This window comes from Phragmites australis, chromosome 9, assembly GCF_958298935.1.
Source record: "Phragmites australis chromosome 9, lpPhrAust1.1, whole genome shotgun sequence".
Taxonomy (NCBI): domain Eukaryota; kingdom Viridiplantae; phylum Streptophyta; class Magnoliopsida; order Poales; family Poaceae; genus Phragmites; species Phragmites australis.
This window is the reverse complement of record NC_084929.1, coordinates 15964350-16025657: the sequence shown is the minus strand read 5'-3', so window position 1 is coordinate 16025657 and position 61308 is coordinate 15964350. Positions and strand designations below refer to the sequence as shown.

The window sequence follows — 61308 nt, the reverse complement described above, 5'->3', positions numbered from 1 at the left end:
CATTAGGGTGCATTGATTAGTATGAAAATAAGCATAGCATCAGTATCTATACATTAGGTGTAAGAAGAAAAGTAACAAATAATAGAAAAAATCAGTCACCACCATCATATGCAACCATCATCCAACAAAGAGTCTATTATTTGTTTAATCCGCATCAGATTATGGAGATAATTATATACGATTGCAAGCTCGACTGGGATAGTGAAAAGACGTGCAAGGTGCATGTGTAATAACCATCCCAGTCGAGCTTTGCAGTCATATGTATGGTAAATAGTTTTCTCCTTTCATCATTTGAGACTGCAAAATATGCTTGAGGACCACCCGAATACAAAAATCAAGAAACAAAGTAGTTCATATACATTGAACATGAACATACACGTAAGTGCCATAAGTATAGAAGCAAAACCACCTCCAATTAAGCAAGATAATGAACTGAACAACATATGGATGATTGAATAAAATTGCTCTCAGATAAATATAACAATTAGCCCTAGGACTACGATATCCTGCTCGCTAATTGTCCATTTGACACATCACAAGTTGGGCTAGAAGCTAAGATCACAACTAGATGTAAAACTGAAAAAAATGTTCTCTGAAATTGAGCTTTCTTTCTAGACAATGCTGCTGGACATAAAAGCTGACAGGGAGAGGATTACTCTTTGACAAACAAATACTAACCGAGTAGTAAAATATCAGAGCAGTACCAAAGGTTTTCCTACTCTTCTAGAATTCAATCAAAACAAGATTAATTGAATCAACAAATACATCAGCTCCTAGTCCAGGAATAAGCCTAACTGGCAATGTACAAACTACCAACAACAAGCACATGGACTGAATAATGGAATGCACCACTACTATTAGGGCAATCTATGCCGATCCAACAACAGAGAACAAACATATTTAACACCTATTGCACTTAGACATCTAGCCCAACCTCAGTGTTCCGTTTGATCATCACAGAGCATATCACCAAGCCGTCCAGAGAGCAGAAATGAAAGGGAGGAGAAAACCGAAATACTCACAGTGCAATTCGGCTAAAGGCAAAATCAATACAGTCAATAAGCACTTTCAACACAGCACCTCCACCAACACAGCACTAGCACCAATCGATTGCCTGAGCACAAAAGTTCTAAACACCAGAACCAAGCTCACTTGGCTCAATTTCAATTGACTAAACCACCCAGTGGTGAAACCAGAACTCAATTACCAAATCAACCATTAACCTCACAGTACCTATCACTTTGCAGAAACCATAAACACTGTCTGGGAGGTGGATGCAGACGGTGGGTGGTGGAGTACTCACCACGATGATGTATTGGGGCTCGGGGATGACAGCGATGAGGACAACCGCGTGGAGGAATGCGGCCTCGGGGACGGGGTGGTGGCGTAGAGGCAGGTGACTCTGAGGAAGGCGGTGTTGGGGGACTGAGGACGTGGTCGACATCGGGGAGGAGGACGGCGACGTCGAGGAGGACAGGGAATGGCATCGAGGAGGACAAGAATGGCACCCGGTAGGAGGATGGCGACGACGGCGGGAAGGAGGATGACGGCGTTGAGGAGGACGGGAATGGCACCGGGCAGGAGGACGGCTACGGTGGAGGGGAGGAGGACGACGCCGTCGAGGAGGACACAGACAGCGGGCATGGGCTCGTGGGCCTCCTGCAGCGTGGGCTCCTCGGTGTCGGGAGGTATTTCGGCGGACAACACAGGGAACGAGAAAATTTTTCTAAGTGTCAAAGGCGCAGGGCGTCGAGCTATTTTATAGGTAAGGACTTTCACTGCCAGCTCAATATGACCACCGACAGTGAAATGGTACCTTCACTGTCGGCTCACTAGGACAACCGGTAGTGAAACCACTTTCACTGCTGGCTCAATAAGTACACTGGCAGTGAAACCCCTTTCATTGCTGGTACTGTGGGGTGCAAAAAATTTGTTTTAGCTTCGGGCGCATGCGCAGAGACTCGAACCCAAGCCCTACACCAAGTAAGACTGAACAAACTGCTGCGTTACTCAGGTGATTTCGATTGAGTTTGTACTATCTGTATTTATTAACATTAAGTTGACTTAGCAGACCTAATACATATTTATCTAAATTTGAACTTGCTATATACAAAAATTAATTTTTATATATACCTAAAATCAAAAATCAATAAGGTCAATAATAAATATATCTTCCACCATACACTACAAATTGAAGCTTCCATAACAAAAGTGAGGTATAATTGCATCTAAAACAAATTCATACATAGTAATTAATACAATTTAGCTACTTTGTCTTAACAATTCGTCCTTAATTATGATCACGACATGCATAGGGAGGTCTGTCGGTGTCTTCCATGGGAACTAGGTCGACGTCCTCTCCGAAAGGAGGTAGCAGATCGAATTGATTGTAGTCTTCCTCGTTACATTCTCCACTCCGACAATCCTTCTTTTTCCTTGAAGAACCACGTGGCGCTCCTCCTTGGTAGCCGGGTCCAAGTCCTTAACATAGAAGATCTGCATAACATCATTTGCAAGTACAAATGGTTCTTCTCTGTATCCAACGAGTTTTTGGTCCACTGTAGTCATACCATACTTGTCGATCTTCACACTCCTTGGGAGTCTAACCCATTGGCACCAGAAAAGGGGAACCTTTAACACTCCATAGTCGAGCTCCCAGATCTCCTCTATGAATTCGTAATAGATCTCTCTATTTCCATTGCAGTCGTAGGCATCTATACGAACACCACTATTTTGGTTGGAGCTCTTATTATCTTGAGCTCTCATATAAAATGTATAGCCATTCATGTCATATCCTTGGAATGTGAGGATTGTAGTAGACAGTTTGTGAGCCAACACATTCAACTAAGCACACTCTATCTACTTATGCATCACCTGTCTGTGTAACCAAGCGTCAAAATGATCTCTGTGCTCTCACGCGATCCAAACATCAGACTTCCTTGGGTTTCTGGTGCGTAGCATCTTCTGGTGTTCTTCGACATACGGGTCCACTACAACTGATTGTTACAAAACTACAAAATGTGCTTGCATGAATGAAATGGGGTCATTAGTGCGGAATGCATTTGCACCTATCATCCCTTTCCCCTGTAGCCTCGCCTCATGACGAGATATAGGCACACTAATCAATTTGAGATTCATGTAGTCGACGCAAAAATCAATGTCCTCCTCGGCTCCCCAGCCCTCGGTCATGCAGCCTTCTGGCTGATTTCGGTTATGAACATATTTCTTAAGAACTCCCATGAACCTCTCGAAAGGGTACATCTGATGCAGAAACACGGGACCAAGAATCTGTATCTCTTTCACAATGTAAACAATGAGATGCACCATAATATCAAAAAATGATAAAGGGAACAACACCTCACCTGGGATAGAGTCTTGACCACGTCTTCCTGCAGCTTATCTATCTTGGTCGGATCGATGGCCTTCTGTGATATCGCGTTGAAGAATGAACACAACTTTATGATTGAGTTTCGGACCTTCGGCGGCAGAATACCTCTAATTGAAAGTGGAAGCATCTGTATTATCATCACATGACAATCATGAGACTTCATGCCAGTTAATTTCAAGTCTTTCATGTTTACTAGTCTCTTTATGTTGGCAGAGTAACCAGATGGAACTTTGATTCCATGCAAGCACTTGCACATTGCAATTTTCTCTGTCTTGCTAAAATTGTAGCTCGCGGGGCCTAGATATTTGTTGCCTTCTTCCATCTCTTCGAGATGTAGATCATGTCTGAGTTTCAAACATTTGAGGTCCTTCCGTGCTTGAAGTGTATCCTTTTTTTTTGCCAGGTATGTCTAGTAATGTACCAATCAAGCTATCACACATGTTCTTCTCAATGTGCATGACATTGATTGTGTGTTGAACCACCAAATCCGGCCAATATGCTAAGTCATAAAAGACAGATTTCTTTTTGAACATAGGAGCTCTAAGATTATATTTTGGAACCAGTGTACTCGCGCGTCCCTTTCCAATGATAACCCTAAGTCCCTTTACCATCTCATATACCTGTCTCACAGTACGATATTTAGGAGGTGATTGAGTCTCAACTTTCCAATAAAAAGCTCTCCTGTTGTCGCGGTACTGGTGATACTTGTGAAGAAATCTACGATGACCTAGGTACACCATTTTTCGGTTGTTCTTCAGCCACAAGCTCTCTTTTCCATCCAAACATTGCATGCATGCACAATAGCCTTTGACAGTTTGGCCCGATAGGTTGCCAAGGGCTGGCCAATCTTGGATTGTTATGAACAGTATTGCGCGTAGGGTGAAGTTCTCTCGTTTGTATGCATCCTATACCTGCACCATCGATATCATCACCGTCATGCTTGCACCGTGCTGCACCACAGACGAGACACGCTTGCATGTCTGCATGCTCTCCGCGATACAACATGCAATCATTTGGACATGCATGTATTTTCTGTACTTCCAACCCCAATAAAGCACACAACCTGCTTGGCCTGGTACGTGTTTTCTGGCAGCACATTTTCCTTTGGAAGCAATTTCTTCAAGAATAGTAACAACTCCGTGAAGCTTGTATCAGACCACCTGTTGCTTGCCTTCAATTGCAGCAGTGAAAGTACGGTACGCAACTTTGTGTGCTCCTTCTTGTATCCCGGGAACAATGGTGTTTTAAAGTCCTCTAACATACACTGAAACTTTCGAAACTCTCTTTCATTGGTGAAGTTCCCCTCCCCATCGCGCAACATCTGTTCCAGATCATCGATATCGTTGTCGACCAACATATCATTTAGATCATCATCGTCCAACGTATCTCCGGCAGGTGGCATATCGATGTATTCATCGATCGGCATATCAGCGCGTATGTCTTCGTCTTCTCTTTCAATGTATTGCCCTTCCTGTATGATCTCAGCTTCACCGTACTCGGTCCAACGGGTATAGCCAGGCATAAAGCCCCTTAGAATCAAGTGGGAATGTATCTGCTGGGTGGTGAAAAATTACTTCTTGTTCTCACAATCGACGTATGGATAGCACATGTATTGATACTGTGTATTTGACTTGTGCATCGCGGCTTGTACCAGGAAACAATCCATGCCATTTTTGTACTCTGCGCTCACACGGCTCGCATCGTACAACCATCTTCTGTCCATCTATAATTATATCATTATTGTAAATCCAAATTCATAACATCTAGAATATTTTGTGATTACCAATAAATAAATTACCTCATCATCTCCTACCGGCAATTGGCCTGGGTTGGAGGAGCCGCCTTTTGCATACTTTCGCGTCTGCTTCCAATGAGTATTTGTTGGTGCCATCCCTATAAATTTTCTTTATTATTCAACACCTTATATATGACTCATTAAGGAAACATGAAAAATAAATACGCTCATACATAAAAATCAGCCATAAATATGCTCATACCTAAAGTTTCTATATTGGAGCTTGCTAATTAATTAAAATATAAAAAATATAATTGGAGTTTGCTATATACCTTAATTTCATGGCTAAATTTTCTAATTCATTAAAAACCAAAAATAAATCTGCTCATACATATAGCTAATGTAAATCAATAATAAAGACACTTTCCACCAGAATTGAAGCTTCCATATCATAAATGAGGTATAATTGCATCTACATTGTCTCAAAACATCATGGCCATAGGTTCATCTCCATCATTTCAAAATCTAGAGCAATTTAGCAAAAATTCAAATAGAAATGGATTGGAGAGAAAGTTACACACCTTGGAACACTTAGGGCATGAGGATTCCTCAAAATTTTGAAGCCACCAAGATTCCGGTGAGCAAAAATGGCCGCCACCGAGCAAGAACAAAGCTCCTCTATATTGTGCTTGAGCTTGTAGAAGGAGAGGGTGACTTTTATATAGCCGGGATATCACTGCCGGCTCATTTAACTAGCCGACAGTGATGTTATGCTATCACTGCCAGTCGATGGATTAAGCCCGTAGTGATGAGGGAGCAGGGCATGTCTGCCGGCTCAATCCATTGACCGACAGTGATGACCCTTATCACTGTCGGTTCATAAGCCACGATGGCTGATTTTTCTCGCATGGCTAATGAACCCACAGTGATGCCCCATCACTACTGGCCCATTAGGAATTAGCAGTGATGGACCAATATATAAGACCAGTTCTGTAGTAGTGTACTAGAGCTGTTGACTAGCACTGACGATGCCAGGTGGCCCTCAATAGGATGTGAAGGTGATCTATTAGTTGTTGACGGAGAAGACGACTGCATTTTCTTCACCACGAAAGGCTCGGGGGATCTCGTTGGTAACCTGGTTGATGATCTCATCAAGACCACCACCATCTTTATTTCCCTCCTATGCAGCTCGCGTTGCCGACTCCTGTGCCACTCGTTATGTGACGTCAACATCAGGGAAACGCCAGGGGTGGTGGGTGAAGGGTCGATGCTCTTCGACGAACATCATGTTCCTTCTCCTCTTAGGCCTTTCGATCAATTCCTGCTCGTCAGAGGAAATGATGATGACATCGAGTCGAACCATGGCGTGAGGCCTTGGGGTTAGAGGTCCTACTCCTCCTATTTCTAAACATGACTCGAGAGATGATGATGGAGTGAAAGCCATGGTTTTAAGCTCTACGAGTTTCTACTGGGCAACGGCCAGGGAGAAAGGAAGGAGACAGGGAGAAAATAGATAGCCCCGTGTGGGGGAACTGTCCAAAAGGAAGGAGACAGAGAGAAAATAGATAGCCCTGTGCGGAGGAACTGTCCAAATAATATTCTAGTTAATCACCAAGTCAATCATTTACATAATCACGACTTCAATGATTAACCAGAATATCATCCCAGTAGCACCGTCACGTGTTTTGTACCAATGATCGGAACACATGCCTTTCCAACATAAGCAATCATAACCAAGCTTAATTAAGAGCGAGTAATTAAATCATATTATAAGTTCTTCAACATTTACAAGTTTAAAAATTTACAGCAAAAGAGATCTAGTAGGATACTAAAACTGATAACTCCTAGCCAACAGAAAAAACTACGCAGCGGAAACAAAAAAAGCTAAAGACAACAAAAGATGAGTGCAGCCATATGCCCTTAGGCCTCACCCCAAAAGCGCAACCTCCGAGTAGTTGCCAACTCATTCTTGCAGCTGGCATCGACGGGCATGAAGTAGCCAAACACCACTTCTTCCTCACCTGCAAAACCTGTAGAATAGCTGAGTATGAAGGTACTCGCAAGACTTAATTCATATAGGGTACATATCAATAACCGGACTCCAAGGATTATGCATTAGGCCATTAGCAAGGAAAAAGTCCACAAGGTTGATTAAAACATATGCGCTTGCAACCTAGACACATATGTGTGAGCATCTAAATATAACCAACATATCTTTCTAAACCTGTAACTACCAACCTACATATAAATGTAAATGCAACCATAGTAATACATCAATAGCCAACCATCAACATTACCCAACATACCATCCATACCATCATCCCACATTTGTAACTCTACGACTGATGCAAATGGACAAAAGCATGCTCATGATCAAGAATGCGGTAATTTGAATTGTTTTTACACCCTGTAGGGGGGGTACTACTTTACTCACAAGACTCGAGGACCATACAGCTTGCATGACCACATAGGTCTATACAAGGGGTACTCATATCAACCTTTCCTAATAAGCCTCAACCACTTGGATCGTGCATCGCTCCGTACAGATCCCACTTTGGTTAACTCCTGGAGCAACCACAAGTGTCTATATAAGCCCACCCGCTCACATCATTGATGTTCAGGCCCAAATGATCACAGCTACAGAGGTATTCAGGATACCTTACTATTAGATCAGTACGTGGTGAGTATGGTAAGTGCTAAAGCCAACTGCATCGATGGACGATGCTTAATTGGTGGAAAGCGATCTATGGTGCCTAGGATCCTCTCTCGAACTACCCTGAGGAACTCCTCTGGGGCAAAAAACACCACTAACACCGCCCACATCTCTTCTCATCCTCACATCTCTTCGAACCACCGACATCATAATCAATATTCATGAATAATAAGTAAGCCTTAAGCTCGCAAACAATGATTTCACCATTGCACGACTTCTACCAATGACCTATGCATTGCTAAGCATTTCAAATATCTTTCAAGTTAGACATCAATAATGTAATCAAGGTTACAAGGATATGGATCTTCAAATAACCAAGGTAGGATAATGCATCACATAGGTTCTACCCATATAAGCCTGACATTGACTCATTGAACATGCAAACTTACATAAACCATAATTTATCAATTTTAGACTCCACATTTCAAATTGAAAGGTGCAATATGCTTAGATGCTTGCCTTGCTATTCTGGGGTTTGCCTGATACTTCCGCACAACACTCGTAAAACTCCAAAAGGTTGACGTCGCCTTCACTCGTTTGGACCGACGGCGCAACACCCTCTAAACGAATCAAAATGCAATGCATAAATAAATGAACGATGAAAAAACATGCAAATGATGCATGCTTGAAGTATAATAGAGCACCGAGCTTCAAAAACATTTGCAAAAGACCGCTAAGTGATTAGGGTTTCAAAGTTTGAAACCCTGGTTAAGGTAACGTAAGTATACCTAGCTTGAACAGGCAAGCGGTCAGACCGAGGTAGAGGTGGCGGTTTGAGCCACAGCCAGCAGAGAGTTTTGGCCTCTGATGGTCTGACCGTAAGCATGGTGGTGGTCATACTGCAAACCAACAGTTATACCGGCCTAAGTGGCGGTCAGACTCCTGCATAAGTTTCTAATTTGATTTTTTCGGTCCCAACTGGCCCGAGCGGCAATCAAACCACCAGACCTTGCTGGCAGTGCCTTTGCGGGGTCACCAGTGAGGATTCCAATGAAACCTTCGACAACGAAGGGTACCAAAATACTCTATGTGACTAATGGTGTGTTTCTAAAGTGATTTGGACATCATTCACCGAGCTAAACTCAAAAATACCCCATGGATTGGATCCAGGCTAGGTTGAACTTGGGCCTAAACGACACGAGGGTTGAATTGAGCTTGAAAACAACAGGAAAATGATAGGGGATAGCTCACCTAAGCTTATGGAAGCTTTCTATTGGATTGGAATGCTTTAGGGAGGCTCCGATTCACGGATCGGCTCCTAGAGTGGTGGTGAAGCTTACGGTCGATGAACTGGTCTCTAGCAAGGGAGAAGAGGGAGAAAACTTGGGGAAGTACTCCAAGAAGATTATGGGAGTTCCCACCCCCGATCTTTGGCCTTCGAACGCGATGAGTAGAGCTCTCTTTATCTCTCTAGGGTCAGGTGGAGAGAGGGAGAGAGAGAAAAGTGAGAGGGAGAGAGCAAAATAAAGTGATCGATCCACTTAACCCGAGCCTATGTGTGCTAGCTCTCAAACCGCGAGCTCGGACGGTTAGACCACGGGAAATCCACGTGGCAGCGCACCTAGCTGTCAGACCACTGGTGACACCGGTCAAACCGTGAGGGGGTTCTTTTGCTAAAATTTTCCTAAGTCTCCCCTCATCATCCTCCTTCTATTCTTTTTTTTCTCCAAAGTATTTAGGGATTCTCCAAAGTGCTCTAAACCATCCTTAAGGTATTTGAAATATGTTTAACTAGTTTTTGATAGACAAACATGTCTAAGCACATGTGATGATGATTATGCATGCCTAATTATATAATTAGCATTTTGGGACATGACAAACCTCCTCCTCTTAAGAAGAATCTCGTCCCGAGATTCGGTAGACTTAGGGAGAAGGTGCTAGTGATGAAATGGAAAAGAATTCTCCGCTATTATGGAAAGAATCACGTCAACCTTCATCGATGGAACAAAAAGATAGCCATCGAGCCTCTCTGTGAACTGGCGGTCAGAGCGTAGCTAGGCTCGGTCAGGTCATGACTCGGTTAGATTGTGGAAACTGCAGTTAGATTGAAATCTATACATAGAGTTTTGGGTTCCTACAGTCAGACTAACAATGTAGGATATTTGGAGCGAATTTTATCCTCATGCTCCCAAGTTGCTTCATCTTCGGTGTGGTTACTCCTTTGAACTTTGATGAACTTAATCGAATGCTGTCGAGTTTTGCATTCCGCTTCTTCCAAGATTTGGATTGGTAGCTCACAATATGAAAGATTTGGTTGCAACTCTTGGTTTGTAACTTTGATCACTTCTGTTGGAACTTGAAGGTATTTCTTCAATTGAGACACATGGAAGACATTGTGAATAATGGAGAGGGATGGAGGCAAGTCCAATTGATAGGTCACCTCTCGATGCAGGACAACAATCTGGAATGGTCCCACATATCAAGGTGCTAGCTTTCTTCTGAGTTGAAAGCATCAAACTCCTTTGAGTGGAAAAACCTTGAGATTTGTAAAGTCTCCAATCTCGAACATATGTTCTCTCCAGCGGTGATCCACTTAGCTCTTTTGTCATGACTGAGCCATGAGGAGACACTTCTGAATAGTCAGAACATGCTCTTCTGCCTCCTTGACTAAATCCGGGCCTAGAAAAGCTTTTTTGCCAAATTCTAACTAATTCAATGGCGTTCGACATCTACAGCCATAAAGAGCTTCAAACAGGGACATCTCAATACTTGATTTAAAGCTATTGTTGTATGAACTAGACGAATGGCAAACATATCTCCTACTTCTTCCCATATGTGAGAGCACAAACTGGTGGTCTAATTGTCGTGCACGTGCTCTTATAATTAGACCTTGTTTGATTTGAGGATTATGGGCGGTATTGATCGTATCCGAAGGAGCCATGGGCTCATCATCCTCCCCCTCTTGAATTAGAGTCATCCTCGACTCAATATCATCTTTTTCTCCCAAATATGGCTTCAAATATGAAATGTTAAACGTGAGACTAACCCCAAAATCTACAGGTAGGTCCAATTTGTATGCATTGTCATTGATTTTCTCAATTATCTTAAACGGTCCATCAGCTCTAGACATCAACTTTGACTTTCTTAGTTTTGAAAACCTATCCTTCCTCAAATGCAACCAAACTAAATCACCCGGTTCAAATTTTATTTCCTTCCTACCTTTACTTCCAGCAATCCTACACTTTTCATTCATGCTCTCTATATTTTTTTTAGTTGTTACATGCAACTTAAGATTAAATTCAGCACGTTTATTAGCATCTAAATTAAGTCTTTCAAAAGTAGGCAAAGGTAGTAAATCAATAGGAGCACGGGGATTGAATTCATAGACTACCTGGAACAGACTTACCTTAGTGGTGGAGTGTACCGACCTGTTGTAAGCAAATTTAGTATGTGGTAAGCACTCTTCCCACATCCTCAAATTCTTCTTTAGAACTGCTCGTAACATGGTCAATAATGTGCGGTTGATGACCTCTGTTTGACCATCAGTTTGAGTATGACACGTAGTAGAAAATAGCAGCTTCGTCCCAGTTTATTCCAAAGTGATATCCAAAAGTGACTCAAAAACTTTGCATCATGGTCTGAGACAATAGTATTGGGCACTCCATGTAGCCGAACGATTTCCCTGAAAAATAAATTAGTTATGTTTGTAGCATCATTGCTCTTGTGACAAGGTATAAAATGTGCCATTTTAGAAAATATATCCACAACTACAAATATGCTATCCCTCCCCCTCATTGTCCTAGGCAGTCCCAAAACAAAATCTATAGAAATATTCTCCCATAGTGCACTAGGAACAGGAAGAGGCATATAAAGACCATGCGGATTTAAGCGAAACTTAGCTTTGTTGCAAGTGGTACAACGTAAAACGTAGCGCTAGATATCACGTCTCATCTTTGGCAAAAAGAAATGACTAGCCAACACATCTTCAGTCTTCTTTGCTCCAAAATGTGCCATCAATCCTCACCTCCTGTAACAACAAAAGTCGAATGGAGCTAACTGGAATGCATAGCTTGTTAGCGTGATAGAGTAATCCTTCATTCAACACATATTTATTCCATGTCTTTCCTTCTTTACAATGTTCAAGCACTTCTTTAAAGTCTATATCAGCAGCATATAAGTCCTTAACGGTCTCTAAACCAAAAATCTTATGATCAAGTTGAGATAACATGGTATAACGCTTAGAATGTGCATCAGCAATCATATTGTCCTTTCTTTTCTTATGTTTTATGACATATGGAAACGACTCAATAAATTCTACCCATTTAGCATATCATTTATTCAGTTTAGCTTAACTTCTAATATGTTTCAGCGATTCATGATCAGAATGTACAACAAATTCTTTGGGCCATAGATAATGTTGCCAAGTTTCAAGCACACGAACTAAAGCATACTATTATTTATCATAAGTGGAAAAATTCAGACTTGGCCCACTTAATCTCACTAAAATAAGCAACAGGTTTACCTTCTTGAATTAGCACACCTACAATTCTAATCTCACTAGCATCTCATTCTAGTTCAAAGGTCTTGCCAAAATTAGGGAGTTGGAGCAATGGAGCATGGGTGAGCTTCTCTTTCAAGAATTTAAAAACTACTCCTTTCTTTGTCAACTCATTTAATGGGGCAACAATGGTGCTGAAATCCCACACAAATCACCGATAGAAACCCGTAAGATCATGAAAGCTTCTCACTTGAGTAACAGTCTTAGGGGTTGGTCAGCACTTTATGGCTTCAATTTTTGCTTCATCCACTTTTATTCCCTTTGGAGTAACAACATAGCCAAGAAAAAAACTTGATCCGTGCAAAAGATGCACTTTTCAAGGTTACCAAACAAATGTGCATCTCTCAAAGCGTTAAAAACAGCACATAAGAGATCAAAATGTAGTTCATATGACTTGCTGTAAATGAAGATGTCATCAAAGTAAACCACCACAAATCTCCCAATGAAAACAAGTAAAACTTCGCATGAAAGTACTAGGTGCATTAGTTAACCCAAAAGGCATTACTAACCACTCATACAAACAAATTTAGTTTTAAATGCAGTTTTCCATTCATCTCCAAGTTTCATTCTAATATGATGGTATCCACTTCACAAGTCTATTTTAGTGAAAATTATAAAACCACTCAACTCATCAAACATATCATCTAACCTGGGGATAGGGTGACAGTATCTTATAGTAATATTATTGATAACTCTACAATCGACACACAAGCGCCAACTACTATCTTTACTAGGAACCAAAAGAACATGAACATCACAAGGGCTAAGACTTTCTTGGACATACCCGTGATCCAAAAGGTCTTGGATTTGTCGCTGAATTTCCTTAGTCTCTTCTGAGTTGGTCCTATATGCAGCACGGTTTGGCAAAGTTGCTCCCGGAATCAAATCAATGTGATGTTCAATCCCTCGAATAGGTGGTAATCCCGGGGGTACTTCAGCTGAAAATACATCCGCCAACTCATGCAAAAGGTTAGCAACAGCAGGAAGCAAAGAGCTAGATATATTCTCGAGTGAAACTAAAGCATCTTTGCATATCAAAGCATAGCATGGCAGCTCATTATCACAAATTTCAGCAAGGTTGGATTTAGTAACAAGCATAACACACCCTTTTAGTTTAATTCCACCGGACTTAGAAGTTGTTGTTCCTTTCTCCTTTTTGGGTGGAAAAACTTTTCTGCTACTTGTTGATTTTCAAATTCATTCTCAAACTCTTTTATCTTATTTTTAGCTATCTCTTGTTCACATTTCACGATTTCAGCAGGGGTTAAAGGTAGAAAAGTTATTTTCTTTCCTTTATGCATAAAGGTCTACTTATTACTTCTACCATGATGTGTTGCATTAGTATCAAACTTCCATTATCGTCCTAACAATAGAGAGCATGCTTGATGGGAACTACATCGAAATCAGCACAATTATGGTATGAATCAATAGAAAAATGCACCATATCTATTTGCATTATGTTCAACTTACCAGTGTTGTTGAACCATTGAATATGATAAGGTTGAGGATGGTTTCTTGTCGGCAAGGCAAGCTTCTTGATTATATCTGAACTTACCAAGTTGTTGCAGCTTTCTCCATCAATAATGACTCGAACACGATAATCCTTGACTATGAGAAATATCTGAAACAAATTGTGGCATTGTAACTGTTCCGCTTGCTCCATTTTAGTGCTTAACACTCGCTGCACAATGAGGATCCGATAATCCTCCATGGTAATGGCATCAAACACTTCCTCATGGTTGATATCTGTCTCACGACCATCCTCATCACCTGCATGGTTAGTTGCAAGAGCATATTCATCCTCAACATTACTAGCACTTATATATCCCCCATCTTCTATTACAATGTACGCTCACTGACTTGGGAAATCCTTCATGACGTGGCCCATTCCCTTGCATCGGTGGCATATAATTCGAGTCGATCGGCCTATAGAAGCAACCGAAGAAGAGCTCTTGACTGGACCCTGCAAACTTATGGATTTGCTTACCTCGGGAGCGTGCGACGGTGTCGAAGGTACTGCTAAATGTGCCCTACTTGAGAAGGGGGCAGCAGATCGTGTAGCTAAATGTGGAGCTATTTTGACTTGTCCCGATATTGATTTTGAAGTGGTCGTGCTTCCAAAATTGCTCCTTAGCCTCTATTGCCATTCCTGCAATTTCTTTTTCTACCGGACATGCAAGTTGGAATAATCTAGGAACACTATTATATTCTTTGTAATCAACTATGTCTTGAATTTCATACCTTAACCCTCCATAAAAGCATGCCATTGCAGCATCTTCATTCTCAATTATCAACACAACATACTAATTTGTAGCTCATGATAATATTCTTCTACAGATCTATCTCCTTGGTTTAAGCACTGCAATTTCTTACACAAATCACGTTTAAAAGAGGGTGGAACAAATCTGTTACGCATAGCAACCTTTAAAACATTCCAAGTAGTAGGAGCTAATCCGTTGATGCATACCCTATTCCACCAGATGATTGCAAAATTTTTAAATTCAGTAGTGGCTTGCCTAACTCTATGCACTTTAGGAACTAAATGAGCATTAAAGTTCTGTTCTACCGTCATTTCCCAATTTAAATATCTTTCAGCATCATAAGTACCCTCAAAATATGGTATAGTTAACTTAACCTTAGCAAATAGATCATCATTAATACGTGGGTTATGTTGCTGAAAATTATTACCTCTCATACCTTGATGGTTGAAATTCAATCGGTTCCTTTGTCATTCATCAAAGATGTCACATTCTTGTCTCAAAATTTCATCATCTGCAACGAACTCCTCTTGTTCATAGGCTGCACCATGAGTATCCACTCGACCATTGTTTGGTGGCAGATTAACCAATCGACCAATGCATGTATTGAGCATTGAAATACTTTCATTGAGTCATTGCAATACGGTATTGGTTCCTGCAAGCTTCTTGTCAATGTCGTCATTAGTATTTTGTTGATGATCATCCAACAATATTGTGAGTTCTTCCCTCAAAACCCATTCTTTCGCATCCGATCCTTCTCCTGCCATGGTTACTCGAAGATAGAAAACAATGACAGATAAATTATTCCTATCGACTACTAGGTGGTGGAGGTGGAGTCACACACTCTCAAGCGTCTTACCACTCTCTTGCAAGTGTTCTTACCAATCACTGCAGTTGGCACAACCGGTGGTTGGTTCATGATACCTTATCGGGTGCGAGTGAGGTAGTTGCAAGGGGAGAAACCGTTCTGATCGAGAGAAGGTGTAGCTTGGATAGGCAATATTTAGTAGCAAGGAATGGCAATAATTGAAATCAGATTAGCAAAGCTGAATAAAAGTCCACAATACTCATCACAGTTGCTGGCCCGAACACGTTTCTAGAACTAGCTCAAGCAAACAAAAAACTATAATAGACACAAGTTCAACGAAACAAAATTCGCAATGCAAACTGATTTTCCTTTTTTTTGAATTCTCTGTCCTTTTTTTTGACTCTTTGCTTTCTTTTTTTTTTCACTCATTGCTTTCTTTTTGGCACTCTTTTCTTGTTGCTTGTTTTTTCTATTTTTCTTTTTTTTTTTGTGAATGTGACACAAACTCAAAAACTCTTCTACTGCCTTTTCTAAGACTAGTGAGGTATGTGGGTCACAAATATTTTCTGGAGAACAGGGGTATAAGGGTAATAAAAAGATGGTCAGAGTGATTCCGACCACTCTATGTGTTGGCGATCAGACCGTGAGCTCAGGCGATTAGACCGTGGGAAATCCACGTGGCAGCCCACGTGACAGCGCACTTGACGATCAGACCATGGGTGACACCGGTCAGACGACTAGGGGTTTTTTTTGCTGAATTTTTTCCTAATTCTCCCCTCATCATCCTCCTTGTATTCTTTTCTTTCTCTAAAGTATTTAGGGATTCTCGAAAGTGCTCTAAACCATCTTTAACGTATTTGAAACATGTTTTACTAGTTTTTGATAGGCAAACACGTATAAGCACATGTGATGATGATTATGTGTGCCTAATTATGTAATTAGCATTTTGGGATATGACACCCTAGATGTGCCTATTTATAGCTGTGGAAATAGGTCATACTGTGCAAACGGCGCCATCAAGATTCGTTAGCATTGGACGTGATGATGTGGTTGCCTTGGTCATGCAATGTATTGGCTGGAAGTTGAGGCATTGCTGAGATGTTATGACTTGTCTAATCTTTGCAAAGAGGGGTGTGGTGTCATTATGACACATTAAAATCAAAGGTTGCAGTGAAAAAAGCATAAGCAGGAGTGGGTTTTTACTGCTTACCAACCCAACTATTCGATTTTCACTCCATGACCATAACATAATTGCTGCCGTATGCCCTGGGGTTTATACCCTTGAGCATGTGGTCGAGAAGAATGAGTCGATGCTTATTCTCTACTCTCTGCTTGACCCGGTCATCAAGTAGAGAGTTCGGGGCTACATCATTTATTTTTTATGCTCATACTTCGCTCTCTATTTAACTATCGCGTTAACCAGAGAGCCGGGAGTTACATTGTTTGATGACAGTGCTTATGCTCCACTTTCTACTAGAACTTAGTTATTGAGCGAAGAGTCAGGGGCCACGTTGGATATCTGACAGTAGCATAATAAACTGACAAAATATCAGTAATGTTTACAGACATCCCGAAGTCACGAAACAAGTTTCAAATGTTTTGAGTCAAGTCAATTAGAAGGGCTACCCTCGCTCTCGTTGTTACGTGGGTTAAGTGTTGAAGACTTGACAAAGACGGGGATCTGAGACTCGATACTCTGAATAATGTCTGCTGATTCCTCTGCTGAACACATGAATCCCTTTATCACTAATGATGTGTTGAGGTCAGGGTTGTAGCTCTTAAGGAGACCAAGCATTGTCTCGGCGCTTATGGAGGCCGACTAGTTCATGTGGTTGAGGCTCTGTTCTCTCAGTTTTTGAAGCGCTTAAAATCGAGTGTCTCACTAGCTTCTGCTTTCTTCAAAGCCTCAGCCATGGTTTCGCGATCAACTTTCACTTCCTTTGAGATTTTTTTTTGAGTCGTGCAAGGTATTTATCCTTTCCATCAATGGATTTCATTGCATCATCAAGAAGGGTTACCTTATTTTTTAAGGAAGATTCAAGATCTGAGACGGCAAGCAAGGGCAATTATCATTAGTTGCTTGTTGTTCAACTCACATACCTGTGATCTGTGGGTAAAACTGACCTTCAATCCTCTTTTGTTGAGCAGTTAGCTCGCTATCCTTCTCCCCAAGAGTTTTTTGGTAGCTCGTGGGGTTGATCACTAGAAGCTTGGCCTTGGCAGCTTCTGCTTGGGTGCAAATAGCCTCAAGGTAAGATTTCATTGCCGTCCATGGATCAATGACCGATGGGCTTGTAGGAGCCTCGGGTGCATCAAGTCTCAAGCTTGGTTCAGGAGCATATGCTAAAGTTTGCTCTACTCGTGGAGGTGGAAGTGGTGCATCAAAAGAAGCCAGAACTGGTTGGCTAGTTAGATCGCTTGTTTCCTTCTCCGTTGACTTCTCTAGGCATTGCAACCTACCATCGACTGGCTAAGAAATAGGAAGGAAGACTGCAAACCAAGATAAATAGTTGTGGCGACTGGAATGCGGGTGAATACACCCGACTTTTGCCTTTTGATGATAACTTTCTTCTTCATCATACCAGCAACTAGTATCGGTTGTGTTGGAGGGGCCATTTGGGGGACAGATGAAGCCAAAGCTATCATTGCCTGCAAGAAACCAGCCCATAATGGTTCATCATCATTCTGGATTCACCGAGCCAATGCTCAGAGGAATGACCAATGTGAGGGGGGCAACTTGACAAAGGTTACCTTTCTTGCCGAGTTACCAGACGTGTCGATCACTCGAGGAGGCGATCAAGGAGTGGCTCTAGACCTCTCCTATAGAATGGCCACCTATACAGACCATGCGTTAGTATGCAAGTGCTCGATATCCAGAGTAGAGACTAAATAATCACCTGACAACTCGATGTTAGTACCCGTTGGCTTCCTTTTCGTGAATGCTTGAGGGGCACTGGATCATATAGCAAAGACGATCTCTTGGATCAAGGAGGACCTTTGGCCCTTGATCAACTGGTGTTTTCCCCTTGTTGCCTATTCCAGAAGAGGAAGTGTCATCAAGGTCAAGGAACTCAGTCTAATATGTGCTATTGATAAAAGGTTGGGACCTGAAATCAAAAAGTCAAATCATGTTGAATAAGTAGTAATCACTGCTACTCTCTTATTTGAGAAATCCCCACCTCTGGTCGAGGATTCACAAGGGAGTAGGGCTACGTAGAGCATTCTTGTGCTTCTTCAAAGAATAGTTTGGTCAATCGAGCAGCAATATATGGAGGAGACAGAACTATAAAAAGAAAGAAAAAGTCACTCAGAAGAGCTTGACTGCGATAACTGAAGCAACAAATTGCTATATAAATCTTACCTTTGACTGCGTCCTTGGAGCTATCCTTGTCTCCAGAATACTCCCAGGAAAAGTGATCCTACACTTTCAAAGGACTCTACCTCCGACTAATGAAGTCTTTGGCTACGTGCCATCCGGTTATGCCACTTTGCCTAAGTTTACTAATCTTCGTGACGTAGTAGGCGGTGTGGTTGGATTTGTGGTGCTTCTTCATCTAGGATGGATTTTGTAGGGGATAGAGGCCTCTATAGACTAAAGGGGAGTGGATTGGGTTAGGGTTGAAGATATAAAATCAGTGTTTTTTTTTCAATCCTTTTGCTAGGAGGAGATTAAAGAAAGGAGTTTTTCATTCCAAATCATAGCTAGAAACCACAACCTCCAACACACTTGTTCTCCTTGTTCCTCTTTAGATGATAAAAATATTGGAACAAATTCTGACTTGGCTCAATGTCGAGGAAGGCTTCGTAAAGATGAACAAAGACACTAAGTATAGTGATGGAGTTTGGATTTAAGTGGTGGAGCTCGATTTGGTACCAGTTGAGTACATGGTACCAGTCGAGTACATTGAGAAGAAACTTAGAAGGGGGAATGTTGAATCCACATTGGAAGAAGGATTAAAAAACCACGATCTCATAGTTGAATTAGCAAGATAGAAATTCCTCAATAGATGCAGGCCTTCAGTCAACCAGATCGTGATGAGGTACTATCCCTTCAACTTCAAGCTCCTTTAGCCTTGATTCTTGCATCAATGAAATCGCCCAAACTTCAGTCAGGTGCTTCATCTTGTCTATCTACGCGGGAGAGGCACTGGCAGTCTTCACATTGGGCTGCTTCTCCGGCAAGGAAGGAGCGAGGTCTTTGCAGGGGAGCTGGAATCCATGAGTCCAAGTCTTCCGATGGTGGCGCATGTTTGGGAGGAAAAATATGGAGGCTTGTGTGAGAAGATCGAGGGCGAGAGCGAGGAAGAATTGCTACAGCCCAGGTTTATACAGATAAATAACCCAAAATTTATCACCTTTTTGGTAACCACCCCCATCTCCATGGTGCCTCCATTGGCGTGAAAGGTGTGGGATGATGGTGTTGTGCGAATCTCTAGACACCCGTCTGTGCGCATTAAATGCTCCTATACCCAACGTTTCAAATTTCGATGGTTTTTTAACTCTACTCAAAGTCGGGGTGTTGATTAGTCGAGTTTTGGGTCCTTTTTCAAGTCTTGAGTGTGGTTAACAGTAGGGCGCTTGACCCAATTACGTTTCCTCTCGGTACCCAGGATAGGATCTGTTTCTATTCGATTCTTTTGACTGCAAGCCTAATCCACCTTAGTCGACCAAGCTCAGACTTAGCAGTACTCGAGTGGGCACTTGTAGAAACATTTCCTCCTGACTAGAGTTAGGGGGCTATTGTCGAATATATAACTATGGCGTATGTATGTATAAGGAGTACACTATATATGGACAGGGTATACTATGCACATGTATAATAACTCTGGATACCATGTAATCGAATTTGCGGTACTTGATACACCTAAAAATCTAGAATATGTATACTAGGAATGTCTTGATTGGTTGCCCAACGTGAGAACGACTTCTATCCAAGTTAGATTCATCTGCTTTGTCATGATAGACAAGATAAAGGACTCCCTATCGACTACGGCTAGATAGGAAGTAGCATATTCAGCCCTATATAAAGCGGGGACCCAGGCCCTCGAGAGGGGAAGAGTTATCTGCAATTTGATGCAAGCATCAAGACCATAGGAGATACTTGGCGACATCATCCTTAGTTTAGCTTAGATCCGATCTGTTCCCTGTAATAGGTCTTGACACATTACTTATACTCGAGAGAATACATACACATCACCATCCATACAGGGCGTAGGGTATTACTCCAACTGGGGGCTCAAACCTGTCTAAATCGCATATCTTGATTCATGTTCACTCCTTGATCTTGAAGGTACCCTAGTCAATTACGGACATATTGTCAGGAAATAATCATCGACACACTTTACCAAGGTGGTTCCTCTTCAGCACATCAGACGCATAGAATGTGTCTTGGGTGCATGGCCTTTAGGTTGGTTGGCTTGTGTGGTGAGATCAACTTGCTTGCCTCCATTGCTGAACTTGAGGCAGTCCTTGCCATTTATCACCACACGTTCACTTGGCTTGCTCTTATGCATATCAAATCCAAGACCCCTGTTTTGATTGTTGTTCTTAGCCTCAATGGTCTTGTATAGGACGTCCTTGGATCTGTACATCTTCAAGCACCCATACTTGATCAAAGCATTTAGCCTCTCATTTTCCTTTTGTAATGCTTGCAAGGATTGAGCATTAGTAGCACAAACATTTATATCAAAGTTGTAACATCTTACACACCCTTCACTAGTGGAGGCACTATGGGACCCTTTGCATCATTAGAGGAGGAGGAGGTGCTACTCTATAGGGCATCAAAATGCATTTCAAGAGTTTGAAATTATCTTGAAGTGTGTCTTTGGCACCCTTTAGACTAGAATAGATTCATTATCCAAGGTTAATTGCTTGGTCAACTCGTTAACCTTCTTCTTCTCTTTAGCAAGTAGCTTCTCGAGTTCAAGGTTTCTCTCCTTTTCAAGGATGAGCAAATCCTCTTGCTCCTCGATCTACTCTCCACTCTCTATTGTCTCCATTAGTTGTTTCATTTTAGTTATGGCATTTTTATTTAGACCTTTTAGCAAGTTTTCACATTTTAGTTATGGCATTTTTATTGCTATCTAGGAGCTTGAGTTGTGATTGTACCTTGCGCCCCTTTTCCATAAGGCAAGTAGGTGTGTTGTCAGTGTCATCGCTTATGTCACTAAAAAGTGACCTTGTCGGTGGAATGGAGTGGATGACGATGGTAGCGACCCATTCATCATCAGAGTCAGAGTCAGAGTTGTTGGAGTCCCACTCCTTGCTGATATGAGCTTGACCCGAATAGATCTTCTTATGGGTCTTGTGCTTGTCCTTCTTGTAAGTCTTGCTCTTCCTCTCTTCCTTGAACTTGCTCTTCTTCTGGTTAGGACACTCGGCTATGAAATGGCCAAATTCTCTATATTCATAGCAAGCTCTCTTGGATTGTCTTCTTGAACTTGCTATAACTATCCTTCTTCAAAAATTTCTTGAACTTCTTCACAAAGACAACAATTTCTTCATTATTGGAAATCTCTTCTTCAATTGAGCTTGATTTTTCATCTTGCTTGATCTTTCTTGCCTTCAATGCCACTTCTTTGGTCTTGGAGCTTGGGATTTGCTCGACAAGGTTCTTTACTTCCATGGCTTCCTCCTCCATGACCTCATGAGCTAGGATCCTTCCTAGCACATCACGTGGTGTGAGTTTCTTGTAGTCCTTTCTCTCGCAGATGAGTGTCACCAAGGTGGGATTCCTTGGTACGAAAGCTCTCAACAATCTTCTCACCTCCTTATGGTCATCTAGCTCATCACTTCCAAGCCCTCGAATCTTGTTCACAAGCATCATCATGCAGTCATACATCTTGATGAGAGGATTAGGCCCGATCTTCCGTTAGGTAATGGTAAGTCAATTGGTGGAGACTCGATGTTGACGATCCAAGGCTTCCGACCAGGACAGAACACAACCCTTGCAATTGCTACACCACTGCTCCATTGGTTATCAACCACACGCGACACGATTGACCTCACCAAGAAGGCTAATTCATGCAAGCGAATCAAGAACACAAGCAAGAACACGGAAGAACACAATCTGAAATTGCAAATATGATTAAGCTCACGAGTTGGGGTTTCACAAACCGAACGACGGCAAAACTGTTCAATGATAGATTAATCTAAGCAAAACCCCAAAAAGTCTATGACGACGGCTGCTAGATATATGAAGAGGGGCGTGCTAGGGTTTTTGGCGACCAGGGGGGCGTCCACAACTTGGGCTTAGACCCGAACACATTTACAAGGCCCGATATGGCCCAAAATTGTGACACAACACATTGTTTTGAAGACACAAAATAATCCACCGTGAATCTGGACCTGGGACCAAGTACCAAAACAAAGCTATCATCCTTAGCTTTCCAACACATCAAAGAACACCTTATTTGGACTCCATATGAAGAAGTTATGGCCGTTTTAGTGCAGCGTTGTCTGCTGAATCCAAACCGAGTTCTAACTATGACTTGAAGTTGGCTTGAGCCCCGTCCGACTTGGCTGTTCCATAGGTGCTTCTTCCATATTCCTAAGCATAAAAAATTCACAAAAATTGAGTAGCATCCCATCCTTATAATTAGTAGTATGCACAACGAGTAACGAATTCACCTCATGAGTTAAACGACATGCACTAGCCCGTGTAATCGGTCCTTGTAATGGATCAATCACCGGAGGATCACTTGTAGTGTGTGTATCTAAATGAGTGATGTCCGCATCATCCTCCCCCTCTTGAATTGGTGTCGTCCTTGACGCAACCTCATCTTCCTCTCCAACATATGGTTTTAAATCTGAAATATTAAATGTGGGACTAACCCCAAAATCTGTAGGCAACTCAAGCTTATATGCATTATAATTAATCTTCACAAGAACTTTAAAAGGACCATAAGCTCGAGGCATCAATTTAGATTTTCTCAACTTAGGAAATCGATCTTTACGCAAGTGTAACCAAACAAGATCACCAGGTTCAAAAGTTAAATATTTTCTACCATGGCTACCATAAGCTCTATATTCCTCATTCATTTTTTTTAATATTTTGTTTAGTTGTTTCATGCATCTTTAGAATAAATTTAGCACATTGTGTAGCATCCAAATTCAGAGTTTCAGAAGGAGGTAAAGGTAGTAAATCAATAGGAGCACGGGGATTGAAACCATACACTACCTGAAACAGACTTACCTTGTGGTGGAGTGGACGGATCTGTTGTAAGCGAACTCAATATGAGTCAAACACTCTTCCCACATCTTCAAATTCTTCCTTAAAATAGCCTGCAACATAGTAGATAATGTGTGATTAACAACCTCCGTTTGTCCATCAGTTTGGGGATGACATGTAGTAGAGAATAGCAGCTTCGTCCTCAATTTATTCCATGATGTTTTCCAAAAATGACTCAAAAACTTCGCATCACGATCAAAGACAATGGTATTTGGCACACCATGTAAGCGTATGATCTCTCTAAAAAATAAATCAGCTATGTGTGTAGCATCATCACTCTTGTGACAAGGTATAAAATGTGCCATTTTAGAAAAAAGATCCACCACTACAAATATACTATCCCTCCCCCTCTTTGTCCTAGGCAATCCTAAAACAAAGTCCATAGAAATATCCTTCCAAGGTACACTAGGAACAGGAAGAGGCATATAAAGACTAAGTGGATTCAAGCGAGACTTAGCTTTATTGCAAGTAGTGCAGCGTGACACGTAGCGCTCAATATTGCGTCTAATCTTTGGCTAAAAGAAATGAGTGGCCTACTTCTTCAGTTTTCTTCACTCCAAAATGTCCTATCAAACCTCCTCCATACGCCTCCTGTAAAAACAAAAGACGAACGGAGCTAGCTGGAACGCATAGCTTATTAGCGCGATAAAGAAGTCCATCATTCAGCACATACTTATTCCAAATTCTCAATTCTTTATAATTTTGAAAAAGCATCTTTAAAGTCCGAATCAGTTGCATACAACCCTTTTATTGTTTCTAAACCAAATATTTTGTTATCTAGTTGGGACAACATGGTGTAACGTCTAGATAATGCATCTGCAATGACATTGTCTTTAACTTTCTTGTGTTTAATATGTATGGAAAAGATTCTATGAACTCAACCCATTTAGCATGTCGTTTATTCAGTTTAGCTTGATTTCTAATGTGCTTCAAAGATTCATGATCAGAATGAATAATAAACTCCTTAGGCCAAAGATAGTGTTGCCATGTTTCTAAAAGTCGAACTAAAAGCATACAACTCCTTATCATAAGTCGAATAATTCAGAGATGGCCCATTTAATTTCTCACTAAAGTAAGCAACGATTTTACCTTCTTGAAGTAACACTCCTCCAATTCCAATTTTGCTAGCATCACATTCTAACTCAAAAGTCTTACCAAAGTCCGAAAGTTGGAGTAGAGGTGCATGTGTAAGCTTCTCTTTCAGCGTGTTAAAAGCTTCTTCTTGTGCTAGACCCCAATGGAATGGAACACCCTTTTTTGTCAACTCATTAAGGGGGGCAGCAATGGTGCTGAAATCTCTCACAAAACGCTGATAAAACCCTGCAATACCATGGAAACTTCTCACCTGTGTAATAGTCTCCAGGGTCGGCTAGCTCTTGATGGCTTCAATTTTCTATTCATCCATTTCAATTCCCTGTGGAGTAACAACATAGCCAAGAAAACCAACTCGATCAGTGCAAAAGGTGCACTTCTCAAGATTAGCAAATAAATGTGTCTCTCGCAAAGCATCAAAAACAGCATGTAGATGATCAATATGTTGTGTATGTGACTTGCTATAGATCAAGATGTCATCGAAATAAACCACCACAAATTTACCAATGAAAGCACGTAGAACCTCATTCATCAATCTCATAAATGTGCTAGGTGCATTAGTTAAACCAAAAGGCATCACTAACCACTCATATAAACCAAACTTTGTTTTAAAAGCAGTTTTCCATTCATCTCCCAATTTCATTCTTATTTGGTGGTAACCACTACGCAATTCAATCTTTGTGAACACAATATAACCACTTAACTCATCAAGCATGTCATCTAGCCTAGAGATAGGATGATGATATCTTATGGTAATGTTATCAATGGCTCTACAATCAACACACATGCGCCAACTACCGTCTTTTTTAGAAACCAAAAGAACAGGAACAACACAAGGACTAAGGCTTTCTCGTACATACCCACGGTCCAAAAGGTCTTGGACTTGCCGCTGAATTTCTTTAGTCTCCTCCGGATTGGTCCTATATGCTTCACGGTTTGGCAAAGTCGCTCCCGGGATCAAATCAATTTGGTGCTCGGTTCCTCTCAAAGGTGGCAGCCCCGGGGTATCTCAGTTGGAAACACGTCCTTATACTCCTGCAAAAGGTTAGTGATAGCAGAAGGCAAAGAGGAAGGTATATCATCAAGTGAAAATAAAGCCTCTTTGCATACCAAAGCATATCAATGAACATTATTGTTAACAATTTCAGCAAGATCTGATTTTGTAACAAGCATAACACCACCTTGTAATTTAATGCCTGTGGAACTAGAAGAAGGTGTTGGTTGCTCTTTCTTTGGTGGAAAAACATGTTTAGCTACTTGCTGATTTTCAGATTGTAAATCTTGCTCTCTCTTAGCATTTTCAGCTATCGCTTTATCACATTGCACAATCTCACTTGGTGTTAAAGGAAGCAAGGTTATTTTCTTTCCTTTGTGCATAAGTGTGTATTTATTACTTCTACCATGGTGTGTAGCATTAGTATCGAACTCCCAAGGACGGCCTAACAAAAGGGAACATGCTTGCATAGGCACGACATCACAATCTGCATAATCATGGTATGAACCAATGGAAAAATGAACACGAACAGTGTGTGTTACCTTCGCCGTACCACTGTTGTTGAGCCATTGAATGTGATATGGACGAGGGTGTGCGCAAGTGGCCAAGCCAAGCTTCTTGACAAAATCTGAACTCACCAAGTTATTGCAACTCCCACCATCAATTATAACTCGAACACGGTAGTCCTTGACAATGAGAAATATTTGAAACAAATTATGGCGTTGAAGCTGCTCCGCTTGCTCCATTTGAGCACTCAAAACCCGTTGTACAACAAATGTTCTATTTTTGTAGTCCTCAGTGGCAGCGGCACCTAAAATCTCATCACCATCGCTATCGGTCTCATGATCACCTCCAAAGTTAGCTTGAAGCACAAATTCATCCTCAACATCACTAGTACTGATGTACCCATCGTCATCGGTTGCAACGTAAGTGCGTTGACTGGGGCAATCCTTTATGACATGGCCCATGCCCTTGCAACGGCGCCACACATTACTCGCCGAACTACTCGTGGAGCCAGTTGAAGGAGTGGTCTTCATCGCTGGTTGCTGCACAGAAACAGATTTGCTCACCTCAGTTGTATGTGGTGCTGGTGGTGATGGTGCTGTTGTACGCACCCTATTATCGGAGGGGGCAGTAGACCGTGCCAGAGCGAACGAGCTTGATTTGGCTTTGCCCGATTGCGATCTGGAGGAAAACGAACTCCCAATGTTCCGCGACTTTGGCTCACATCCCTGCAATTCTTTCTCTACCAACATAGCAAGATGGAACAACCTATCCATGGTATTATAATCTCTATAATCAATCAAGTCCTGAATTTCACGTCTTAACCCCGAATAAAAACGAATCATTGTATCCTCATCATTTTCTTGTATACCACAGCGAAGGACAGCAATGTGTAATTCATTATAGTATTCATTAACAGATTGAATACCTTGATTGAAGCACTGCAATTTCTTTTTTAAATCTCGTTTGTACTCAGGGGGTATAAATCTACTACGCATGGTATGCTTTAATCTCTCCCAAGTAGTAGGTTCTAATCCAGCATTTACCAACCCATTCTACCAAATAATTGCATAATTAGTTTACTCACTAGTGGCTTGTCTAACTCTATGTATGTCAGGAACCATGTGAGAATTAAACTTCTGCTCAACCGTTATTTCCCAATCTAAATAAGCATCAGCATCATATGAACCATCAAAAGAGGGTATCTTAAACTTGACCTTAGCGTAGTGATCATCATTACCTCGAACATTACCTCCCATGCGGTGTTTACGGTTGTTGTTATTGTTGTTCGGCTCGCGCTGATGTTGTGCCCTCCAATCTTGCCCCACAAAAACACCAGCATCATCATCTTCATGTCCAGCATTGAGATCATCATTGTCAGGAGCATCTTCTTCCTGTGGATCCCGCAACTCAATGTCGTTCACCCATGTGACTAGATTAACAATGCTTGCTCTCATTTCATTCATCCTTGTGACAATGTCGTTCAATGTTTGATTCTATCTTTCCATCATGTTGTTCAACGCTTGATTCTGTTGCTGAACGAGGGTGTTAAGTTCTCCCTTGGAGACACAGTCCTTGAAATCTGTCGGATCATCTTCCATGGTTAGTAGAAAGCAAAGGACAAAACAAAATTATCCCTATTACTATTAGGCAGTGGAATCACACACACTCAAGAGTCTTACCATGCTCTTACAAGTGTTATTACCAACGCAGCAGGTGGAATAATCGATGGCTGCTTCTTGATAACTTGTCGAGCGAGGGTATGATTGCAAGAGAGGACCTGTTCTGATCAAGAGAAAGTGTAGCTTGGCACGGAACAATATGGTAGCAAGGAGTAGCAAAATCGTAATTAGATTAGCAAAGCTGAATAAATATCCAAAGTAGTTATCGTTACTGGTCCCTAGCGTATCCTTAGACCTAGCACAACAAGCTGAAAGAAAGGACCAAGCACAAAGAACACAGTGTGCTACCACAATCTGATTGCTTTTAATATTTCTGATTTTTACCACAATATTTTTCTCTATTTTTTTGCACACTTTCTTTTCTAGATGTTGTAGCATGCACTTATAAAGGGTCTAAAAAAGATAGGCACAAAATTTGGAAGCAAGCAAAGCCAAAACAGATCACAAAGCGGTAGACAGCAGGATGTGAAAAACGGGTGTTGAAACTTTCGGGCCCCGAAAGAGAATCTAAACAGTCAAATTTGGGGGTCAAACAAGACAACAGGTCTAAGATGAGTTGCTTTTTTCACGTTGGGCTCAAAATTAGCTTTCCAATGGCATATAGAACGTCCAAATCCGAGTTCGTATGCAAAAGTTACGCCCGATTTAGTGAACACTGCTCAAACTAGGATTGCTGCGCACTTATTTTCATCTGTCGGTTTAGGGCAAAGCTTCCCTATCAACCGAACACAGGACACGACTAAGTAACTCTGCTTAGCGATGTAAACACACCTAGGGCAAATCTTCCCTAGGCTATGGATGATAACAGTAGCGGAAAATTAGGGCAAAGCTTCCCTACTCAATCGGTAAGCCCATCAAATTAGGGCAAGCAAGCAATCGGATTGCCAGATGAAAAAGGAGGGCTGCGGTGGCAGGGCGAGTGATACAAGATGGCTTGCAACCTATCTAGGGTTAGCGTGGTGAGAATTAACACAAGGCAGTTCACGAGGGCAAATCGAGTGATGTAGTGGCTCGACTTGTTGGTGGGGGTGGGTGTGGTGGGAGAGCGGCGCGATAAAAAGCACGGGCGTTGAACTAAGACCAAGAACACTACTCTAGACCAGCAACATGAATCGACAACGATGGACACAAACTCAACAACGCGACACCAAAAATGAAACTGCAAGGCCAAAAGGGTTGTAGGACAGCGGACAAGGGAAATATTTTTGGCTTTTTGTAGACTCTAGGTGATGAAAAACAGAACTAATCTAAGGGAAAAACGAAATGACCTAGCGGGCAACCTGAAAATCTGATACCAGTTGATGAGAGGATTAAGCCCAATCTTCCATTAGGTAATGGTAAGTCGATTGGTGGAGACTCGACGTTGACGATCCAAGGCTTCCGATCAGGACAGAACGCAACCCTTGCAATCACTACACCACTGTTCAATGACAGATTAATCTAAGTAAAACCCCAAAAGTCTATGATGACGGTTGCTAGATATATGAAGAGGGGTGTGCTAGGGTTCTGGGTGACCAGGGGGCGTCCACAACTTGGGCTTAGACCCGAACACATTTACAAGGCCCGATATGGCTCAAAATTGTGACACAATATATTGTTTTGACGACACAAAATAATCCACCAAGAATCTGGACCTGGGACCAAGTACCAAAACAAAGCTATCATCCTTAGCTTTCCAACGCATCAAAGAACACCTTATTTGGACTCCATATGAAGAAGTTATGGACGTTTTAGTGCGGCACTGTCTGCTGAATCCGAACTGAGTTCCGACTCTGACTTGAAGGTGGCTTGAGCCCCGTCCGACTTGGCTGTTCCATAGGTGCTTCTCCCATATTCCTAAGCATAAAAAATTCACAAAAATTGAGTAGCATCCCATCCTTATAATTAGTAGTATGTACAGCGAGTAACGAATTCACCTCATGAGTTAAACAACATGCACGAGCCCCTGTAATCGGTCCTTGTAATGGATCAATCACCGGAGGATCACTTGTAGCGCGTGTATCTAAATGAGTGATATCCTCATCACATCTCTTGAGAGGTTTCATCATCTTCCATCACAAACCTTCTGAACTTTCCCTCTAAGAACTCTATTTTTTATTCTCTCACACTTGTGGTGCCTTCATGTGCCACTTTGAGTGTGTCCCATATCTCCTTAGCCTCTTCAAGCCCATCCACTTTATTGAATTCATCGGGGCTCAAAGCACCAAGCAACACACTTGTGGCTTGTGCATTGTGGTGGAGGTTTTGCTTTTGTTCAGGAGTGAGATCTATGTCCTCATCGGGCAACTCAAAACTTGTGCAAACAATTCTCCAAACACTTGGATGAAAAGAGATTATATGCATTTTCATCTTGTGCTTCCAAGTGTCATAGTGCGTGCCATCAAAATATGGCGCACGCCCGGACGACACAAAAAATATAAGAACGCAATGCATTCAACTTATCATAATTGCAACCGGTTTCAATTGTCTTACTATCTTTTATCTTCGATGGATCATCCTTTAGAGTTTTTCGAGTTTGTAGACTCTTTTCTCCAGACATCAACATCATGATTCCTCCAAGCAGTTAAGCCTTGTAGGAGGTCAAGAACTAATACCAATTGAAGGACCGAGATGTCGCCTAGAGGGAAGGGGGTGAATAGGTGTTCCTGAAAAAAAAATAAAACTTCACTATAGATTAAACATAATCTAGAACCTCTGGGTTCAATCTAGAACTTCCGGCCTTATCTGGAAGTTCTGGGCCCAACCCGGATATTCTGGTCATAGAGTTTGAAACTGTAATTAAAATGCACTTATGCATATCTACTTGAATCTAAGTGTTACCACAGATCACCAATGATGTTTCCAAGCCTTTTCAAAAAGCATATGCAGCCATAAACTCGCTAACAAGTAGATCGGGGCAAATCGCCCAAAAGTCAACACGCACAAGAGCGAACACAAGTAAGAAAAGTAGACAATGATTTGTTTTCTAAAGTTCGGATCCAAGGATCCTACGTCTCTGTTGAGGAGCTCACAAAGAGACAGGTCTCTTTCAACCCATTTCCTCATTGAGTGACCAGGAAGATCATTCTCAGAGCTTACTCAATGCCCTCTTCCCTTGTGGAGGCATGGAGGGCCTTCACAAACTTTATTGCGGCACACCACAAGCTTAGGTGCTCACAAGCGATGCCTAGCTATCTAGGAGGGCGAACCTCCAAGAGTAACAAATGCGGAATCGACTGACTAGACAATGAACCAAGTGCTCAAAGGTTGGAGATGAAGCTCACTAGCTCTCACACTTGTAATCCCTCACTCTACTCTCAAATCCTTCCAACAATTGAAGCTTAGATGAGTAGGGAGAGCTCTAGAGGGCTTTCAATGCTATTTTACCAAGTTTGGTGGGGCACTAAATGAGTGGAGAGGGCGAGGGGCTACTTATATGCAACCACTGGCTACTAGTAGGCCTGACTTGCCCATCGACTCATAATTGAACTCGCATTCAGCTGGTCTTGTTCTTGTGGTTGGCCTTTTGGACATGAATGGTGATCCAAATCTCTATTTGCATTGCCAAATCAATAATTCAAGTCACACACTCCCATAATCAGCTTTATTTTCTTTCGTAAAATTCAGTTCAACTCTTTGTATCAAAATACTTCAGAGTTGAAGAGAAGTATCCAAATGACATGTCTTATTTTACAATAACCCATGTTTGTAACAATGAAATACCACAACCTACCTGATATGACATATTCTCTATGACATGCCATCCCTGAAATACCTTGCTTACGTATCTGTTGGAACCTAAGTCCCCAAACAAGGAAGGCCTGTTTTCACTGCTATAAATATGCTCCACGCGGTGGTTTAATTTTTATTGCGTGAACTCGCTAAAGCTGTAGCTCTCGTACAAAGTCTCTCACGGTCTCTTAGCTTCCGAAGCTCAGCGCAATGGCTCCGAAGGTCAAGGCAAACCGCCCGAAGACTTACTGGATCAGACAGTCTAAGGTGGATGACGAGGTACTAGTTGTGCTTGTAAGGGAGGGCTTGATCAGTGATGTCTCAAAGGTTAGGCTCCCGGGGAGCCATGAGACGCCGGAGCCCGCATATGACGAAGTTATCATCTTCGTCGACTACTTCTGTGTGGGTCTCTGCTTTCCATGCAACGAGATGGTCACGGACATTTTCAAATTGTTTGAAGTCTATTTGCCTCAGCTCACGCCAAATGCTATTGTATGACTTGGCCTGTTCTCTTGGGCGGCCCATTCCAAAGGAGTGAAGGTGTCAGCCAGGGCCTTCATCACCGCCCACCGGCTCCACCATCAGCTGAAGTCGGTCTTCGCTCAGAGCGTGTAGAGAAAAGCCCATTATGGATGCTTAAACTTTACTTACCACGCTGGCCTGACAACGCCAGCCGTGGTATACAAAAATAAGTGGCCGAAGGACTGGACAAGTGGTGGTTCTACCACAAAGTGGACCGAAAAGATTTTCTTGTTTCCAAATGTGAAGAAGTGAAGGGGAACCGCGCCCCGGATGTGCAGTTGAAGGCCTCTCAACGACTTGCACTTGAGGCCTTCGCCAGGTGTGTGAAGTATCTGTCAACTCGTGATCTTGTAGAAGAGTTCATGGTAGCCGAAGTATGGCCCCTCAGCTGGGACTGGAGCATCTCGGAGTTTGGAGACAAAGGGCCGGAGGGGCTCTGCTGTCCCCACCCTGCTCTACAAGGTTTCACAGGTATTATCTTTTATCACGTTCCTAAGTGCATCTTGGCCATCATTTGCTTAGACTTCTTGCTTTGTGGCAGACCTAACGGTGGTCGAAGTCGAGGCCAAGGCCATGATGCTGCTCGGGAAGTTCACCCAGGGCAAAGCCCAACTATGCGCTGAGCAAGGTCTCAACTTACGGCTCAACCGGATTTTTGAGTTTCGGGGTCTTGCCTACAAGGAAAGACAGAAAGTGAGCATGCCCTTACTGGGTCAAGGTGGAGAGGGCTCTCCGACTGCCAACATCGGCGGAGAACCTTCCGCTGGCAGCCAGAGGAAGCGAAGAAATGCGAACCCCTCGCCTCAAGTGGGTAAAAAGAAGAAAGCACTCGTCCTAAGGAAGAGACCTTGCGAAGTGGCCTTCGATGACCTTCGTGAGGAATTGACTTCCGAAGGTTCACTGGCCCTCCAAGCTGTACCCCTCCGATAGGAGCCACCAGAGGGCACATAGGACCCTCGCTCCTCTTCGCCAAAGTCGTCTATTTGCATGTGCCTGGACCTTCCAACACTAATCCTTAGCGACAACGAGGAGGATCCTTCGGATCCGCATACAACCGCTGAGCCAGCGGCAGGGGAAGCTGAGGTCGAAGGGACTGAGAATATTGAGGCGGTGGCCCACTTGTCGTCCTCCTCTTTGTCCTCGAGTTCATCATTTGACAAGTCGTCTGGTGGCCACAGAGCCACAGAGACGGAAGAGGAGTCTTCGCCACCCATGCCCCACCATGGGGGGAAGCGATTTATGAGTCACGACAGCTTAATCGATGCGAAGGCTATTTGAAGCCGAAGCGTTCAAGATTTCATTGTTTGAACCAAGCTCGTGGGAGGTTAGTGATGCGAAGAGGATTTTTAGCACCTTCATCCTACCCGAGCTTGAGATTTCCCTTGCGCGAAAGCCTACTGCCAAACTCATCGACGCTTTGGACGTGGCCATTGCGAAGGTATTTGTATATATTTTATTATGTTTATTTATTTATTACCGTGCTGCATTGTTTCCTTTATTACTCATTCTCATAACCACGCGCTGTCGCAGGCTATGCTTATCTCGCGCGCTCAGCGCAAGCAGGCGGAGAATTTCGAAGCCCGCGCAAGGAATGCAGAGGCATAGAGGGTCATGTTTCAAGCTCGGGCGGAAAAAGCCGAAGCCCAAAAACGCGAATTTGCATGCCGAGCGAGGGAGGCTGAGCTGCGCTTGCAGCAGCTTGAAAAGGAAGTGAGCTCTCTTCGCTCAGGCAAATAGAGCGCTGACGAAGAGGTCACGGGCCTCCGGCAAAATCTAATGGCTTCCAAAGCTCAAGTTTCAGAGCTGCAAGCACTCTGCACCACTGAAGCAGCTAAAATGCAGGGGCTGCATGAAGAGCTATGCGAGGCGAAAGCGCTATCCGAAGATGCCACCACTGTGCTTGGAGAGCTAGAGCCAAAAGCCGTTGCAGCTTGCGAAGCCACTAGCAATAACTTTGACGGGATCGGTGCTTTGGCCATGGCTCCAATGCTTGATATTGTCGGGCTGAGTGGACTTATAGGATGGATCAGCAAAACCAGCAGAAGCCTTTTTCCTGCGGCCCAGTTGTACAACGACTTCTGCACCATGGTCTCAGCCCGGAGTGTAGTGCATTCAATTGAAATGACCGGCTGTGACCATCATATCGCACTTCAAAAACACACCTTCTGCTACCCGACGGACATGTCGACTTCGACCGTGTTGAGGGCGTCAAAGGCCACTGTGCAGTCATTCACCACTAATTATTGTTTAAACATGGCCGCGAGATTGCCCTCCGGGAAGAGGAAATCAATCGCCAGCGAGTACGTGTTTTGTATATATTTTATATATATATATTTTGCTATCTACGCATTCATTGAACCTTTTTGCTGTAGGCGAAGGCGAAGGTGACGACCAAAGTGGCCGAAGAACCCGAGAAGGTGTGATGAAAAAGCGCGAAGCGTCGTGTTGGGTTTTGAACATTTTGTTATCAATTGAGGCTTTCTGTAATATATATAATTTTTTTGTTTTTTGTTAAATGTTTTGACTATCTTCGCTCCCTGCGCAGGTCCTCCCCTCGAACACCACACAGGTAGTCGAAGATGCTGTTTCCATCACTATGATGCGGGACAATTTTTTCATGTCTTGGTCTTGCTGAGACTCCTTCCACCGCCACCATCCAGCTATCGATTTTGAGAGGTATTGGAGGGTGAAGTGTAGGGCTTATGACGCGATGAATGCTAGATCCAAAGTGTTTTGGAAGTCTTTTAGCCCTTCAGTTTTAGATACTCGTAGGGCTAAGCGTGAGTCCCGTCAGATTGCATGCGGAGATGTTGAGCCTCTGCATATTCTCATCGACCCGAAGCCCGAGCTAGAAGAAGACAACGATGGGCTCCTGCCCTGCTAGTTTAAATTTTGTTACCGCATGGGGGCCTTCTATGCAAATAGTGTGACATACTGAAGGGAGGAGCACTCCGCATGTATCTTCGTCCACCACTTCATCTTCTTACGTTGGATCCCCAATGGACCCAACGTTGCCTTTTCATGCCAGTCAAGGCATAGCCTTTCAATTTGGCTTTAGCCAATGGTATAGGAATTTTTTTGATCCTGATGTTGATGATTTTGCGGAATAAAGGATGTTGAGACATTTACTATGTTTTGTTATTATCCTTGTGCTTATCGAGTTGGGTCCTCGGCAGCACCGCGCGTGAAGTGTGATCTCGACAACGACGTCCTGCCTGACTTTTAAAGCCTTAGGGACGTTTGGCAGCAACGCAGGTGAAGCCTCATTCGAAAAATGCCCCCCCCCCACCACGACTTTGAAGCCGTAGGGACCTTCGGCAATAACGCAAGCAAAGCATCATTTTGAAAACACCATCCCCCCGACTTTAAAGCCGTAGGGACATTCGGCAGTGGCGACTTTGTTCTTAATGGCCCGGTAGTGCTTAACATGATTTCACGTTGTAATTGCTATTTTTCTTCTGAAGGTTTGTTTCTCCTTCGGTGCGAAGGCAGGCACTCTTAGCCCCTGACTTAGTAGAGGTGTGCAGCCTTCTTTTAGGTCTAGCAACACTTTCGCTTTTTTTTCGTTCGAAGGTTAGTTTATCCTTCGGTGCGGGGCAGGCACTCTTAGCCCCCGACTTAGCCAAGAGATGTGGCGCCTTCTTTTAGGTCGAGCAGCACTTCGGCTTTTTTTTTCTTTCAAAGGTTTGTTTCTCCTTCGGTGTGGGGGCAGGCACTCTTAGCCCCGACTTAGCCGAGAGGTGCACCATCTGCTTTTAGGTCGAGTAGCACTTCGGCTTTTTTTCTCGAAGGTTTGTTTCTACTTCAGTGCGGGGGCAAGCACTCTTAGCCCCCCAACTTGGCCAAGTGGTGCACCGCCTGCTTTTAGGTCGAGTAGCACTTCGCCTTTTTTTTTCTTCCAAAGGTTAAGGATTACAGACATTGATAACTCAATTGAAATTAATTTGCCATAGAGGCGAGGATGCCACAGAAAAACAATTTACAATGTGGACAACTTCGAAGCAACCCATGATCGAAATTTCTTCGTGGATTTATGCCCGTCCGAGGTCGAAGGGTAAGGTGTCTTTCTTTGACACTTCGCACCTTGAGTTTTATAGCAGGTTCTTGGCGCGCTTCTCGTCGATTGGTGTGCTTCCTTGCTTCGAAGGCCTGCAACACTTCGATGATGAGTTATGCATACTCAACAAAAGTACATGCTTTCTTGGGGGTATTTCCATATATATTAATGTTTACAAAGGTCGCTGCCTCGTTAAAAACCTCACACCCTAACGAAGGGTTCCCCCTGTGAGGAAAAGAGTACAGTGCCCGTACACTGTTTTGATTACATGAAAGAAAAACAAAATTACATAAATGTTGCATTGGTTCATGTGCTTCACCCATTGATGTGAAGACTTCCTCGATTACTACACATAGAACTTGTGAAGGTTGTCTGCATTCCATGTATGCAAGAGCTCATCACCCTCTACAGTATCCAATTGATAAGAACCGGGCCTTAACGACCTCTTCACCGAAAAGGGGCCGTCCCACTTGCTTTGTAGTTTTCCCATGGCTGAAGCATTGTTGAGTCTTCATAGTACCAAATCCCTAGGGGCGAAGTCCTTTGGGGACACTTTCTTGTCTCTCCACCTTCTAGTCTCCTCCTGGTAATTGGTCAAGTTTTCGACAGCCTGTATTCTCATTTCCTCAAGCGCATCTTTTGATGTCAATTCTTCTCTTTGTGCCGATTCATAGTCTATTCGAGGCACTCATGACCGGTGAGCCCGACCGGAGCTAGGCCGGTGGCGGGAGGCCATAGGCGGCGGCGCTCGGTTCGCCCGGACGGTCGAGCCGACGACGTGCTAAAACAAAATGAACAGATACGAAAGGTAGATGTGTGTGAGGTGAAGATCACCAGGTGCTTTTGTTGGGCGGAGAAGCTGTGGTGAGGCGGGTCGACGGTGAGCGGTGGAGGAACACGCTGACGCTGGGGAAGACAGTGTCTGCGCGCTTGATTCGACCAGAAAGGAGAGGAATCCAGCCGGGAGAAGCTCGGGGCACCATCAGCGGCCTCCCTTGGTGCTTCTTGTGGCTCAGGTTGGACGGATTGGAACTCGGTCACGGTGGATTTGGCGTCGGCACGGTGCTATGCTCTGCTGTGCTCTGCTCTGTGCTGGGCAGCGAGTGAGAGAGAGAAGAGAGAGAGTGGGCAAGGGATAACGGCGACCGACGCCCTGGAAGGTGCTCGGCCCTCGTGACTTGACTGCAGGCCACAAAAGTCCACAACGGCGGCTGCCCTCCATAGTCAACAAAACCGGCGGTGAGAGGCAGAAAGAAATAGAGGGGATGACGGGTGGGGCACAGTGAACAGTGACCGCAAAGAAAATATCCCCACCACTTCTTTAATCCAAAAGAAAATTTTCTCGTGGTCCAAAAACTATAGAACATTGTGTGGAACTATAATTCACGTGCAATCCATTTTGACTTGTTTGACCCCAATAGTCTAAGCTAATTTCCAATTAAAATTTTTCAAAGATGCAAGCTTTTCTAACTTGTGGTAATTTTTATGCCTTCAAAGTAATTATCAAAATTTTGGGAAAATTCATTTATATTATTCACCTTGCATGGACTAATTTCAAAAATTGTTTACAACCCTATGTTTCATAGCAACTTTGTGAGATGCTTCACAATGCACCAATTAATATTGATTTTAACAGTTTATGTTTAATTTGAATTTCATACCAAAACTTTCTCAAACAATAAACATGATGCTAATGATTTTCATGATGCTTAATGGCATAGTTAAGAAATTTGAGCTGTCACGGCTTGTAACTTTTCATACAGAGTCGGATGGAGATAATTCTTATATGAAAATTATAACTTTTGACGAGATCTATAACTTTAAAGTTGAGACTTTTCTATTAAAAGTCATTAGTGTATCAAAATAATTATAAGAAGATTCAATCAGTATATTAGGCAAATGTAACTTCTCCATACTTGCTCCAACATGATTCCTTCTATAGGAGTATATTGCTAATTTATATGATGATCTACTAATGTACTTGACTTCTGGACATATAGAATGGTAAAACGATAATAACATACACGATATATATGGTTTTTCTTTTGCTCAATATTCGAAGAAATATTCATGATTGACATTTTATGTATCCGACACGTCACATATTCGATTTGTATCCATCTGTATTCATGACCGAGACTATTTTCATCTATATCTATATCTATTACTATTCATGTCCTACTCTGACTCTAAGAAAAAAAAGTGGCATAAGATATAGGACCAATGATATCCATCCATATACAATCCTATTGCACCCCTAGTCCTACTGACAAAAACCCAACGAAATTTTTGATTGCATTTGCATCATACCAATAAATAAGGGTGTATTTGGTTAGAAGAATATAGATGGATGGGAGATAGCTATCCAGTTTTTAGGGTGTTTGGTTGAAGAGCAAGCTGAATGATATGATTATCTAGAGGGAATTTTTTTTTATCATATGCTGGATGAGCCCATCCATGAAAAAGTGTTGGACAAAGCCATCAATGTTCTAGATAAGCTTTATCTTTACTGATGTGGTCCATTTTAATTGGTTAGAGTAAATTCTATTTTTTGTTAGCACGCTTTAAATGTTATTATTTTCTAAACAATTTATCTGATTTGCGATCCGATTGTACTATTGTATTTATTGCAATTAAATAAACAAAATAAGATCTCGTATGATTATATATTGATGAAAAACTAAAAATATGATAAGTGAATCTCACAAAATTTTGGCTAACCCCATCCAAATTCTATCTATCCAACCAAATAAAGAATTGAATAGCCCTATCCATACTACTAAACAATGAACTGGATCGTTCCATGTAACAAAATATGTCTTATCTCCCAACCAAACACATCCTAAATAAAGACTGCATAATTTGAAAGTCATGGCACGGAGCCGAAAATCCAACAAAATATGTGTCTTGTAAGCTCACCGGAGCACCAGGTGTGCAGAAACTAGCTAGCATTGTGTTAAAGATGGGAGATAGAAACATGAACTTCCGTTGTAAGTTTCTAGCCTGAGTAAAACTCGAAAGTTTTAGAGTTACACAAATACAAATGCTGCTTCATAATATACAAGGGGTTAATTTGATTCATATCCTCTAGACTCGCCCTTTGTATACCTGTGAGCACCTTTATTAGCATTGCTTAGCTAGGACGACCGAACTAACTGGGATGTAATATTTTAAGTGGCTAAAGAAAGATAAACTTGAACATACATACCATACCTACACCTACAGGGACAAGTTAAATAGTCATGAATGATCATGATCCATGACCTCACTACATCAAAATTGAATCAAGTATCGGACATGAGATTGATCCTGTGTGATGCAGATAGAAATCCATGCATCTCTAGCTATCACGTCGATCGTGAGCAGAGAAGATGGCATCCATGCTGCTGCCCCCGCTGCTGCCGGAATTGAACATGACGTCGGCGAGGTCCACCACCGGGTATTCCGTGTCCCTCCCTGAGGCGGTGGGCACGTTCACCTGGGCGCTGCTTCCCTCGCCGCCATCGGTACTGCCAGCTCCAACGAGGCTTGACGGCATCCAGCTGAACCCGAGTTGGATGGACGTGGATAGCGCTGGTGTAGGATGCTCGGAGGCCGTCATGACGAGGTCTGGGGTGACGATTGCTGCCGAGCCAGAAGGGGAATTTGTCACGGTGTTGGTCGCTGCGGTTGAGGCGGCAACGGAGGGGAGGGTGAGGAGCGGCGTTGTGGAGGTGAGGCAGGTGTGGTTGCCGCAGTAGGTGACCTCGTACACGAATGGGTCGTTGTCCAGGCGCTGCACCTTCTTCTTGGCCTCGCATCCGTAGTAGTTCTTGTGTGTGCACCTGTAGTAGCTCCTGTGGATCGCAACATGCGTATGTACGTATTAGCCATTTTTATACGATGACCACCGTGACGCATGCACGTATTACTTAACACACTTGTAAATCGAATCGATTGGTTGTTATTGTAAACTAGAAAATGGGTATTCTGCATGCATGTTGGGGCCGGGTAACCAGAACTTTCTTTAACACATAGCTTGTAACAAAGAAGTAATCTTTTGCGATGTAAATACATTTTCCTTTCGTACTATTTTCATGCACGATTTCTTTTGTGGTGGATGTCTCTTACGTAGGCACATGAAGTAGACTTGACAATTTTGTCTGATCAGTTTCTGGCGTACACATGGGCAGGGTTCGCACGAGCAAGTGAAAGCTAAGACAAAACAAATTGGAATCACCAATCAGGCAATGCATTCAAACTATGACTACATAGTCTATCCCTCTGTACATGCGGACCTTGAGTTGGGAAAGCATATAAATTGAAGCTAGCACAGCAATGCATTCAAACTGAAGTCAAATGTGAATGACCACAACCATGCATACGGAATGGTGTGGAAGCATGCTTAGTGACATGAATCTCCATATCAGAGACTAACTGGCGTGCATACATACATAGCATAGCAGCAAGTAGACAATAATTATGTACCATGCATGTATGAGGACATGTGAGATCCTTCAAATTCCACGTCCCTTTCATTACTTGTAGTACTATAGTTAAGTAAACAGAATGCATCCTGCTCGTTCGATTGAAATCACTCGTGATTTCAATCGACGGCAGGGAGCATCAGCCACCACCAGCGAGATTAGGCCATCGTTGTGGTTGGGGTGTTCCCGAGCTTAGAGGGAAGACCGCATAGACAAGCCGGACCGCAGTGGCGATAGGTGGTGGGCAGGGCGGTGAGGCTACGGTGGCGCTGACGACCGCGAGAATTCCACAGGAGGCATGTGATGGAAAAAAAACAGTGGGAGATAGAAGAAACAGGTGGGCTGTTAGATTTGCACCCAACGGTTAGGATCTGTTGACTGAAATTTTTTCAGTTGACTGATGACCACCCACGCCCTTAAGTAAAATACTGTAAAGTCCTATTTAATATGCAATTAATAGACTTTTATCTTGGTGTATTTGCAAACCTGGGATGTCGGGAGCCGAGGATATCCTTCTGTCCATACTTGCGCCACGTGTACCCGTCGTCGGGTGGCAGATCCGTGTTGCCCGTCCGCTGCGCCGGAACCATCACCGTCATCCTCTCCCCACTCTCCCTCCTGCAAATGATCGCCAAAACAAAACGAAAGATATCTCGTTCAGAAATCAGCTAGATAGTCGCCGTCAAGACTTAATTAATCGTCATCAACAACTACTAATCGCGCAGGTAAAGCAGTACCCCATGCATCGCGCGCGACATGTAAAGCCCGGCTCATGACTCGTGTAACTTCTCCACAACGCCCCATGACTCGGCACGCATGCAATTTATTAGAGCGTCGTCGGCGTCGCAATCGGAGAACAAATACCAGGTGCGTGCGTGGAAATTCGCTGCTGGCCTTTCCACGCTTGACGTGGTAAAAGGTTTCTACTCTTGACCGCCAAAATTAACGAACAGCTACGCCAGAACCCTATCGTACGCCAAGCTAGCCAAGGAACTGTACGTACCTCCTCCTGCCCTGCCGAGGCTGGACCGGCGGCGACCGGGACTGCCGCCTCACCGAGCCGCCCGACGTACCTGTGCCGTCCGCTCCGGCGCACATCTCCGGTGCTCGCGCGCCGAGCACGTTCGTGTGGAACGGCCACTCCAGCAGGTGCCCCAGCTGCGGAGGAGCACCTAGGAACGGGCGGACGAGATCCAGCTGAGGGCGGTAGCTTGCACCTTCGCTGGCGAAGGGATGAGCCGGCGGTGCCGCCACGTCCGCACCGTGCGGGTGCAACATGCCGATGGCTGCGACGTAGGCGCGGACAATGCCGTGGCAGCGCTCGGCGAGGTAGGCCGGGCCGTTCTGGGTGGCCGGGAGCTCCCTCATGAGCTCCGAGGCGAGGTGGAACGCCTTTTGGATCTGCAGTAGCGCGTCGTCCATCGCTCCCAGCTCGCAGCCGGTCCTCTCCTTGATGCTGTCCCGATGATCAAGTGCTAATGGAAGAGGAGCTGGGTGGAGTGCAAGGACGTGCATGAACAACGGACTGTGCACGTTTTGAAGGTGAGTTGGGCTGGCCATCTGTGTCGTCTGTTGTTAAGTATATAGCTCTAAGCATCTATGTTACATGCCATGCATGGCCCATGAGAGGAGGTACTAGTATGTAGGAAACAGCGTGGTACGTACACGGGGAGGAGACTCACTTTATGCGGTAAGAAGGAGAGAAAGCGAGAACGGGTCATTGGTCATGGTGATTAGTAAACAATTAACTTAATTGCTGGTTGCTGCTGATCTGGTCACTTTCTCACTGCTCTTGGTTCGGTTGGGTCATGGGGAAGACCACGGAAGTTGAAAAGGGCATTCAACATGGAAGGATCTTAACGCTGGCCCACATCTTCCATTCTTTGGCCGACGACTTCGTGGAGCTTTTCCTTTGAAGAGTCACCAGCAAAGAGCGTCAAAGGTGAGAGCCACTCGTACCACTGATACCCTTTCGGCACATAGCCACAAAGTTCCAGCTTAATTCGGGGGAAGGTAGTCATCAGCTCATGGCATTGCAAGGATATATGTTGATTAGTGGTACATCAGTCAGCTGCTTTGTGCTGTAAACAATGAAAACATTCGGTTCTACCCATTAGATAATGTGTGGCATCCGCTCATGGCATCACAAGGATATAAGATGATATTCCCTCTATTATTAGAGTAGGGTCATGAACTATCAATAGTGTGATAATCCATTATTGCTGTTGTTCTTATTATAAACGGATAACGACTATAATTGTTCACTCTCAGTTTTTTTAGATGAACTGTTCCTATTTATTCTTATATGAACTATTCCTATTAGTGATAGAGGGTCGTGAATTGATGTTTTTTATAAAGTGTTCATATGTATTGTTCTAAAAAATTAAATCTTAAGCAAATTGTGCCTACATCTCTGGATGGAACTAATTCCCACGAGGGAGACCCTCATTTGAACTGTTTGTACTTGTTGCGCCTGAGAGGCGAATCCTTATGTGAGGATCGTGTGTGCATAGTGTTACGTACGTTTCAGGAATTGGGATGAATCTCTCCCGTGGGATGTACTACTCATACTAAGGAAAGATCTAAACAGTTGAGAGTAGGGGAATTATAGTAGTGTTTGTGCTCCCTAAGTTACCTCCTTAGTTTTTTAAATTGGGTTTTATATAAAAATTGATATTTATAGGCGCTCATGAGGTAAAAACCTGGCTAACATAACTTTTTTTATGTTATACAGGTACACTCTGCAGTCTGCATAGGTATGGAAAACCCTTGATACGGACCCCTGTTCGATTTAATTTGTCACACTTTATCTACCACGCCGGTCAGCACACTGCCTCAACATATAGCGGATCAGGCTTATGCCCTTGCAATAGCGTTGTATTGCCGTGAGGTCGGGGCATATATGAAAGAAAGGCGACAATACAAGGAAGCATCGCGGCTGTCTTCTCGACGGAAGCAGGACGTGACAGCTAGCCCAAAAGTTTGCATATATGATGCGATCGATGGTTCACAACACCATGGACTTGTACATGATGGCAAACTAGTGAAAAACTCTCATATATCACTACCGGAAACGAGGCCTATGTCTAAGTGCCAACGTGTATGCCGAGTGTATTATATCGGGTACTCGGCAAATAGCCACCTACGCCGAGTTCCCAACGAAAGCACTCGGCAAACAATTAGACACTCGGTAAATTCATCAAAAAACACTCGGCAAACAATAGTACTCGGCAAAAAGAGAAAAAAACACTCGGCGAATTCAGACACTCGGCAAACAACGCGCCACGTGTCCCTTCGTTCGGCGGCTGACGGCGAGTCGCCCCTTTGCCGAGTGTCGTCTAACGGACACTCGGCAAACATGTATGTTTGCCGAGTGCCCTATATTAGGCACTCGGCAAACTATTTTTTTTCTTTATTTTCTTTTTGGTTTCCTTTTGTTCTCTTTTCTTTCTCGTAACAACAACCGGCCAAGGGCCGCCACACATCGATTCCGATACTACTGCAGTATGGTTTAAGGATGATATTGTTATGAACTTGGAGTTAGAATTCAGTCGTGCTTCAAGATTGAGATGCAGCAGATGTGGACTCCTGAGAGCAGCCCTTGGAATCAGTTGTGCTCTAATCATGTGTCAAAGATGCTACCGTATGATGAGCTGAGCTCACAAACAAAGGAGAATAATAATTCTTCTTGCTTGCCTTAAAAAAGGAATTTCTCTGCTATATACTATCATTCCAGCTGTCATCCAGACAAAGAAGGAATTTTCAATGCTTGCCAAGTGGAAGAAGCAAAAGCTGTCACGTACGATGCTTAGAAACCGAAGCATCTCCGAAAAAGAATCATAATTTCGAGAGGGAACGGATCAGGTTTGAAGCCAAAGTGACGGTTGAATCATCGTTTGACCTTGAAACTTTTTCTACACTCAACATACAACATAGAATATTCCATGTTAAACTTTAGCATTTTTCTGGGTCGGTTTACTATTTTTAATTCATTAAGTGCATTTCCTGGCTTTTAATGGATATAAGTCAAATTTGATCTGCAAGTACATGAAATAATGAACAAAAATGGGTAGAAAAATCATATTCATGTTGTTGAGTCTATTTTTAGGCCTTACCCAAGAAATGAAAAGAAATTTGAAACATCTGGGCGGCAACACTCGACCACCAACATGTAGCTTATTGGTTTTCTAATTCTAAAAAAAACAAACGAAGTCTGAAAAACATGAGACTTGCCATAGTGTCATGATATGATACGTAGAGGCTGTGATAAAAATTTGAGAAGGTTTCGCAAAAGTTATCATGTACGATGCTTAGAAACTGAAGAATCTCCGAGGAAGAATCGTTGTTTCGAGAGGGAACGGATCAGGTTTGAAGTCGAAGTGACGGTTCAATCGTCGTTTGACCTTGAAACTTTTTGTACACTCAACATACAACATAGCATATTCGATGTTAAAATCTGGTATTTTTTGGGATCCGTTTGCTATTTTTAATTCATTAAGTGCATTTGTAGCAAAAAAAAAAATAGGTGTTTGCCGAGTGTTCTTGCGTTTACACTCGGCAAACAATCGTTTTGCCGAGTGTTCTAGATTTGACACTCGGCAAAAACAGACACTCGGCAATTTCACGAATATAGGGTTTCCCATCCCTGGCCGCGCGCGGGGACAGATCTACTCCGATTTTATTTCCTTCTCCCCGGCCGCCGCTGCCGCCTCCCGAGCCCCAATCCGCCGCTGCCGCCAGCCCCGTCCTCCCCCTCCTCCCAGATCCCCCTCCGCTGCTGCTGCCCCGCCTCGCGCCACCGCCCGATGCCGCCTCGCGCCACCGCCCGATGCCGCCTCGCGCCGCCCTGCCCGCACCGGCCCCCTCCGACGCCGCTCCGCGCTGGCCGCTCCGCCTCGCGCCGGCCAGCGCCGACCCGCGTCGGCCAGGTCCCCCTAGTCCGCTGCCGCCCCGCCTCGCACCGCCGCCCTACGCCGCCCCGCCCGCGCCGCCCCCCTCCGACGCCGCTCTGCGCCGCCCCCCTCCGACCTTCTGCAAATCAGCAAGGTATGTGGCCTCTCCATGCATATGTTTATTTGCTTACTTACACTTAACGCCACATTTCACCTAAAATATATGCTAAAAGTTAACACTATATCTTACCTCAACTTTATATATACGGATGTCTTCTATAACCTTACTTAAAGTTGTATCCTGAAGCACATGCATGAGAAAGGAAAAAAATGGCTTCTCTCCCTCTCAATTGCTAATGCCAACTTGTGCATGAGAATTAACGATCTAGAATGCTTATTTCAGAGATTAATGGTCGTGTTGGATCAATCAGCGCCTCTTCAAAACATAAAAAGATCTAGACAAGACAAAAGTTATAGGAGGACACATATAGTTTGTTGACGATCGTAGGAGTCCTAGCCAAGTACATAAAATAAATTTTCAGCTAAAGTTCAATAAGATATGTCACTCTCGATGTTTCTGTTTGACTAGTATTGTAAATTTGAGGGGGATCCGAGGTAGCTAGGAAGGAAGTTTCGTTAATTGGTGGTTTGACGTAACTTTCTTTGCGTTGCGTGCCCCATGTTGCTGAAGCAAACAACTTTCAAATCATGAACATAAAATCTAGTGAAGATCTACTGAGTTCTTTTTGGGAGGATTAGCTAAAATACTGATTATTATTATCTGCTGCGTGTTACTCAGGGGGGGGGGGGGTTGGAAGATCCCTGTGGACGTACGGTGAGAAGTACGGCCACTTATCTAGTCAAAATGTACTTCTTTTTGAAAGGTTATCAAGACACATAATCTTTAATAGGAGAAACTGGGTATGGTATTTAAAAAAAGTTGCTTGTTTGCTCGAACGAGTTACGCTTATTTTCTTTCTTATTTTCAAACTTAGAGGATTTACATAAACCTGGTCAACCCATCTCACTGTCTAAATAAAAGCCAAGTCTGAATTCTTCCAAGTACATGATTTGTGTTCCTTGCAGAAAAAAAAAAGTTCTGTGCGTTGTTCCCTGGTGATAAGATCCTTGTTTTATTCCATTTCACCTTTTTGTAACTGATAAATTTAAGATAGAAATTAGTTTAATGATTTGTTCATGTACTCTAAGCGAAACCAACCTTTCCGAACTACAATTTAGAGACTCATAGAATTAATAGACACTGATTGCTAAGAATAGAAAGCGCACATGTTATTAGTTTAGAAATATCGATTTTTGAAAGCTTCCACCAATGCTGCGTTTTTTTCTTTAGAAAACTTAAACAAAAATGGGTTTTCCTAGTTGCGGACATCTATGGGAAACTTATCTCCACACTTGCGATTGGTTTGATGCTTAGATGAGCAACATCCTCTCGTTACATGTGAATTTTCTTTCTTTCTTTAACATTAGACCGATACATTATTTCTCTAGGTCATAGTTAGATGTGGTCGTCTTGATGAATATATAGGGACGAGCTCCTAGGAAAATATGATCGGGAAGGAGAGGATCAGTCTGGGTTGTGGGTCATGCTAATCGAATAACTTTTCTATGTCAGTTTTGCTATTTATTACAAATAAGGTACCGCCGAAATTTTGAATTTTGGCTAATTTAGGGTTTAGGATGTGCATGTCGCGTAACCTATGCGTCTCCCGTTTGAAAGAGTTATGATTATAAATATGCAAGTCTTTACATATCTATAACCGTAACTGTTTCGAATTGTCCACATTTTTTGGATCGCCCGAGGACGTGTAGATTGGGTTCGTTTCAATGCTCTACTCTGATCCGAGACACAGTTTCGGCAGCGTCTCCCCGTTGTTCTCCGGATACACATTGTCTTGGCTTGTTGCCGAGACGTGTATTTGGAGAACAACGGGGAGGTGCTGCCGAAATTCTGTCTCGGATCGGAGTAGAGCATGAACGGCCCAATGTACACATCGTCGGGTGGGATTAGGACCTATCTTTACCTATTAGATAGTTTGATGCATGCCGATTCCCTCTTATGGTAAAAACACAAATATTTGATGGAAATAATTAATTGTATAGGTAGATGAAATTGATTTTTATATTACTTGCTGAATAAAAAATATTATATGTGTATGTTTCCCAATATGTTAGAGGACGGATGATCATGAGTGGATGCACACTGGCCGCTCTAGTCAGGGTTTTTTGACCGATGAATGGATCCAGAAGACCGATGCATTCTTGGAATTAGCATTTGCTAGGCCTAAGGGACCTCGTGGAACTTAGTGCCCTTGCAGTATTTGTGCAAACACGCGTCAACAAACAAAGGAGGTCATGGGTCAACACCTTTGTAAGAATGGGTTTATGCCACACTATACCCGGTGGACCTACCATGGTGAGTCCGAACGTGCCAGAGAAGAGGTGGTGCGTCAACGCACCAACGACTATGATGTCGGGGTCGGAGACATGCTAGATGACTTTCATGACGCACATTTTAATGAAGCAGGTATGGAGGAAGTGCTGGAGTCAACCGCAAAGGACTTTTATGATATGTTGTCTACGGCGCAGCAACCCCTTCACGGGCATTCCAAGGTTTCTCAATTGGATGCCATCGGACGCCTAATGGCTATCAAGTCCCAGTTTAGCTGCAGCCGAGAAACCTTCGACGCAATGCTGACAGTTGTTGGTAGCCTTCTCCCGGAAGGTCACATTCTGCCAAAGAGCATGTACGAGTCGAAGAAAGTCCTCCGTGCACTTAAGATGCCATATGAGCAGATACATGCTTGTCCAAAGGGATGCATCTTATTTAGGAAAGAACACGCGGACGCAAAGTACTGTGTGAAGTGCAATTCCTCTAGGTATCTTGAGGTAGACTCTGGTGATGGTCAGAAGAGGCAGCTCGCAATCCCCGTGAAGATCCTTCGGTATCTTCCATTCGTACTGAGAATCCAACGTCTGTATATGATTGTGGAATCTGCTAAACAGATGACATGGCACAAAGAAGGGCATCGATACAATCCTGACAAGCTGGTACATCCATCGGATGGTGAAGCATGGAAGAGGTTCGATCTGATTCATCATGAAAAAGCTCTAGAGGCTCGTAATGTACGAATTGCGCTCGCAACTGATGGGTTCAATCCATATGGTATGACTTGTGCCTCATACAGCTGTTGGCCCATGTTTGTTATTCCCCTCAATCTCCCCCCCCCCAGCATCATCTTTCAACGACAGAACATATTCCTGTCGCTGATAATTCCGGGGCCTGAATACCCCGGGAAGAATATGAGTGTGTACATGGAGCCGCTGATGGATGATTTGGTCCGTGCTTGGGAGGATGGGGTATGGACATACGACCGAGCTACAAAGACAAACTTCAAAATGCATGTTTGGTACCAGTACTCCCTGCATGACCTACCGGCGTATGGGATATTCTGTGGCTGGTGTGTGCATGGGAAGTTCCCATGCCCAGTATGCAGAGCGGCTCTGATGTTCATTTGGTTGACAAAGGGTGGAAAATATTCTTCCTTCGACAAGCATCGACAATTCCTTCCTCTTGACCATCCATTCAGACAAGACATGCAGAACTTTACGAAAGATGTAGTTGTCGAAGGCTTGGCACCACCTAAGATGACCGGTGCCGCGGTTCGTGCTCAGTTAGACGCTCTCGAGGCCAATGCCCAAGGAGATGGATTTCTGGGATATGGTGAGCAACACGCCTGGACTCACAAGCCATGATTGTGGAATCTCCCCTACTTCGATGATCTCCTTCTTCCACATAACATTGATGTAATGCACACTGAAAAGAATGTTGCTGAGGCCATTTTTGGAACAATCATGGACATTCCTGATAAGACGAAGGATAACGTTAAGGCTAGAGTCGATCAAACGAGATTATGTAATAGACCAAAGCTAGGCATGGCCCCTCCCAGAGGCGGGAAATCGTGGATGAAGCCAAATGCCAATTTCGTTCTTACAAGGGCCCAAAGGAGGGAAGTACTTGAGTGGTTCCAAACCTTGATGTTCCCTGATGGGTATGCAGCGAATCTGAAGAGGGGAGTGAATTTAGCTACTTTGCGAATCAACGGGCTCAAGAGTCATGACTATCACAGATGGCTTGAGCGGCTACTGCCGGTGATGATTCGAGGCTATGTCCCCGAGGATGTTTGGCTAGTGCTTGCGGAGTTGAGCAATTTCTTCCACCAGCTTTGTGCTAAAGAGTTATCTCATACCGTGGTAGCAGACATGGAAAGACTGGCGCATGTGTTGCTCTGCAAGTTGGAGAAGATCTTTCCACCCGGCTTCTTTAATCCGATGCAACATATGATTTTGCACCTCCCGTATGAGGCACGAATGGGAGGGCCCATGCAGGGCCGTTGGTGCTACTCAATTGAGAGATTGCAAAAGATTCTTCGAAATAAATGTAAAAATAAATGCAAAATTGAAGCATCCATAGCCGAATCATACATCCTGGAGGAGGTGTCAAACTTCACAACAAAATACTATGCTAACAATCTTCCCAGTGTGCATAATCCACCCCCTCGTTACAATGCTGGCAACCCCGAAGATGAATCAAAGTTTAGCATCTTTAGAGGGCAACTTGGAAGTGCAAGTGGTGCGACTAACAAGACCTTGCAACATGAAGAGTGGCGCACTATTATGTTGTATGTCTTGACCAACCTATCCGAAGTGGAGCCGTACATGCAGTAAGTGCTCAATACATTATTTCTCAACTAGTCACAAGTTTGTGTCCAACTTCGCTTCTTCTCATTGCTATAGGGAATTCAATGAGCAATTCTGGCATGAATCAAGGGAACCTACCCTCGAGGAAGCTTCGGCCCTTCTTAGAAATGGTGTGGGAAATGACATGCCTGATTTCATTTCTTGGTTCAAACAGAAAGTACTTTCTAACTTGGCTATTACACCAACTTGATTTCATTTCTAACTTAATTTCATTTCTTACATGCGACTAATACACCAAGCTATCCCGCTTAAACTTGTAGGGAACAACCGACGAGTCTATGAGTGCCGACTTGAGACAAGTTGCTGATGGTTGTGCCTATAGGGTCAGGTCATTTAAGGCTTACGACGTGAATGGATATCGCTTTCACACAGCAAGCCACGAGCAGAGTCGGCCCAATCGTAGAACAACAAATACCGGAGTTTTTACTCCAGGCTTAGATGGGGCTGAGTACTACGGAAGAATTGAAGAAATATACGAACTGAATTTTGATGGGAGCAAACCTTTGTATCTCGTCATATTCAAATGCCATTGGTTCGATCCAGAAGTTGTGAGACGGACCCCTAATCTTGGGCTAGTCGAAATTCGACAATCAACCGTCTTACCAGGAGACGATGTATATATTGTGGCTCAACAGGACACGCAAGTTTATTATCTCTCGTACCCGTGCAAAACCGTTCAGCGTCTTAAGGGTTGGGATGTTGTGTACAATGTACCGCCACACGGTAAACTACCAGTCCCAAACAATGAAGATTACAACATAGACTCCAACGCATATGATGGAGAATTCTTTCAAGAAGATAGCCTAGCAGGGAATTTTGAGATCGACTTGACGGAAGCTCAGGGCATGGAAGTAGACAATGAAACTGGTGCTGACGAGGACGAAGAAGACGAGGTTGAGAATGCGAGGGACTTGGAATTACTTGAGCGGTTACATTTAGGCAATGACAATGATGATGGCATTCCTCCTCCCGAGCATCAGGATGACTATTTCAACACGCGTGATAGTGATGATGAGACTTATGATCCAGCTGATCCCGATGATGATTATTATTTCTAATAATTGTATGTTTATTTCTAATAACTGTATGTTTATTTCTAATAACTGTATGATTTATTCTTTCTCATAGCATTTTTTTTAGTATGCTTCATTTATTTACATCAAATTGTAACATCCGTACTAATTGGTTTACTCGTTCTCATAGGAGGTGATTGAAGCATGGTGGGCGGTATGAGGAAGTTGACGTCGCTATACAAAAAGGCGACGGGGAAAGCCACGGATGCAGGTGACAGGTCCGGAAAGAGACCCCGGGGAAGACCTCCAGGAAGGCCGAGAGGCGGAGGTAGGGGTGGAGGAGGTCCTTCTATACCTGCTGTTGAGGAGGAGACTGAATCTTCTCTAGGTGCGGCTGAGTCTGAGTCTGACTTGCCTATACCTACGGCTGCGACTCAGTCTGGGGATGAGGAGGAGCAGGTAGAGGAGGAGCAGGTTGACCAGGGGGTAGCTCTAGCTCTACTTCTTCTTGTGTGTGGCTGCGTGGTCCTTCTAGCCTCCCGAGGCGACCGGTGCCAATGGCTAGACGCCCGCTCATTCGACCAGATGGGGAGAAGTAAATGGCTCTCTCTACTCTCACTATTTTTTTGCCTTTGTATCTTCAATATTTCAACACATACTAATAAATTGCCTTTACACTTATGCAAGAACTGGCTGAGGGTTGGAGAGGGTGACCACTCACGCCATGTAAACGGCATCCTTGGACTTTTGAACAAGGAGAAGTTCCCTGGCATGGTTACTTTGGGCGGAGTAACCGAGCTGGCATACACATGGGCCCACTATGCAGCCGCACCGGACGCCCGTGACCGGGAGGGAAGGGTGTTTCCCAATAGAGCCGAGCGGGTGAAGGCCGAGCTATGGGTAAGTTTCTTTCGCACTACATTAGTCAATACTAATCGCATGGAAATTATTTAACTAATGACTGGATCCGTCGCCTCTATATGCAGGATTTTTTTAGATGCGAGCCGGGCTTAGAGGCTAGGGCAGCTGCTGTCGTCGACAAAGCTGCCAAGAAGCTTGTTAAGGATATGCACTACGAGGCGCGCGTCCAGGCCGTGATCAAATTTCACGCGGAACACCTTGGAGCGAAGGTGACAAAAAAAGACGCTAGGACCATATCTCTGACCCGGGAGCAGTATCTGCAGGTAAAGTACATTAAAGCTTATTATTCCTTAGATTACTAACACTTAATTTCGCGGCTAGATGGGTATGCAATAGCATCTGTTGTTCCCAAGCTCAGTTCTCCTTAATTTTTGTGCGGGCGTCCCCTTTATGAATGTTATTGCTTTTCTGTTGCAGTCGGCAAAAAATGATGGTCAGCCTCTCTCCCAGTTCAAGGCTTATGCTTTGGCCCATAAGTCAAAGGCGATGCACGGGGTTGCATATGACCCGAATGACCCGGCGAGAACGTCAAGGCTCGCCTGGATGGATACACATTGATGGCAAAGGAGGTCCACGGCCCAGACTTTGATCCGAGCGAGCATGATCTTGATGGGGAAGTGGTTATGAGGGCGGGAGGAGGCAAGAAACATGGCCGGTTCTGGATTGGCGACGGCACACTCGATACGGCCACCACTCCCTCTCTCTCTCTCAGCTTAGAGCTCAGAGCACGAGCTCAGGTCTGGGTATACGTCCTCGCCCAGAGCCTACACTGATTGCGATGAACGAAATCCAGGTTAGTTCTGTTTCATTCATCCTCCACGATCTTTACATGCTTTGCATTGGAACGATGATGAGATTGCGATGACATACTGTAGGCCCAGCTGGATGAAGAAAGGAGGCTCCGGCACGAATTAGAGAGATCGTTCGAGGAGAGGATGGCGGCAGAACGATCCCAGTGGTATGCGATGAAGACGCCCCTTTATGCTGCAATGGGCCAAACTCCACCACCGATGCCAACCCCTTCTCGTCCACTTGCTCCACAGGCTCCACACACTCCTGTGAGTTAGTTTATAACCTTGTAATCACCATTATTGCCATTCCTACAACCATAGAGTGTTGTGCTAACTATCTCCTCCTTTGTGCAGTATCCATCAGAGGGATCGAATACGCCTGGAGCTGGAGGTTCGCACATTGGTACTCCACCTCACTTTGGTTTGTTCTCCTCACTTTGAAAACTTACTTTTGTAACCCCATATCCATACTTAGCATTTCTGTTTACTTTCAAATGCATACTTCTTACTTAGTGTTTCTGCTCCTTGATTGATGCAGGTTAAGGTGGTAATCAAGTGTGGAGTCTGTTACGGCCTGCAACATTTTCTTTTTGTTTGGACTATATTTCGCTATCTTGTCACGACAATTTGTGATGTTTGTGTCACTTGCGATGTTTATGCGACGGTTTATGTGATGTTTATGCGACGGTTTATGTGATGTTTATGCGACGGTTTATGTGATGTTTATGTGAATGTGGTAATCTGTGAGATATATAAAAATTGTTTTGAATTGCGGCGACAATTTTGAATCTGGTATGGATCAATTGGCCGTCTGGTATAGAACAGTTTGCCGAGTGTTGTGTACTATTCTGTACTCACTTTGCCGAGTACCCTCCAATACACTCGGCAAACTTGACGTGATTTGCCGAGTGTATTCCACGGACACTCGGCAAAGAGGCCGTTAAGGCCCTGGCGCCGTTAGGTCGCTTTTTTTGGCCGAGTGTCGTATTTGGCTCTCGGCAAATATGATTGCCAAGTGCTCGATATAAAACACTCGGCAAACAGCTATTTGCCGGCATTGTGTATGTCAACAGTGTTATGCCGAGTGTAACACTCGGCAAACACTTTGCCGAGTGTTTTTAGCGCTTTGCCGTGTGCCCTGGACACACGGCAAAGTATCAAAATCCGGTAGTGTAAGTCCCCTTATTTGAACATTTGTTCAAGGTTTAAGTGACACGTAGGAATAAATTTTTGTTCTCTTTTGCAATGTACGTTAATAGTTAAGAAACCATGTTAAAATATATTTTAGTTTATTTATGATAAATACTTCATAAAGCTGTTATTTTAGTTTGATGATTTCTGAGTTTGCATCAGAGTGTCCATGTATGACAATTGTGTCCATGTCTAACCAAAGTTGGAGAGAAAATTATGTTGGGATTTTTATCTCTGATTTCAGAAAAATTATACACACCAAAAGTTCAGGTGTGCACACTGTAAGTTCCGGTCCTCATCGGAACGAACCATTTCTTGTAGAGAAATTTTTTTTCGAAGGGTTTTGTGATGTATTGAACATCATAAGTTCCGATGTTGATATTGGAACCGGAAGTTTCGGTGAGTACTCCGGAAGTTTGATGATGCCAAATCATTTCTTGCAAAGAATAATTTTTTGGAGGGTTCTATGCTGTACTGAACATCGAAAGTTCTGGTGTTGACATCGGAAGTTCCGGGTGAGTACTCCAGAAGTTACACCGGATATTCTGGTGAAGAGCATAGACAACAGAGGAGGTTACAAACACCGAATGTTCCGGTCTATACACAGGAACATCTGATGTACACGATTTCTGCGGGTTGTATTGACAACTAAAGATTTTTGAGTTGGATTAATTGGAGATGGTTTGGAGATATATGTTTGCTTATCTTATAGTGTGTAGGTAATGGATGCAACTTGATGGTCGACGGCGGGAACATAGCTAAGAGGAATGCTTGGTGCCGGATGATCAAGGAGGCCAGATGAAGTCAAGGATGATCCTAACAGTGCACGTTGAGGTCAAGCAAAGTATGGAAGATGGATGAAGTTGACGTGTTGACAAAGTCAAGAGAAAGGGATACCGGTAAAAGTGACAAGGTGGCCCAAGAAATTGAGAGCATGAGAGATTTGCCAGCTGTCAAGATTGCAAGACGGGGTCCATATGGTATCATCGCAAAGGTTATGTCAAGGCAAATCTAAGTCATGAAGGCATCATGACCGTTCGATGGACAGAGTGGAAAATGGATCAAAATACCCCGGTGATAGGTAGGAGGCCATTGTAAGTGAGGGGTCTTTTGGGAACAAGGAAACTTGATTTTCAAGGAAGCTCTCAATGCCTATAAATAGAGAGATAGAGTTGTAGGGAGATGGTGAACCAGCCATTAGAGACTTGTGTGGTTAAGTTTTTTAGAGAGGGAGAAAGGAGAGTTAACTTTTGTAATAGGTAAGAGATTTTATAAGAAAATCATGTTGTAATCTGCCTAAATTGGGATGACCTCTTCAAGAAATGAAGTGCATGTTTTCTCTGATGCTCCTGTTCATCTTGTTGTAGTTTACTTCTATTAGCTCTGTTGCTTTGTTGCGAGTTTTTCCATTTTGGATGAGATCCATTTTAGTTTTTGGGCTGAAAATTTTCCTCCGTGTGAAGTTGTTTTTCTTGTTGTTAGAGGGATAAAATTCAGATACAAATGTATAAAGTGGGTCTTGAACTCTCTTACCTCTAGATCATTAACTTTGAGAGTTTCTTCTCCTGATGTATCTTTCTTTGGATCGAAATGTTTCTTTTATCAAGTTATGATCTTTTATTGCGATGACTCATAGATTCTTTGGAACCTTGAGTTCACGTACAAACATGAGAGCCATGATTTTCTTTGTGTTTTTTATTGCAACTTGCTTCTTTCCAGTTTTTGCTTTCGCTTGAGTTTTGAGGTGTGTTGGATGAAACAAAGAAGAAGTCCATCCGATTTGAAAGAATATGGTAAGGCACCTATTCACCCCCCTCTAGTTGTCATTCTCGTCTCTGCTTCTTTTTGAGCTTTTGTAATCTTCTTATGTCAAGTGACATGTTTTTGCTTTTTCTTGAGTTTTTTTTTCACTTGGATGAGTTTCTTGTGCCTTATTCAAACCAATTTGTTTGTGCTTTGAGGGTTGTCAATGCACTCATAAATGGAGAGATTGAGAAAATAAATCGAAATGTGTCTTGATTTATTTGTGATGAGTGATTGACGAAATTGTTATTTTGGTTTGATGATTTCTAGGTTTGCATAAGAGTGTCCATGTATTGCAATTATGATCATGTCTAACTAAAGTTAGAAAGAAAATTGTGTTAGAATTTTTATCATTCATTTTAGGAAAATTGTACACACTAGAAGTTCCGGTGTGCATACTAGAAGATCCGATGAAGAGAAGAATTTTTTGAAGGGCTCAGTGCAATATTGAACATCGGAAGTTTCGATGTTGATACCGGAAGTTCCGGTGACTACTCCAGAAGTTCCGGTGATGACGCTGGATTATTTTTTGCAGAGAAGAATTTTTCAGAGGGTTTTGTGCTGTACTGAACATCAGAAGTTCCAATGTTGATAGCGGAAGTTTCGGTGAGTACTCCAAAAGTTACACCAGATGTTTCAGTGAAGAGCACAGTCAACAGAGGAGGTTACACATACCGGATGTTCTGGTGTGCAAACTAGAACATCCGGTGTTCACAATTCCTGCAGATTGTATTGACAACTAAAGATTCTTGAGTTGGAGTAATTGGAGATGGTTTGGATAAATATGTTTACTTGTCTTATGGTGTGTAGGTGATGAAATACAAGTTGACAATCAATGGTGGGATTGGGGCTAAGTGGAATGCTTGGTACCAGAAGATTAAGGAGGCTGGTTGAAGTCAAGGATGATCCTAGTATTACACATGGAGGTCAAGCAAAGCATGAGAGATGAATGAAGTCAACGTGCTGATGAAGTCAAGCGAAAGGGATGTTGATGCAAGTAACAAGGCGGTGTGAGGGATCAGGAGCGGGAGAGACTTGCCAGCTGTCAAGATCGCAAGATAGGGTCCATGTAGAATCATCGTGAAGCTTGCATCGAGGCAAAACTAAGTCATGAAGGCATTACGACTTTTCGATGGATGAAGCGGAAAATTGACCAAAATACACCGGTGGTAAGTAGAAGCCATTGTAAGCGAGGGGTATTTTAGGAACAAGAAAACTTAGATTCCAAGAAAGCTCTCAAGGCCTATAATAGAAAGGCAGAGCTTTAGGGAGAGGGTGAGCCAGCCATTAGAGAGTTGTGTGGTTGAGTTTTTTGAGAGAGAGGGAGGAGAGGTTAGCCTTTGTAATAGGTGAGAGTTTTTTGTGAGGAAATCATGTTTTAATCTATCTAAAATAGGGTTGAACTCTTAAAGAAATAAAGTGCATATTTTCTCCAATGCTCTTGTTCATCTCCTTCTAGTTTCTTTCTGTTGGCTCTATTGCTTTGTTGCGAGTTTTTTTCTTTTTGGATCAGATTTTTATTTCAGGTTTTGGGCTAAAATTTTTCCTTTGTGTGAAGTTGTTCTTCTTATTGCTAGAGGTATAAAATTCATATACAAATGTATATAAGTGGATCTTAAAATTCCTTTTCTTTAGATCACCAACTTGGAGAGTTTCTTCTTCTGATGTTACTCTCTATGGATCAAAATGTTTCTTTTATCAAGTTGTGATCTTTTATAGTGATAACTCATAGATTGAGTTTTATTGGAACCTAGAGTTCACATACAAACATGAGAGCCATGATTTCCTTTGTGTTCTTGATTGTAACTTGCTTCTTTTTAGTTTTTGCTTCCGCTTGAGTTGTAATGTGCTTTGCGTGAAACAAAGGAGAAGACCATCCTATTCGAAAGAATCTGGTAAGACGCATATTCACCTCACTCTAATCGCCATTCTCGGTTCTACAATATGAAAGAAATTTGCGTCTCAAAATAGTATGTAAGTAATTAGAAATACTTAACTATTCCTATTAAGAAGAAATTTCGGAAATCATAAAGTAAAAGAGAGTGAACCACTGAAACAGGTTAGTCCTCTTTCTGGAGACACAAGGCCGGCCGTCGGCGTTCCTTGAGAATGACAATATGATAGGAGCTAGCTAATGTGTCTTTTTCTTAGAGTTTTGGACGTCCGAACAAGTTGAACTCTTCCTATAAGGTTTGTTCGTAGTCTTGGATGTCTTCCAGTCATTGTTGGTGGCAAGTCAAAGCTACGAAGCAGAAGCGATAGGGAATCAATTTGTGTCGCGATCACGCACTGCAAAAGCTGACCGTTTCCGTGAGATTGTGTTCTTTTGAATTCTTCGTGAGCTTGGGTTTCTCGGTTGGATTGGGTTTTGTAGAGTGATTTGTTAGAGAAGGCCACATAGCTATCTCAAGTACATAATCATAAAAGACAACCAAACGAAACAATCGAGGATGTTTTAAAAGTGAGTGAATTAGGATAATTAAAATTAATAACTCTAAAAACTTCATAAGATAAACCTAAATCAATTTCTATCTAAATGTGCTCTAGATTTATCTAGTATGTACTCTACTGTGATAAAAAAAAGTTTGTAACATATATATCAAACTACTTTAGGAGTGTAAAAACACAAAGATAAGTTACAAGTATATGTATATGCGAAAACATAAAGATGGTACAGAGAGTAAACTCAATATAAGATATTTTTATCCTGTAGTATCGATAGCATAAATACGACTCCTAGTCTATATTGAAGCAGTCACCTAGGCTATAGCTCTCGGACGGCATCCGATCATGGCTTTTGAGTCACTTAGACCTTAAGTAGGTTTAACCATCAAGCCACCAAGGCAAGGCATCACCACAAGCCTCTCTTCCGATCACTTGTCGTCGTTTTTATTTCGAAACTTAAGCCACCAAGTAAAGTGTCTCCGTGTCCCCATACCTGATTTCAATTATTGCTATTTATTACTACTAAATACTGCATGTCCAAGCTACACCTTCTCTTGATCAGAACGGTTTCAACCTTTGCAACTATCTCACTCGTACTCGATAAGGTATCACGAACCAACTACCAGTTTTGCCAACTGCGGTGATTGGTAAGAACACTTGCAAGAGCGTGGTAAGACGTTTGAGAGTATGTGACTCCACCTGCATCACCTAGTAGTCGATAGGGATAATTTATATTTCGTTGTTTTCTATCTTCGACTAATCATGGCAGGAGAAGCATCGGATGCACAGGAGTGTATTTTGAGGAAAGAACTCACAATGGTGTTGAATAATCATTGACAAGCTATTACTGACAACTTCGATAAGAAGGTTGCAGAGACAAACACTACATTGCAACGACTTAATGATAGTATTGCCATGCTCAATACACGCTTTGATCGAGTGGTTAATTAGCCACCAAACCATGTGCGTGTGGATCCTCATGGTACAGACTATGAGTAAGAGGAGGCCATCGCAGATGATGAAATTTTGAGGCAAGAACAAGACGCCTTTGATGCACGAAAACGGGACCGATTAAATTTCAACCGTAAAAGTATGAGAGGTAATAATTTTTAGCAACATAACCTATGTGTTAATGATGGTCCATTTACAAAGGTTAAGTTAAACACACCATCTTTTGCGGGTGCTTATAATACTGAAAAGTATTAAGATTGGAAGATGATGGTTGAACAGAAGTTTAATGCTCATTTAGTTCCTGAAGTGTATAAAGTTAGGCAAGCCACTAGTGAATTTAAAGAATTTGCAATTATCTGGTAGAATAGAGTATGTATCGATGGGTTAGTGCCTACCACATGAAATACTTTAAAGGTTGCTATGCATAATAGATTTGTTTCACCTTCTTTTAAATGTGATTTACGTAAGAAACTGCAGCGCCTAAACCAAGGTGAAAAATTCATAGAAGAATATTATTAGAGCTACAAATTAGTATGTTGTGTTATGATATTATTGAGGATGAAGAGGCTGCAATGGTACATTTTTATAGAGAGTTAAAGTGTGAAATTTAGGACATAGTTGATTACAAAGAATACAATAGTGTTCCTAGATTGTTCCAACTTGCATGTCTAGCAGAAAAGGAATTGCAAGGACGACAACAAAGGCCAAGGAACAATATTTGAAGCTCGATTACATCAAAATCGATACCGGGACAAGTCAAAACAGCCCCACGTTCAGCTACATGGTCTGCTACCCCTTCTCGAGTAGGGCTCGTTTAGTAGTACCTTTGACACCGTCGCACGCTCCCGAGGTAAGTAAATCCGTAACTGTGCAGGGTCCAACCAAGAGCTCTTCTTTGGTTGCTTCTACAGGCTGATCGACCGGAATTGGATGCCATCGATGCAAGGGAATGGGCCACACTATTGCACAAGTCAGCGAGCTTATATTGTAACATAAAATGGTGGATATGTAAGTGCTAGTGATGTTGAGGATGAATATGCTTTTGCACCTAACCATGCAGGTGATGAGGATGGCTGTGGGACGAATATCGACCATGAGGAAGTGTTCGATGCCACTGCCAGGGAAGATTATCGGACCCTCATTGTGCAGCAAGTATTAAGCACTCAAATGGAGCAAGCGGACCAGCTACAACGCCATAATTTATTTTAGATGTTCCTCGTAGTCAAGGATTATCGTGTTCGAGTCATTATTGATGGAGGAAGGTGCAACAAGTTGGTAAGTTCAGATATGATCAAGAAGCTTGCCTTGCTGACAAGAAACCATCCTCACCCTTATCATATCAATTGTTCAACAATAGTGATAAGGTAAAGGTAATGCAAACAGCTAGGGTGTATTTTTCTATTGGTTCATACCATGATTGTGTTGATTTTGATGTAGTACCCATGCAAGTATGTTCACTTTTGTTAGGACCATAATGGGAGTTTGATACTAATGCAACACATCATGGTAGAAGTAATAAGCACACCCTTATACATAAAGGAAAGAAAATAACTTTCTACCTTTAACCCCTGCTGAAATTGAGAAATGTGAACAAGAGATAGCTGAAAATAAGAGAAAAGAGTTTGAGAATGAATCTGAAAATCAGCAAGTAGCGGAAAAAGTTTTTCTTCCCAAAAATGAGAAAACAACAACTTCTAAGTCCGATGGAATTAGACTAAAATGGTGTGTTATACTTGCTACTAAATCTGACCTTGCTGAAATTTGTGATAATGAGCTACCATGTTATGCTTTGATATGCAAAGATGCTTTAATTTCACTTGAGAATATATCTAGCTCTTTGTCTCCTGTTGTTGCCAACCTTTTG

The 61308-nt window shown here is 42.9% G+C and overlaps 1 protein-coding gene across 1 annotated transcript; it reads right to left on the bottom strand.

Annotated features, from left to right (window-relative positions):
• Positions 1-39164: 39164 nt before the first annotated feature.
• LOC133929748 (transcription factor WRKY45-2-like) lies at positions 39165-42305 on the bottom strand. The gene is made up of 3 exons (XM_062376531.1): positions 41662-42305; positions 41145-41276; positions 39165-40028 (listed from the first exon to the last, which is right to left on the bottom strand). The coding sequence occupies exons 1-3, from the start codon at positions 42216-42218 to the stop codon at positions 39533-39535; spliced, it is 1185 nt and encodes a 394-aa protein (XP_062232515.1). The 5' UTR covers positions 42219-42305; the 3' UTR covers positions 39165-39532.
• Positions 42306-61308: the final 19003 nt, after the last annotated feature.

What these genes read in the sequence shown, in the direction of transcription:
- LOC133929748 (XM_062376531.1), bottom strand. Translation starts at nt 42,218, where the DNA reads ATGGCCAGCCCAACTCACCTTCAAAACGTGCACAGTCCGTTGTTCATG. An exon ending in CCTCGGCAGGGCAGGAGGAG is followed by an intron (nt 41,277 to 41,661) that starts GTACGTACAGTT and finishes GATCATTTGCAG; the next exon opens with GAGGGAGAGTGGGGAGAGGA. An exon ending in CTCGGCTCCCGACATCCCAG is followed by an intron (nt 40,029 to 41,144) that starts GTTTGCAAATAC and finishes TGCGATCCACAG; the next exon opens with GAGCTACTACAGGTGCACAC.